The sequence below is a fragment of the Notechis scutatus genome, chromosome 2 (assembly GCF_049901735.1).
Source record: "Notechis scutatus isolate UNSWTSFEM ecotype Mainland chromosome 2, rNotScu1.2, whole genome shotgun sequence".
NCBI classification, from domain to species: domain Eukaryota; kingdom Metazoa; phylum Chordata; class Lepidosauria; order Squamata; family Elapidae; genus Notechis; species Notechis scutatus.
In genome coordinates this window covers 230171100-230243188 of record NC_142010.1, presented here as the reverse complement: position 1 = coordinate 230243188, position 72089 = coordinate 230171100, and positions in this window count along the sequence as shown.

Below are 72089 nucleotides of genomic sequence, written 5' to 3'. Positions count from 1 at the left end.
ATATAATTAAAACAGAATTGTTAGATAACAGGCAATATACTACTATATTTTCAGACCTGCTCCTATCGTAAATGACTCATTTAGAATATGACAACCCAGAGACAGAAAAGAAGTAAAAAAAACAAAATAAAGCATCTTTGTGTTGTTTTATTTATAGCGAGACATTACTGCAACTATAATAGATTACAATTTGTTAATGTCCTGCTAAAATCCAGTGCCCATAATTGAATGCAATATTCTAAGTGTGATATGATTTTGATCTTAACATTATACTTTTGTTACACAGACTAGGATTGTATTTGCTTTTTCTTTTTTTTACCTGCATTGCACATTTGTTTGAGCTTGCAATCCAGTACAACATGCAGAGTCTTTTCATGTGTTCTTCAGTGATACTTTTGGTTTTCCGTACATAAATGAAAGACTGAATATTTTCATTTTGCAGTTCAATGCGCTGGTTTCTGCTTCTTGAATCTTTATGCTGCTCTAGAAGATTTCTATCTCCCCAATTTTGTGTCATTTGCCAGATTGATAATTATATATTCTAATATCTTATCCTAGACAATGCCTATAAATACATTGACTAGTAGAAGCCTAGAACATAACCCGTTAGTAGACTACTTGCAAATGATCAGCTTACTGTGGAATCAGTGATGTGTACTGCTTCGTATGATTATTCAACTAGCTATACATTCATCTACAGATAACATTTCATTACACATCTTGTTATCTTTAATAAGATTTCATAGGAGACAAATGTTCTGCTCAAGTGAAGATGCACTATATCATTCATTAAAAAGTTCAGGTTCATTTGGCAAGACATTTCTTGAGCAATGTATTATTTTCCAAACACCCACAGATCAAATGCTTAATATTATGTTCCATAGTTATTGATGTACTTTGGACGCATTTAAAGCTTGGTTGTTTGATTGCAGATGTTTCATTACCTGACTAGATAACATCATCAGTGCTAGTGAGTGTAGGGTTTGCTCCCTGTTTATATTCAGTAGCTTATTTGGTAATTGCTTAATCGGGATGTTGTTTTCTGATTGATTGTTTGCCTGGTGCTTATCCCTACTTACCTGCTAGAGAAGATGTGTTCTGGTAATTTGGTTTCCTTCTTGGCTTTTTAATTGTCTCTTTAATGTAGTTTATCCAGGTTAAAATGTATTTTGTCTCTATGTGTCTATGGATCACTGTTTTATCTGAATGCCAAACATCCAGGAATTCTGTAGCATTTTTGGATTTTACTTGGTCTAGGAACTAGTTTTACAGTTGGAATTATGATTTCATCTGTTCATGGACTGTGAGATTACGGATATTTATCATGTCTAGTTGGTATTAATGAATGAACTCTACTACTCTTCTGTCTTACATAATGTTTGTTACAGTCAGTTGTAGATGATCCTGTTTTTAATTCTTCTAAGCCAGGGGTGTCAAACTTGTGACAACACATTATTGTCACATGATGTTTTGCTACTTTTCTCCCCTTCGCTAAACCGTTGGTGGGTGTGACCAGCATGTGACGTATCTAGCCCGCAAGCTGCAAGTTTTACACCCCTGTTCTAAGCCTACTAAGTATCTTATTTATTTAAGGTGCTTAATAAAATTTAAGCTTTATTTAACTTGTTTATGTGTTACTATGTTGCCACATGGTTGCTTTTGAAATGTTTTTGATTTTTGATAGCATTGTCTTTTTTATAACTGGTATTGGTTCTGCTGTAGCGAGTAATGAAATATATGCAAACAAACACTCAGGCTCATAAAGCACTAAGACTCCACACAGTTCAACCCTAAACTACATATATCCTCTTATATGGATGTGCTTTGTTGCTTACTTATCATGGCTTATGCACTGGTCAATTCTCAATGGCTATTCTATTTCATTTTACATGGTTAATGGATCTGGGACTAAAGATAAAAAAATAAGATTTCAAGATAAAATTCTTGAAATCTCCGAATGGCTAAAATCATCAATACATGACATTAAAAGCAGCAAAGCATAACCAACCAGTATATAACAAATTTTGTGTCATCAACTTGAACAAAAATTAATGCTTCCAACCTGAATTTTAAACTGTCCCAAACAAATGCCTTTTCTCATCTAAGAAATAAAACATGTATGGCTAAAAGAAGCTGAGGAAGGCTTATACACAGATAAAAATTACCAGCATATAGTTTCATCACATTTGGCCTTTCCTTCTGGCAAGTACTACAATTGCTTCCCCTCATTCTGTGATTTACTGCCTCATTCACATCTTTATGAGCAGGACTAAATGTCAAATACTGAAATTCAATGAAAGTTCTGGTGTTGGGTGTGGAATATATAACATCAATTTCTTTAAACATCACCAACACCTGTCAATTGCTTTTTGCATGTAGAGTGGGATATTTGAATTGATTCAATTTTATATTTGATTAAAGTGTTTCAGCTATTAGATATATGCATAAATTCTCTTGCTTTTTGATATTGAGCAGTGAAGCATTACTTCCATTAGATTTTATTGTTTTGATCTTTCTTGGTATTGACTATGAAATCTTAATTTTTCAGTAAGATATCAAAAAAATGCATATGTTTCTGAAATAGGAAAATTTGAATCTGATCATTGGGCTTTGAGTGAGAACTCTGGGTTGATTTGTTCAGTTTCCTGGATATTTATGGTATTCTTCAGTACCCTTATCCAAATTTCAAAGGCATCAATAATACTCTTTCTCTTTTACTGCTTCAAAGTTTATTTTTAATTCCATGAAGAAATATCATTGCTTGCACTGTTCAGATCTTTGTAAGTATACAGGTAATCCTCAATTTACAACCATTCATTTAGTGACTATTCAAAGTTACAATGGCACTAATTTACAACCATACTTCACACAGCATCCTAATGGTCATGGCAGCAAAATTCAGGCATTGGAAACATTTATACATTTATGATGGTTGCAACATCCTGGTGTCATATGATCACCATCTGCAATTTTGCCAGGTAGCTTCCAACAAACAAAGTCAATGAGGAAAGCTGGATTCATTTAACAACCGTGTGATTCACTTAACAATTACAGTGATTTGTTTGACAACTGTGGCACAAAACATAGTAAAATCAGGCATCAAGGACTACCTGTGGATATATTCGGGAATCAGAAAATCTTTTTCAAGTCCTTCATTGCTATTTTACTAATATAGACTATGGCATTTTTCTTGCCTACTCGTTCCTTATTGCTCACAGTGATCCAAAAAATGCTGATATTATTCACCACTTCAATATACACATTATCATTTTGAAGGCCAGTTGCTATAGCTCTTGTCACTAGTCTGGTCTTTATACCTAATCTTGGCATTTATTTTTTTTACTGTGCTTCTTGATTTTTATTCAGATTATTTACACTTTCAATCAGCAATTATATAAGCATAGCAAAAACTAGATGAGGCATGCTGTTTTTTTAAATGCCAATAGCAGTCAGTCTGGCCCCATATGCTATTTATACAAATCATAATTAATTTGGATGCACTCTCTTATTTTAATACAAAAAGGAGTTTCACCTTAATCACGGTATTTGTGATTCAGTGTAATAAATTTCTTCTTCATGTTTATATTAGTGACAATGAATATTTAATCCTTTTAATCAGAATTTCAAAATGGTTTGCTGCACTTACAATAAAGTTTGGATTGGTTAAGATATTTTTAAATTTTTAAATAAAATTAATCGAGGAAACAAAACACTTATCCTTATGCAATTATACTGATGGCATTTCAAGTGGAGACTATAAGTGACTCTACAGGGAATAGCTCCAGTGAGTTTCCATTGACCATTTCTTGTGACAATGATAGACATCAAATGTCCAAACAATGGCTATGTCCAAATAAAAAGCTAATCAGAAGGACAAGAATTATTCTTCTTCTCATTATTTTTTAAGGTAAATGTCACTGGAGAAAACTGATGGTTGGAAAAATTGAAAGCCCTTGAAAACAAAAAGCTTGACAGAAGACAAGGTGGCTAGGTACAATCACTGGTGATACAAGTTCAATATTACAGCAAAGCAGTTACTGACAGACCATTCAAGTGAAGTGATAGCTTTTGGATTACAATTCATGTGAAACAACTGAATGGTTATTGGACTTCAAATCATTCAAAGTGAAAGCCCCTTTTGTTTTCCAAAATTCTCTCTATTGTACAATAATTAATTATACATTTGATTATATGATTGCTTGATTATTTGAAGGTACAATGCAGAAGAAATTCATAATTTTTGTATCTTTTAGGGCCTCATGGGCAACTTGTGACTATATACTAGGAGTGATGAGCAGTCACCATAATCCATATTGCATATCCTTTACATTATTAGAAATAATATATTTATTTATTTTTGTTTATTTTATTAAAATGTTTATGTGGCCATTCAACAATACAATAACAACAACAACAATAAAGATATTTGTAATACATTTTTAAATGTTCAGTTGACTGAGCTTCATGTTTAATGAATAAAATAATAATACTGAAACTGAACATTCAAAAATGCATCACAAATAGCATTGAGTGGTGCTAATGGTTGATGTGGATTGCTGCCAGCATCCTAGGTATCAACCAAGTACCTTTTAAGATGTATGATGTTTCAAGGAGCACAGTTTTTTGCAGTTCCGCTGGTGTTATTGCAGGAAGCTGCAATTTCTTGATGTATTTTATAAAATTCTTCGACGTGGTACCTACTGCCCTGATGACAATGGGTATCACTTTTACATGTTTCATCTATATTCACATAGTTTTGATGGCCAGGTCGTGATATTTCGTGATTTTTTTCCAGTTTTTTCTTCAACTCTGGCGTCTCTAGTACCGCGATAGCAATAAAAAAGTAAATAGTAATAATAATCAAATAATAATAATAACAACAGGTACCAGTCCAACACCTATATAGACTACAACTATATACTCTCCCAGTACGTGGGGAAACATCCATCTCTTAATGACTTTCTGGAAGGGTGCCTGCTGGAACTAAAAGGAAAATATTTTCTAAAAGACAAGAACAGCTACTAAGTTGTGTTGTAAAGGTTTCTTTGTCTGTTTAATTATTTGCTTTAACACATGTTATGGAGATGTTTTGGCAGAAAAAATAAGAAGCCAGAAATATAAGAAACCAAAGAATGAATATCATATTGACTTGTATAAAAACAAGTTTTTCCACCTACAACATTTCCATCTGAATTGCTTATCAGAATAGAGGAAGCTAATCAAAAAAGGAGCAAGAAGTAAAAAAAAATCAGAGTGTGTAAAACTGGCTGATGCATAGCATAGGATGTCCTTATATAAATAAAACTGGAACAGAATTTCTGTTTTTCTATATTTCAGATATTTTTGTGTATGCCACTATCAGGAGCTCTTAAATCTATGTACAACTGATATTGTGATGTGTGTGTAACAGTTGAAATATTGAACTAGAATCAGGCAATTCTGTGTTCAAGCTTCAGGAATTCTTATTATCACAGGATAATAACAAAGTTAGAATGGTTTGTCTTTGCTGGCATCTAATCATCTGGATTCTTGCACCACAAATCTAATTATCTCTCTTTCCTACTCTCACATCTTTTATTCATTCATTTCTTCTCCTCATCTAAGACCCTTTTATTCCCTTCTCAGTGCAGTTTGTTGCCATTCTCTGATCACATGAGGATCTTTCTTTTCTTCTTCATCATCTTTTGCTTTATATGTAAGAAGGAAGGATGTGTATTTGTTCTTATGCTTTTCTATATACTGTATAAGAGAATGTTTAGGAAATACAGATGCAATCAGTTAACTTTGTAAAATGAGGGTTTTTGTGTTTTGTTTTATAGGCAAATAATTGTAATTAGTCAGCATTAATGCATGCTCTCTTGTCCTGGAATTGCTTTTTTATTTGATGGTAAATTGTAAGTTATCTAGAAATTATGCATATAAACACCCATAGCCATCCATATGCACTTACAAATTTGAGTGTCACTGTTAGGTGAATGAATCCTCACATTTGATTTAAATTGGAGTGAGTGATCTTTGGTTGACAATACAGATGGAAAGCAGCACTGCATATATAGACACACATCTTGTTTACAATTTTCATTTTAGGCGGTCATTTTAAATCTGTGGGGTATCTTTCTTTCTCTACCGGGAATGTAGTTCATGCATAGAATCATACAATAGTGGGCTTGAAATGGACTACAAGGAACATGTATTCTAATTTTCTGCATTAGCAGGAAAGTCAGTTAAGACAAAGAAATGGATTTCTAACCTCTACCTAGAAATGTCTGGAATGGGCAAAACCTCAATTTGTATGCAATGGTAGCTAGATTATTCCAATATAGTACAGATTTTACCATCCAAATTTTTTTTGTTATAAGACGTTATAACAAAACTAGGTAACTGCAAATTATATACATTATTTCTGGTTTGAGTTTCTGTGACAGTGAAAAATAGCATACACATATACACAAACTGGACTTCTGAAAGGAGACAGCTAGCTCACCTTCAGGAAGTTCAGCTGGAGTTCAGCTGATTAATACATCTGCAAACCAGTCAATGCATGTGCCTTTTTAGATCAGATTAACTTGGTGTCAAATCAGTGCATCATTTATCAGTCTTTCAGTAGCTTGGCCATGCATGTATTCATGCCACTGGAGGAAAGTTCTTGGGACAAAACACTGCCAGTTGGTTCTATCTGATAGGGTAATTATGAAAACTTGAGGAAGGAAGATCAAAGATTCATTGACTAAGAAATGTTCAGTAGCCATCAAGAAATAAACATAAGCAGGTCCAATGCCATTCAAATAAAAATCCGGAGTATGACAAAACCTAATTAGAGCAATCCCTCAGAAAATGGCACATTCTGCTTGAAAGTATAACTAATCCTCAAGATTATTTGTCTACCTTTATTTTTGTATAGAAAAAAAGTGAAATGTATGGCAAGTGATGTTGGCTACTGAAGTGAAACAGAAAGACTAGAGAAGATCCTTTAACTTCTAATATATTTGTCCAATTTCTGATCATCTCTTACTTTGAAAGAAAAACAATTACAAATAGAAAGTTGATCTAGGATGGTTTCTAACCCAAATCAGGATATATATATGAAAATATCCTTCAAAAGAATAAAAAAAAATTGAATTACCTCTGTGAAATGAATCATTGTTACATATAGTTTCCCTCTTTGTCTTGCTCTACAATGGAGTGATCAGGTATTAGACTATTTACTTTTGAAAATATGATCTCACATATACTACATTCTACTGATTATTATATAGTTGTATTATACCTGTATTATGTTATCTTATCAGAACCAAGTCTCAACCCATAATCTAACAATCTCCTGTGAATAAGTTTCCATAATGTATTTAAGGTTGAAATACACATAATAAATAAGCCACTCATGTAGAATGATAGATAATTAATGGATTACCTATTGAACTCCATAAATGCCACTGAAATTCAATTGCAAACCAAATAATGGTGGCACAATTGCCAGTAATTGTACTAGTAGACTATAGGAAATAGGTTTGTATCTTACTTCTAAAAGCTTAAAATACATCAAATATCATTAAAGAAGAAGGGCAGTATAGATTTTCCATTAAGATCTTATTTGATGTTCCTCTGTGTTATCAATATTTTTTCTTTTAATTTAATTTAATTTAATTAATTGCTTTTGTAACCTTGTTTTCTTTTTACTTTATACTAGTTTTAATTGCTTTTAGCTGCTGTATTTAATTTTTATCTATTGGAAAGACAAGATACATATACTTATAAAAATAAATAAATAACTCAACCTCTAGTACCATCATTAAATCATCAGTTTGGTCTCTCTATGTCTAGTCATATTTTTAAAAAGTTAGCAAAAACTTTCATATTCTGATGTATTGAATGAGTTGAGGTGTTCCATTTATGTTAATTCAGAATTCTGCAAAGGGAATGTGTGACTAAATTATAACTTTACATACCCAGGCTGACAAGAGGGAATAGTAAGATTTCCAACCCTTCAGAAACATACATTGTTGTTTAGATGTTAACATCCGGTGACTATCAGTCGTGTCCGTCGCAGGAAGGAAGCTCGGAGTCAGTGACAAAGTTCAGCTCTTTATTGTGCTCCAGTACATGCTTGGGGAAAGGAAGGAAAAACCCCGGCTTTTTATTTCCAAGCGCGCGGCCCGCGCCAATGACATCGTTTCAATCTCACGCTCTTGGCTCGACCAATAGCGGGAGATTCTTAACGACCAATCCGGCCGGCTTGCCCGACCAATCCGGTTGCCGCGCGCTTTAGCCAATCGCAGCGGGTTTGCAAGTATGTTAATTCTTTGTACAGAACACCCCTCCCCTCTTGGTTCGTTCCTACGCAACGTAGTTCCGTAAGTAGGCAGGGCTCCGTACTTGTCTACTGGACCTGCGCAGGTCAGTTGTTTCCTGGTTCCCGGCCTGTTCGGTCGGGGTTTTTGTTGCTCTCAGTCTATTTGATGGAATCGTCTGGAGTGTGGGCCCGCTGCTGCAGCTCCCTCCCGGTCTACCCGGGTTGGTCGAGCTGCGGCTTTTGCCGCTCCCGCTTGGTCTTTCCGGGCTGGTCGAGCTGGCTTGGCTGCTTTTCCCTGGTGCGGCTTCGAGTTGGCTGATATCTGGTGAGTATAGTTGGTTGTGTTCTATTCTCTCTTGGTCCCCTGTATTTTCCCTCCCCCCTTGGTTAGTGTTAATGGGGTTGTCTGTGTTTGCTTGCGTGTCGGTTGTGTTTTTTATTCGAGATCTTAACTGATCTATGTGGCGTTTCCATGCTTGTCCGTCCGTTGTTTGTAGTCTGTATGAATGGGGACCTGTTATTTGGGTTATAGTTGCCGGTACCCATAGTGGGTCTCCGGTAAGGTTTTTTGCGTAGACTGCATCGCCTGGCTTAAATGCCCGGTGTTTGCTTGATGAGTCCGGGGGCTTCTCCGGGTTGTATGTGGGATGCAGTCTGTCAAGTGGGGACCTTAGTTTCCTCCCCATCAGTAATTCCGCCGGGCTTTTGTTTGTTGTCGTGTTAGGGGTTATATGTTGTATTAGAAGCAGTTTATTTATTTTTTCCTGTATATTCCCATGCTCGATTTTCTGGATGGTTTTCTTTGTGAATTGGACCATCCGTTCTGCCCTACCATTGGCCGCCGGATGAGCCGTCGCTGTCAAGGCGTGTCGTATGCCCTTTTCTGCTAGGAATTTTTCGAATTCCAGCGAGGTGAATTGGGGCCCGTTGTCCGACACGATGACATCAGGAAGGCCGTGGGTCGCAAACAGTTTATTTAGTACCCTGGTGACGGCTTCAGTTGTGGTGGTTTTCATGTCGCTTACCTCCAGCCAATTGGAGTAAGCGTCCACCGTGATGAGGAATGTGTGTCCCCTTGTGGGACCGGCAAAATCTATATGTATTCTAGACCATGGTCCCCTGGGGGTCTCCCATTCTAATATTGGCGCGGCAGGGGGATTTGGTCTGGTTTCTTGGCAGCATGAACACCTGGCCACCCACCCTTCAATTTCTTTGTCTATGCCTGGCCACCACGCGTAACTTCTGGCCAAGGCTTTTGTTCGTACGATGCCTGGGTGCCCGTCATGCAGAAGTTTTAACACTTTCCTTTGCAACTTCTCTGGTACGACCACCCTGTCCCCCCATAACAAACAACCTTTCTGTAGAGATAGTTCGGTTTGCCTGTTTCTGAAGGGTTTGAATGATTCGTCGTTGTCTTTTTCCGGCCACCCTTTCTCTACCCAGTGCAATACCTGCGCCAGACGTTTGTCTTTATTTGTTTCTCGGGCAATGTCTGGACGCGGTTATGGGCAGATCGGGTAGCGCCTCTATGCTGAGGGTGGTCGTCGTGGGTGCTGGGTCGTCGTCGAGGTCGGGTAATGGTGAACGGCTTAGTGCGTCTGCATGGGTGATTGTCTTACCGGGGCGGTGTGTGAGCCGGTAGTCGGAAACGGCGAGGAATTCGGACCACCTTGTCATCCTGGGGGATATGATGTTCGGTGTGGCCCTGTTTCCCGCCAGGATTCCTAGCAACGGTTTGTGATCTGTGATAATTGTGAATCGACGGCCATAAAGATACTCGTGGAATTTCTTTACGGCTGCGACGATGGCAAGGGCTTCCTTGTCTAGTTGGCTGTAGTTTCTTTCTGGCTTGCTAAGTGTTCTTGAGAAAAATGCAATGGGTGCTTCTTTTCCGTCCATTAGGGTATGGCTGAGGACGGCACCGACGCCAAAGGTGAGGCGTCGCATGTGACGCTAAGGGGTAGAGTCTCGTTGTATTGTATGAGGACGGCGTCCGAGGTTAGCAGGTCTTTTGTTTTCCTGAATGCGGTTTCCTCACGCGTCCCCCAGGACCATTTTGTTGTTTTATCCAGTAGCCTATGCAAAGGCTCCGCCGCGGTTGCCTTTTGGGGTAAGAACACGTTATAAAAATTGAGTAATCCCAGAAATGCCTGTAACTCTGTCTTGTTTTTGGGGGTCGGGGCTTCCTTGATGGCTTTTACTTTATCCCTGGTCGGGTGGATGCCATGTCGGTCTAGGAGGTATCCCAGAAACTCGACTTCCTCTGTGTAAAGTTGGCATTTTTCCCTTTTCACTTTTAAACCGGCCCCTTTGAATTTATCTAGTACTTCCCTTAGGCGACCCTCTAGTTCTTCCCGGTTGGTTGCTGATACTAGTACATCATCGAAGTAAGGGACCACCCCTTTTATTCCTTGTAGGAGTCTCTCCATGAGGCTTTGAAAAATCCCCGGGGCCACGCTGACTCCAAACTGGAGTCGGTTACAATGAAACGCCCCCCGGTGGGTGACAATAGTCTGTGCTTCGGCGGTTTCATCATTGACCGGCAGCTGCTGATAGGCTTGTGCCAGGTCGAGCTTTGCGAAGACTTTGCACCCCCCCAGTGAGTGAAGTAGATGTTGCACGACTGGGACGGGGTATGCGCTTTGTTGCAGGGCGCAGTTGAGGGTGGCCTTATAGTCCCCACAAATCCTTATTGACCTGTCTGGCTTAACTGGGGTGACTATTGGGGTCTCCCACCGGGCGTGATCAATTGGCTGCAGAACCCCCTGTTTGACGAGCTTGTCAAGCTGCTCGTCTATTTTCCCCCGGAGCGCAAAAGGCATCCGCCTCGGCTTTAGGCGGATGGGGTTGACGTTTGGATCTAAACTGAAAGAGATAGGGGGTCCCCGGTACTTGCCTAAGGTGCCGTCGAATACTTCCTGGAAGTCCTTAGCCAGCTGCTGTTCCCAGTCGGTTTCCTCAGTGCGGTTTATCCCGGTGACCCCGATGCCCAATGGTGCGAACCATTGGAGTCCCAGGAGGCTTGGTCGGTTCCGGTCCACTATTGTGATGGGAAGTTTTGCGGTGCGGTCCTTGAAGGCTACGTTGAACTGTCCGGTCCCGATGACGGGGATGCGGTTCCCTTGGTAGTCTTTGACTATCAATCTTTGGTTCTCTAGCTCAGCCTTGTGGAGATTTGGTACTAGTCGCTTGATTTCTTCCCAGGCGATCATGGAAAGGTAGGACCCGGAGTCCACCTCCATGCGGCAAAGTTCGCCCTCGATGCTTACTTCCACGTAGACCTTACGGGTATCGTTGGTCTCGGCGTGGCCAATTGTGAGTGTCTGGTGGGTTTCCTCCCTCTGTTGGTCTCCCCCGTTTCGTCGGCCCCGGCTGCCCCTATTCCAACGACTGTCGGGTTGGTGCTCTCGGTTCCTGGGGGAGGTGTTGTCTCGCCGCCGGTTGCTCGGCTCTCGGCGTCGGGGGCTGTAATTTTTTCGAAGCCGGCAGACTCGGGCGATGTGGCCCCTCTTGTTGCAATTCCGACAGGTCGCGTCGAAAAAACGGCAGTCTGCTCGGTAGTGGTTGCCCCCGCACCCCGCACACTGGGTCCCCGACTTACGACCTCGTTGGTCTCGTCGTGTCTGGAGCCGATGGACGTCTTCTTCTTCTCCTTTGTCTGGGGTGTCCGAGGCGGAGTCCAGGTCGCCATGGTGTGTGGCGGTTTCTTGGCGGTTAGCCTCGGGGTTGTCGGTGCGGTCCCCGTTCTCCGCTTTCCGTAGTCGAGCTGCCGATTTCTTGGTGGCTTCGGCGGCGGACGCTTCTGCCAGGGCAACATCGAGACTGATGTCCCCCTTTGCCATTAGACGGCTTTTCAGCGCCTGGTCCCAGAGACCTAGGACCACGCGGTCTCGGAGGACGTCGTCTAATTCATGGAATTCGCACAAACCCCCGAGGTCCCTTAGAGCAGCTATGAAGTCGTTTATGCTCTCGTCTTGCCGCTGATTTCGCCGATAGAATTCGTCTCGTTGGATGAGGATGGGCACGGTGGGAGCGTAGTGGTTTTTTAGCAATGGCGCAAGGTCGGCCCAGTCCATCGTCTTTACGTCGGCGGGTTTGGCGAGGGCTTTTGCCATTTTGAACACTGCGGGCCCGCAGTGTGTCAGGAAAACAGCCCTTTTCTTGTTTCCGTTGGCATCCTTCAAGTTGTTACTCTCGAGGTACATCTGGAAACGATCAGCGTACGATTCCCAGTCCTCGGTAGTCGGGTTGAATTGTGCGGGCGGAGTGAGGCCGGCCATCGTGTTGGTCTTTGTCTTCCTCCGGACACGTGCTTGGTGGTTCCTTCTTGGATCCCACCCTCGTCGCCAGAGTCGTGTCCGTCGCAGGAAGGAAGCTCGGAGTCAGTGACAAAGTTCAGCTCTTTATTGTGCTCCAGTACATGCTTGGGGAAAGGAAGGAAAAACCCCGGCTTTTTATTTCCAAGCCGCGGCGGCCCGCGGCCAATGACATCGTTTCGAATCTCCCGCTCTTGGCTCGACCAATAGCGGGAGATTCTTAACGGACCAATCCGGGCGGCTTGCCCGACCAATCCGGTTGCCGCGCGCTTTAGCCAATCGCAGCGCGGGGTTTGCAAGTATGTTAATTCTTTGTACAGAACACTATCAATAAAAACTTTCTAAGCTATCCAACCTCTTCCTGCATTTGCAATTCTTGCAATGGCTCCCAATATTCCATCTATTAACTACCAGCCTCTTCTTCTTCCATTCAGCTTGCCCAATATTTTCATCATTTTGCAGGTTTATCAACCCTCATGACATATATGATTGTTTTGGTTTCATCACTCTTTTTCCCCAGGGGATTTTTGACTTGATTTTATAAAATGTAGGTCAAGTCCATTCCACCTATATTCCAAGAAAGCAAGGCAGATATGCTTTGCTTTTAAGTCAGTGCCTTTCCAATGAATTATTTATATCACACAGCAATTTTAATTCAATTTTATTTAATTAGCTGTTGGCAAAACAAATGTATCTCACTGACAAGTTTAAATATGTACTGTGAAAGAGGAAAGGAAATTTGTTAAAAGAGAAAGTAGGCTTTGTTGTTTCATTTGGTAAGAAGGTACAAAATATAATGACTTTCTGATGTTCAAACAGCACCCTTTAATTTCTGAATATTATATAACTTAAATTTGACTACCAAAATATTTTTAGACTCTTTTCCAAATTAAGTCTGGAACTGAAGGCAAAATTGAGGTATAGCCTTGGAAACAGGAAGGTATCTTACTCTTCAGGCTTTCCTTACTCATTACTGACAAGAAAGCAATTGGAACATAAGTTTCTTCAGGTGGACCTTCTCATTTCTGACAATCTTTCTCACATAGTCTTACTATGGAATAGAGTGGTATCATGAAACTTGAGTCAAAGGAGTTAGGAATTCAGCAACATGTATATAGTTCTACAAGTGATTGACGTTATTTGAGAGGAGGAGAATAAAATGGCAGAAAGTTGAATAAAATCTGCTGATAGTGTGTGTGTGTGTGTGTGTGTGTGTGTGTGTGAGAGAGAGAGAGAGAGAGAGAGAGAGGGTGTGAGAGAGAGAGAGAGAGAGAGAGGGAGGGAGGGAGAGGGAGAGGGAGAGGGAGAGGGAGAGAGAGAATGAATTTAGGACAAAATATTGTAATTTAAGTTGTAAAATGATTCAGGTCTGCTGCTTAATCTGTTCTCCAGATAAACCTCTGGTTTGCTTTCTTGTATTTAAAATCAACTTCTTTATTAAAACTGTAACATTTTGTAACATAAACATTATTTAAATTACTTTCCCTAAAAGTAAGTGTAACATTCATATCTATTGCTTGAATATTGAAATATCTGTTTTTTTCCATGAACTGTTTAATAAAGCATAAGAATCTAATATTGAGTCAAAATACTATGTTGTTTTGATATAATAGTTTTCTTTTCTTTTTTTTTTAGCCTATGAAGATTACAGGAATCCAAGCTGTAATTTTCATCTTCTTTCACACTACATATCTTTAATACTTGATAGAGCTGTAAAGCATTGGAAAAAAAAACATGCCAAAAATTCAGTCCAGAGATTCATATCAGTTCAAGTGAACATCTGAACATGCTGAAGGAAAAACAAACAAACAGAATGTTCTAAATGGACAATTCAAACATTACTACCTAGAAGTGGACATCTTTCCTTTTTTAAATAGTAAACTAAAAAAATTCCTTAACTTTTATACCCATTTATAAATGTCTAAAATACATACATCCCCTTTTATCTTCAGTTAAATGGAAAACCCTAGTGAGATCTCTTGAAACTTCAGCCAATCACAGTAGAAATACTGTCTAATGAACAAATGATCTGTCAAAAGGCAGGTGACTATTTAAAGAAAGAGTACATTTTTCATTGAGAGCCAATTTGATGCTCCTGGACCATTCCTTGTCCTGCACTAGTTTTCTAGGCAAGATTTTCAGAAGCAGTTTGCCCTTGGCTTCTTCCTATGGCTGAGAGAGAATAATTGGCAAAACTAGAAGTCATAATGTCTCAGTTTCTAGCATGGTGCCTTAACCACTACATCAGATTGGCTCTCAGTGAATGAAATATATATTTATATAAAAATGATACTCCATCTGAATAGATATTGCTGAACTCTATCTATTGGACTGGACGGAATATGTGCCTACTTCTTAAAAAAGCTATCCACTGCCATAGCAGAACCTCTAAGTGTTGTATTTGTTGGACGGACACACCAGGCAGACACAGGAGCTGAAGAATAACGTTTCTTTATTTGAAGCAGTAACAGATTAACGTGGCTGCCCAGCTGGGCTGGCAGCCGGCTGGCTGGAGCCGGAGCCCCAAAAGCCCGGTTGATGCCGTTTGACAGCTCCTTATATAGCCTGCTGTCAAACGGCACCAACCAATGGGAACAGTCGGTGGTCCCGCTCAAAATGCGGACCAGGTTGAAGACTTATCTAGTCAGGGACACAACACCCCTTTCCCCTAGCCAAGGGCATGCGCTGCCCAGCCTCTCGGGAATACCATGGTACAAATAAGGAAATTGAACTAGTAGCTGCTTTGCGCACCTATCCACTAGGCTTCCAAAACTTGGCACCCCTCCTGTCGCAAGGTAGGAGCCTGAGAAGGGGAACCAGATAAGATGGTGCATAAACATGTCTGGTGACTGCCTGCATGAGGTAGGGCAGAGGTCCCTGAAACCAAAGGCTGGAGGCTTGTTGTGCTCTCCTGGCCCCCTTGGGACAAGAACATCCAACCTCCCACCTACCTAGCTTTCGCCCCCCCTGGGGAGTGTAGTGCTACTGTCAAGGGATACAAGCCCAGGTGGGAAAGACCCTAGAGGTGGGTGCATGGAAGGACTCTAATGGTGGGTGCGCACCTCCTTGTTCAGCTCCTGACACCCACCACCCCCTAAATACAGGATCCATCCCCCAGAGTCACTGGGAAGGGGGGGGGGGCAGAGAGAATTTTATTTAACAAACGTGAGAGAACGAAGAAAAGTCTCAAACAGCTCAGTGAACCCGGAAACAACGCCAGCCATGCTCAAAACCACGAAGGGGCTGCAGGCCTGCAGACCCAATGGCTGCACCGAGTCCACAATGGTGAAGAGCTGCACCGGCAGTGGCCTGTCGCTCGGCAGCCGGAGGGAGTCGAGGAGGCCCTCGGGCTGTCGGCGGCGGTGGCGGCGGCGGCAGCGGCGGCGATGGCCGGACAGGAGGCGACTGCAGTGGAGGCCGCGGCGGCGGAAGAGGCCGCGCGGTGGTGGCGAAGAGGCCGCGCGGCAGCGGAAGAGCCGGAAACAGCGGAGGTCGCATGGCGGCGGAGGCCGAAGAGGCGCGGCGACGGCGGCGGAAGGCCTCAGCGGCAGAAGAGGCGGCGGCGTCCCAGACGGGGGCGGCTGCAGCGGAGGCCGCGGCGGCAGTGGAAGAGGCTGCGCGGAGGCGGCGAAGAGGCCGCGCGGCAGCGGCGGAGGAGGCCGCGGCAGCAGCGGAAGAGCCGGAAACAGCGGAGGCCGCGGCGGCTGAAGAGGCAGCTGCAGCGGAGGCCGCGGCGGCGGAGCGAGGCGGCAGTGGCGGAGGCCGCGCGGCGGCAGAAGAGGCGGAGGCCGCAGCGGCAGAAGAGGCGCTCGGCATCCTCGGCGGGAGCGGCTGCAGCGGAGGCCGCGGCGGCGGAGCGAGGCGGCAGCGGCGGAAACGACGGCGGTGGCCAGAACAGGAAACAGCTGCAGCGGAGGCCGCGGCGGGGCGGAAGAGGCCGCGGCGGTGGCAGAAGAGGCCATGCAGTGGCGGCAGAGGAGGCCAAAGAGGCCGCGGGGCTGCGGCGGAAGGCATCAGCAGCAGAAGAGGCAGCGGCGTCCCAGATGGGGGCGGCTGCAGCGGGGGCGCGGCGGCGATGGCGGAGGGCGCGGCGGCGGCAGAAGAGCTGTAGCAGCGGAGGCCACGGCGGCGGTGGCGGAGGCCACGCGGCGGCAGAAGAGGTGGATGCCGCAGCGGCAGAAGAGGCGCTCGGCGTCCTCGGCGGGAGCGGCTGCAGCGGAGGCCGTGGCGGCGGAGCGAGGCAGCAGTGGCGGAAACGGCGGCGGTGGCCGGAACAGGAAACAGCTGCAGCGGCGGAGGAGGCCAAAGAGGCCGTGGGGCTGCGGCGGAAGGCCTCAGCGGCAGAAGAGGCAATGGCGTCCCAGACGGGGCGGCTGCAGCGGAGGCCACGGCGGCGGGGCGGCGGAGGCCGCGCGGCGGCGGCGGATGAGCCTGAAACAGCGGAGGCCACTGCGGCAGAGGCCGCGGAGGGCGCGGCGGCGGCTGAAGAGACGGCAGGCGTCCCAGACGGGGGCGGCTGCAACGGATGGCCGCAGCGGCGGCAATGGCCGGAGCAAGGGCGGCAGCGACGGAGGCCGCAGCAGCGGAGGCCGCAGCGGCGGCAGAGGCGGAAAGGCCGCGGCGGCGGCAGAGGCAGCCGGAGCGAGAGCGGGAGCAACAGAGGCCACCGCGGCGGCAGAGGCCGCAGCTTGGGAAACCGCGGCGGCAGCAGGAATGGTAACGGCAGCCGAGTCGGTGTGGGGGGGAAGCGGAGTCTCGCCGGCCTTCACGGCCTTGAGGGCGACGTCTGGGCCTCGGCTAGAGGCTGTAGACTTCTGCGCTCTTGTAGCGCCAACGGGGGTGCCTTTGGCACGGGAGGCTAGAGAGCCTTTCTCCTCAGTCAGGGAGACTTTCAGCTTCGTGCCCTCAAAAGGGCGCACGCAACAGGGCCTGTCAGGTAGTGACTTTCTCCTCAGTCAGGGAGACTTTCTCCTCAGCTGAGGAGGCTCTTTAAATTTGGCGCGCGCAGAGATTGTCTGCAGCTCCAGACATTCAGTGGCTTCAGCTCTATCTTCAGTGACTTAGCTTCGAGATTGTCTGCGGCTCCAGATATTCAGTGGCTTCAGCTCTATCTTCAGTGACTTAGCTTCTTGCCTGGGTGTCTCTTCTGACATCCCACCCTCGTCGCCAGTGTTGTATTGGTCGGGGAGGACACACCAGGCAGACACAGTAGCTGAAGAATAACGTTTCTTTATTTGAAGCAGTAACAGATTAACGTGGCTGCCCAGCTGGGCTGGCAGCCGGCTGGCTGGAGCCGGAGCCCCAAAAGCCCGGTTGACGCCGTTTGACAGCTCCTTATATAGCCTGCTGTCAAACGGCACCAACCAATGGGAACAGTCGGTGGTCCCACTCAAAATGCGGACCAGGTTGAAGACTTATCTAGTCAGGGACACAACACCAAGCATAATTTTTGAAAAATCTTCCAGGACTAGCTCCTTGCCTAACCTATGGTCACAAGCCACGGTCATCCCCATCTTCAAAAAGGGAGACCCCAGCCTAGTTGAAAATTACAGACCAATCTTCTTATGCTGCATCACCTGTAAAGTCATGGAATCAATTATTAACCATTCCAACATTCTCCACTTCGAGACAAACAACCTACTCTCTAATAAACAATTTGGTTTCAGAAAAAAAAAACTATCCTATAATCTACAACTGTTACACTGCAAAAACATATGGACTACACAACTCGATTAGGGCAAAACAATAGACGCAATCTACATAGACTTCTGTAAAGCCTTTGATTCAGTGGTACACGACAAACTTCTCCTAAAACTAAAATCTTATGGTATCTCTGGACAACTGCATAACTAGATAGAAGCATTCCCATCAAACAGACAACAAATGGTCAAAATTGGGAACGTCCTATCAAATTCTGTACCTGTCAACAGTGGTGTCCCCCAAGGCAGTGTTCTAGGACCAACTCTTTTCATAGTCTACATAAATGACCTCTGTGATCATATTAAGAGCAACTGCGTTCTCTTCGCTGATGATGTAAAGCTGTTCAATACCACAGACAATACTGCTACCCTTCAAAAAGACCTTGACTATGTATCAGAATGGTCAAACAAATGGCAATTTCAGATCTCAACAAATAAATGCTCTGTCTTACATATTGGCAAAAAAAATCAGAAAATAAAATACAAGCTGAATAGTCAAGATCTTGTTGATGATCCAAGCTCTGTAAAGGACCTTGGAATACTCATCTCCAATGATCTAAGTGCTAGAGCCCACTGTAACTACATAGCCAAAAAGGCATTAAGAGTTGTTAACCTAATCCTATGTAGCTTTTGCTCTGGTAATATCACACTACTAACTAGAGCATACAAAACATTTGCTAGACCAATACTTGAATACAGCTCATCAGTCTAGAACCCACATTACGTATCTGATATTAGCACAGTTGAGAAAGTCCAGAAATATTTCACAACAAGAGTTCTCCACTCCTCTACTTGTTGCAGAATACCGTATGCCACCAGACTTGAAATTCTAGACCTAGAAAATCTAGAACTACGCCGTCTTCAGTTCGATCTAAGTATAGTATATAAAATCATACATTGCAATGTCCCACCGGTCAATGAATACTTCAATTTCAACCATAACAATACAAGAGCACACAATAGATACAAACTCAAGGTTAATTGCACCAAACTTGATTGCAGGAAATACGACTTCAGCAACAGAGTGGTCAATGTCTGTCTTACTGACTCTCTGGTTTCTTCCCCAAACCCCAAAAACTTTAACCTTGTCTGTCTACTATTGTCTACTATTGACCTCACCCCTTTCCTAAGAGGTCTGTAGGGGGCGTGCATAAGTGCACCAACGTGCCTACCATTCCTGTCCTATTGTTTCTTTTATTTTTCTTATATGTACCCATTTCATGTATTCATAACTATGTATATACTTATACCTATTATCTTGTAAGTGATTGAAAAATCAAAATAAATAAAATAAAATAAATAAATAAACTGGAAAACCAGTTCTACATTACAGAACAGAATCTTTGCTTCAAGAAAATCTGAAAATTATTTGAAAATCAGATGGGGCATTGTTTTTAATTCTTGGGGATAAACAGCATATAAATTTTGGCTACAGTGTTATAGATATTTTTTCTGGGAGTATTCAACATGATTTGTATAATTTCACATCTAATTATAATCAACTCATTCTCAAATTTAATTCAGCTGTATACTACACATTCTTGTCTAAATAAATCACTCAGAAATTCACTTGTTTTTCAATATATATTATTCTTTACATACATGGGATAGCTGTGTGGTAGCTTAATGAAATGATTCCAATAACAGAAGTTGTGCTTTTATTTCACTTCAATCACAAGAAAGAGTAAAAAAAATCTGACTGAGAAGTAGAAGCTGAGATTGCATAATTTGTCAGAAGAATGTAAAATGGGAAGAGGCTCTGCAATGTCTGACAATATCTTTCTGTTTAGAAAACAATACACCCTTGCAGTTTTTTCTTCTAATAATGTATCACTATCAAGTTATTTTATTCAAAGGAAAAAATGAGAATGTAATTATGAGAGTTTAAATATTATATCTGAGGAGGATCTAATTGTTCCGATCTAATAATAAATAAAAGAGATGATAGATGATAGATAGATAGATAGATAGATAGATAGATAGATAGACAGACAGACAGATAGACAGGAGAAAGAGAGAGAATGCAACAAAGGAATCAACATTTTTCTCATGTCCAGCTTTTAAATATGAGAATTATTAATTAAAATGTAAGAACTCTGCTGAATAAAACCAAAGGCTTAACTAGCCAATAATTCTAGTCCAACCAAATACTTCTGTGAAATGTTCAATAGGTCATAAATGTGACAGCTGTAGGTCTACATAGATTGTACTCAATCTACCTGAAGCTGATTTGCCTCATGGAGTCATATTGCTAAGTTTACATATATTGAAACTCCTTGAAGAAACAAGAAAGTCTGCCTTTGTCAAGTATCACAACTAGAAGGGGCTTCTGAACATAAGCAGAAGCCCTCATTTTTAAAAAAAATGAAGAAAACCACTGCAGCTATTTCAGCAATGAAAAATGGGACACTGAAGCACTTTGCAGATCAGCTTTGAAGAAGTATTTGGTTTAAGCCTTAGCTGAGATGAAACATTCCTTCAAAGATCTGTGCAGCACCTGAAGACCAGTTTTGTTTATTTCCCTCAGCTTTCATTTAGTAATTAATTTCTAGGCCTTTGAGAAAGTAAAATGTGCACCTATCCATTTGGGGAAAAATATCTCCCTGCTGTTCATGCTTTTAGTCAATCAATAAACTGTCTAGTATTAACTGACATTGCCTGGAGAAGAACATTTCTAGAAGAACTTTAAAAGGCTATTCTCTGCTGGAACAACAATCCTCTCATTTAGAGTAATTAGAATTGAACAATACTGTGTCTGCAAAAGGCATGAGAAGAATTGGCAAGACAGTGTAAATTGTACCCACCTTGCAAGGAAGCTCCACATTGCCATGCCCAATGGCAATGATGCATGAAAATCCTGAAGAATAGTTCACTACTGTTATTCAGTCTTCTTTGCTGGGTTTTCTTAAAGTTGACATTGATGGGTGAAAAATTATTCAAATGCAAGTCTTTCTGGCATACATACTATATTAAAAAAGACTACAAGTTTCCCCTTCTATTATTTTCTTGGTGTTGGATCTCCTTCCAGAATGTCTAGGTTCTGAGAACATTTGGCATGTGATTGGTCAGAAATTGATTCTTCCCCACATATAGCAAGTCTTCATTTAAGGACTCCCTTGCTTAGTTATCAATTATGATGGTGTAAAAATGTCTTGTGATCAGTCCTTGCATTTGTGATCAACCATTGCAGGGTCTGACTTCATATGATTGCCATTCACATGATCATAACTGGTTTCCAACAAAACTAATGGAAAACACGAAAATAAAATTGCAAGTGACTGTTTCATGATATCTCACTTAATGACCACAGTTATTTGTTTAACAACTGAATGGGAAATGACATCATAAGGCCATCATGGTTATGAGCTTTTCTACTTAGTGAACAGAGTTCTACTTAGAGACAGAGTTGCTGGTTCCTATTGTGCTGCAGGGAGGGAACCTTAGCCAGAAAGGAATTACTGCATTCTGTGAAGGGAGGGAGGAGACCTCCAATGAGCTACAGAAGAGGTCTCCAAACTTGGCAACTTTAAGACTTGTGGACTTCAACTCCCAGAATTCTCCAGCTAGCATAACTGGCTGAGGAATTCTGAGAGTTAAAGTCCACAAGTCTTAAAGTTGCCAAGTTTGGGCGCCCCTGAGCTACAGAAACAGAAGTCATATCACTTCCAACCTAAGAATGTTATGGAATAACCTAGACAAAATTCAGTTCTTTATTTTGTCATGCCGTGTGGACAGAATCTTGCCAGAACTATAATAGGTTTAATTATAGTGGCTAGGAGAGCAAATTGCAATTATATCCTACTTTTGCAGGTTTGTTTCCTATCAAATCTTCTGTAATTCATAAAAAATCTACCTTTAATAGTAATAATTATCTTTGGCGTTATCACTACCTTTTTTTAAAAAAATGTAATATTCAGTATATTTCAACAAATTAATTTTTATATATTTACAATGAAGTATGATAATTAAAAATTTTTTTCATGCAAATGAAAGCCAATTTGACTCTTACATGGTAAGAAACAAGTGTTGGCATTATTTGCTCCAATGCAAATAAAAAAGCAATTTTGTGGTTGTATTGTAGCTGACATACCTGGAAATATAGAACTTTGAATTAAGGCTGAAATGTGCTGTATTGCCTTATACTGATTCTCACTTATTTGAAAATAAGATTTTTTTTAAGGAAAAATACTTAACTACTGAATTGCTTTCCATTTGTGACACAATCACCCTGACATACAAGACTGTAGCATTAATCTTCTGATTTATTTATTGCATTTATTTTGTCTCTGTTCTTCAAGAGTTTAATATACCATGCCCTCCTCCTTTTATGTTCCCAATAATCGTATTTTGCCAGTTAGGCCAGGAGAGAGACCAGAGTCACTCAGTGAGTTTCATGACTGAATGAGAATTTAAATCTGTATTTTCTGCCCCTCCCACTCTAGGTGAAAACTTTAGACAATTACAGAAGCGACCTTGGAAAAGGAATGTAGGAGGCAGCAAAACATGAATTAAACCCAGGAAAAGAAGAAGATTCCACCTTGATTCTCTCTGGTATAAGAGATTCTCTCTGATATAAAAAGGAAAATGTTGTGAAGCTTTCAAATTTGATATCAGACTTCCAAGGTAATTATATATCTTGTGTTTTATTTTGCTGTATAGATTCCAATAAGGGTAGAAATTTTATATGCAAAAACCATATAAATAACTTTTGTTTAAAACACAATGTATCATAATCCTTTAGGATTACACTGACAGTATAGTTACATGAAAAACAATAAATCTGCATAACAGAAAAATCAAACATTTAAACTGCAATATATTTTCTTTTATTAAGGCCTCATTAATTGGTCATTAATGTTTTTTATGCAGATAATGATTGGATAACACCACAATGCAGTTTGTAACAGTATTTTCACACATATTTGGAATATTCTATTGGTGTTAAAATAGCAATAGCACCAGAGGTGGTATTCAGTAGGTACTGACCAGTTCTGGAGAACCAGTAGTGGAAATTTTGAGTAGTTCAGAGAACCAGCAAAACCACCTCTGACTGGAGATTTTACAGTATCCTTCAACTGCCAGGCCCACAGAACCGGTAATAAAAAAATTTGAATTCCACCACTTAGACTTATATACCACTTCACAGTGCTTTACAGCCCTCTCTAAGTGGTTTACAGAGTCAGCTTATTGCTCCAGCAATATGGGCCCTCATTTCACCAACCTCAGAAGGATGAAAGGCTGAGTCAACCTTAAGCCATTGAGAATCGAACTGCTGAACTGCTGGCAGCTGACACTCAGCAGAATTAGCCTGCAGTACTGGATTCTAACCACTGTGCCACCACAGTTCTGGTGAATGAAAGGCAACTATTTTAAATCAACTGTACCTTCCAAAGAATATTTTTCCTTTCTGTTTAATGTATCGATGCTCTACATGCATATCAATAAATGTTAAATGTCACTCATTAAAGTATCAGGGAGATTTGGAATTATTAACACCACAAAAATTAATCAGTATGTCACAGAAAACATAAAATGACTATTCTTAATACCTGAGCTATACTGTCATTCCTAACTTTCAAGAAATAGATAAGTTATACACTGAAACTTTGTATTGATCTTTAGATCCTTTGTAGAACTTGGCAATAAAAATGCTCACTTACATAACATTAGTGGGATTCACATTTTTTTACTACTGGTTCTGTGGGCGTGGCTTGGTAGGCATGGCAGGGGAAGGATACTGTAAATTTTTCAGTCATAGGTGGTATTTGACAGTTATCCGAACTTCCTCAAATTTCTGCTACCAGTTCTCCAGAACTGGTCAGAACCTGCTGCATACCACCTCTGCTACATAACATAAATTACATTCAGTGTAGAAAAAAATGAGTGCATCATTTCTAAGACTTGTGTTCTTGTGTAGTGTATGCACAGACACTTTTCTTCCAAGTTTTGTAAACAGGGTCTTTTGAAGGCTTTGGATAACGATTGACTACTCTCTCATATTGGGACATAACATCTTGGGACATGTTATTCAAATACGGCCTTCAGTATAATTTCTGAAATGTTTGTGAAGTGTATCTGTTTAGGGTTTCCTTCAATAATTTACAAATATACATACAGCAAAAGTTTTCAGGCAATTTTAACACAATGGGTTTTTAATACACATATTACAATTGTTAATGAGATTATATGTAAACTAGAACATAGAACACAGAACACAGAATAACAGGGTTGGAAAGGACCTTGGCGGTTTTCTAGTTGAACCCCATGTTCGAATAGGAAACCTTATATCATTCTGGGAAATGGTTTCCAATCTTTTCTTGAGAACCTCCACTGATGGAGCACTCACAATTTCTGAAACAACCTGTATGTACATGTTGTATTGGTCGGGGAGGACACACCAGGCAGACACAGTAGCTGAAGAATAACGTTTCTTTATTTGAAGCAGTAACAGATTAACGTGGCTGCCCAGCTGGGCTGGCAGCCGACTGGCTGGAGCCGGAGCCCCAACTGCACAGTTGACGCCGTTTGACAGCTCCTTATATAGTCTGCTGTCAAACGGCACCAACCAATGGGAACAGTCAGATGGTCCCGCTCAAAATGCGGACCAGGTTGAAGACTTAGCTAGTCAGGGACACAACACCCCTTTCCCCTAGCTAAGGGCATGCGCTGCCCAGCCTTTTGGAAACACAATGGTATAACAAGGAAATTGAACTAGTATCTGCTTGCACACCTAACCACTAGGCTTACACAAAAAATGGCACCCCACCTGTCACAAGGCAGGAGCCTGAGAAGGGGAACCAGATAAGATGGTGAATAAACCTGTCTGGTGACTGCCTGCATGGGGTAGGGCAGAGGTCCCTGAACCCTAAGGCTGGAGGCTCGTTGTGCTCTCCTGGCCCCCCTTGGGACAAGAACATCCAACCTGGCCCCCCTTGGGACAAGAACATCCAACCTCCCACCTACCTAGCTTCGCCCCCCCTGGGGAGTGTAGTGCTAATGTCAAGGGAGACAAGCCCAGGTGGGAGAGACCCTGGAGGTGGGTGCATGGAAGGACTCTAATGGTGGGTGCGCACCTCCTTGTTCAACGCCTGACACCCACCACCCCCTAAATACCGGATCCATCCCCCCAGCGTCATTGGGAAGGGGGGGGGGCAGAGAGAATTTTTATTTAACAACCTGAGAGAACGAAGAAAAGGTCTCAAACAGTTCAGTGAATCATGGAAACGCACACCAGCCATGCTCAACCCCGGAGGGGCTGCATCTCTGCAGAGCCAATGGCCGCACCCAGTCCACAATGGTGAAAAGCTGCACCGGCAGTGGCCCATCGCTCGGCAGCCGGTGGGAGTTGAGGAGGCGCTCGGGCTGTCGGCGGCCACGGCGGAGGCGGCAGCGGCGGCGACGGCCGGGACGGGAGGCGACTGCAGCGGAGGTCGCGCGGCGGCGGCGGAGAGAGGCGGCGGCTGCGGAGAGAGGCGACAGCTGCGGAGCGCGCGGCGGCGGCGGCAGAAGAAACGGAGGCGCGGCGCGGAGCGGGAAGGCGCAGCGGCGGCTGAAGAGCGGAGGTCGCAGCGGGCGGCAGCGGAGGCCGTGGCGGCGGCTGAAGAGCGGAGGCCACGGCGGCGGTTGAAGAGCGGAGGCCGCGGCAGCGGATAGCGCAGCGGCGGCTGAAGAGCGGAGCCGCGGCGGCGGAAGCGGATATTTTTCCTTTCTGTTTAATGTATCGATGCTCTACATGCATATCAATAAATGTTAAATGTCACTCATTAAAGTATCAGGGAGATTTGGAATTATTAACACCACAAAAATTAATCAGTATGTCACAGAAAACATAAAATGACTATTCTTAATACCTGAGCTATACTGTCATTCCTAACTTTCAAGAAATAGATAAGTTATACACTGAAACTTTGTATTGATCTTTAGATCCTTTGTAGAACTTGGCAATAAAAATGCTCACTTACATAACATATTAGTGGGATTCACATTTTTTTACTACTGGTTCTGTGGGCGTGGCTTGGTAGGCATGGCAGGGGAAGGATACTGTAAATTTTTCAGTCATAGGTGGTATTTGACAGTTATCCGAACTTCCTCAAATTTCTGCTACCAGTTCTCCAGAACTGGTCAGAACCTGCTGCATACCACCTCTGCTACATAACATAAATTACATTCAGTGTAGAAAAAAATGAGTGCATCATTTCTAAGACTTGTGTTCTTGTGTAGTGTATGCACAGACACTTTTCTTCCAAGTTTTGTAAACAGGGTCTTTTGAAGGCTTTGGATAACGATTGACTACTCTCTCATATTGGGACATAACATCTTGGGACATGTTATTCAAATACGGCCTTCAGTATAATTTCTGAAATGTTTGTGAAGTGTATCTGTTTAGGTTTCCTTCAATAATTTACAAATAATACATACAGCAAAAGTTTTCAGGCAATTTTAACACAATGGGTTTTTAATACACATATTACAATTGTTAATGAGATTATATGTAAACTAGAACATAGAACACAGAACACAGAATAACAGGGTTGGAAAGGACCTTGGCGGTTTTCTAGTTGAACCCCATGTTCGAATAGGAAACCTTATATCATTCTGGGAAATGGTTTCCAATCTTTTCTTGAGAACCTCCACTGATGGAGCACTCACAATTTCTGAAGACTTAGCTAGTCAGGGACACAACAGTACATAATTAACATTTTCTCCTCCCTTTTCTCTGCCTTTCTTCCTACCTCACCCCAATTTAAATCCTACATCAGTCTAGCCACTCTCTGTACAGAAGCTTATATCTTTTAATAAATGTGTTTCTTAGGGGAAAAAAAGCCTGTTACCAGACTTCCATAGCCTACTAAATCTTGCAGAACACTTTACTCAATAAAGTTTCACTCTTCTGCTTCATTCCCTCTGTCAAAAGTTATTAGCTTTCCACCAACAACATAGGTAAGGATTCATATTAAACAGAATTTACGAAAACCAATTTCCTAATAAATATGACAAGAAAAGCAAGATCTCATGTTATATTATTTTAATGAAAATGTAGGAATGTTAGCTTGACATCTATTTAGGCAGATGTCTTTGCTTATCCTTTGAAGTATGAATTTAAATTTCATTCAAACTTGTTCGTAGAACTCAATTACTATTCCTACCTTTTTTTGCCTTCAACTTTTTGCCTTGTGCCTTCAACAATAATGTGATAGGCATGAATCTTTTGAGTAGGAATATATAAAGCTATATAAATCTGGCCTATGTTAATAGCAATAACACTTAGACTTATATACTGCTTTATAGTACTTTACAGCCCTCTCTAAGCAATTTACAGAGTCAGCCTATTGCCCCCAACAATTTGGGTCCTCATTTTACCCACCTTGGAAGGATGGAAGGCTGAGTCAACCTTGAACCTGGTGGGATTTGAACTGGCTGCAGAAGTAGCTTGCAATACTGCATTCTTACCACTGTGCCACATAGGTTCCTTAATACTATATTAACAACAGAATTGTGTGTGCATTTTTTAAAAAAAATGACCACAAATTTTACAACTGGATTTGGAATATAGCTTTTTATAAAGTAGCTATTTTTCTATACTGCTTAAATTCTGAAACAAGCATCCTTTTTTCCAAATAAATACCGTATTTGCCGGCGTATAAGATGACTTTTTCCCCCTGAAAAACATGCCTCCAACTGGGGGGGTCGTCTTATACGCCGGCAAATACGTTGTTGTCACTCGGTGCAAGAGCGACGGGGGCAGAGCTCCGCAACTTGCGAAGCCCCTTCAAGCCCAGCCGGAGTCTCTCTTTTGGCAAGTCTCGGGGTAGGAAGAGATAGCTGGAATTACCCTCCACACCACCCACCCACCCACCCACACACACACAGAGAGAGAGAGGGAGAGTTGGCAGCTGTCCATCCCCCACCCTTGGAGTCCCGATGGCACGCACGCGGGGGCTGCTTAAGGGAGGAGGCCTTTCACTTTTCCCCGGGGGGGAGGGGGCAGGCGCGTCACTCACTTGCAGGCAGCAGCGTGGCCTCTCCCTTTCCCACCCACCCATTCCACTCATGCGAGCGGAACGGCAGGCTCCAGGCTTTGCCCCCATCCCTCACCTCCTTCCACCCCCCTCCACCCCCCCAGTGGCAGAAACTTCGCCGCACGTGGGGATGAGTGGAGGGGGTGGGAGAGCAGCGACGCCGCTCAAAGCTGAGAAAGTGCCATCCTTGCTTTTGTGCTCGGGAAGAGTTCGTGTTTTTGTTTTTGTTTTTCTTCCAGGAATGGGATGCTGCTCGTGCGATTTTCTTTGGGAAGTTTTCTCTTCCCGGTTTCAGCCTTTGCTCCGAATCCTCCCCCCCCGCCACCCCCAGATTCACTTCTGGAAAGGATGCTTGTGTAACTCTTTTCCTAAGTGTTGCTGGGGTGGAGGGGGGGCAGTGTGCAGCGTGAGCGAGAGGCTCCTTTCCTTTCTCCCTGAGCGCAAAACCGTCTGCCTTCTTCTCTCTTGGACAGACAGAGCAAGGCTAATAAGATAATAATAAGATAATAAGATAAGATCCTAAGCGCGTTGTGGAAACAGATCTGGATCTCGTTGGAGAAAGGTAGCAAATGAATGAACTGGACTTTTGGCAAGTCTCGGGGTAGGAACTCGAGGCTTTCTGGAAAGTTAGTGAGCAGGAAAATAGACATCCTTTCCGCTTTCTCCCAGCGTGGGTATCTCATTATCCCTCCCTGTAAGAAGTAACAACCACAAAGCCAAGGGGAAAAAGGACCAGTTTCTTGTGCCTGATCAGTGGCGGCCTTTTGCACTCAGAACTCTCTCCTTTGCGCTCGTCCACGGTCCAGCGACCGAGCCTCTCCGCATGGAAATAAGGAGGCCTTCTCTCTCCCCCCCAGCCCCCAACGGTGAGCTGCACATGCTCCAGACTGCTCCAGCCAGCTCGCCATCCGAGTGCAGCCAGAACGATGCGCAGGAAAAAGCCACAGTAGGAAGTAAAGATTTCTCCCCCCCACCCTCTCTCTCTGAAATAATTAATGTCGCAATCAGTGTGGTGCACCCTTGGAGACAAATTGGTTGGGGAGGTGGAAAGATATTAAGAAACAACTCGACTGGGCGTATAAGACGAGCCCCACGACTTTTTTGCCCTGAAAAACATGCCTCCAAGTGGAGCGAGTATACAGCGAGTATATAACAAACTCTATATTTTGAGTGGAAATGTTGGGGGCTCGTCTTATACGCCCAGTCGTCTTATACGCCGGCAAATACGGTATATACTCAGAATTGGTCCTATGCCTTATGCATTCATTAAATCCAGATATAATGGGATAATAATAATAATAATAATAATAATAATAATAATAATAATAATAATAATAATAATAATAATAATAATAAAGATGTCAAGTGTGCCATTGAGATGCAAGCCCTGTATCACTACAATCAACTTGATCCCTAAGCAAAGTTTTGTTTGAATGCAGAAAAAATAAGTGTAATCTAAAACATAGTTCATTCTCTCTTTTGCTCTTTGTCTAGCTTTCTAAAATATTATTACAATAGTCCTTACTTAATAACTAATTGCTTACTAAATATTAGTACTAGTACTAATGACTAAGTACTGTCACATAAAGAGTCGTATATCACCACCCCTGAAATAAACTATGCTATTACCGTAATTCTGTTGATGTCCTATCTCAGTGCCTGGAGGCTTTGGGAATTGGAGGGAACAAACGCTTCATTTCAGACTGAATTGCTTGAAATTTTGGAGGCCATCTGGATTTGGGAATTTATGGCCTTTAGTTGGTATGGAATGTTGTGAAGGATAGACTTCTCAAACAAAATTGCAGGCAACTGTGCTGCATCTTTCCCTTCCATTTGAGCCTTCCTCCCAGCATTGCATGGCAGAGTTCACAACAAAGTTGCAATGTTGACACAGGTGTGGGAAAAGATGTGTGTTTTGGAGCTCTGTACCCAATACACAATAAAATAATTACAACTTGTATTGTTCACTAAAAGTAACATTAAACAAAGTAAATTAAACATTCCATTCATAAATTTGTGCAAAACTATCCTAATCAATGTCTAGCAGCCACAGTGATTATGACTTCCAAAAGAAGACAGGGAAACATCTGCTGTCCATGGTACCTCATTCTATGTGATGGCTTTAAAGAACTACATCTTGTTTTACATCATCCAACAAATTTTCCCAAGAACTGGTTTGATCCCGTTTATCTTGTTTGTTTGTTGGAAATGATTCAATTATTATTAAAGAATTGCTTCTGTTTTACCTAGAATTAGCTATCACATTGTCCCCTTCTACTGCAGGTAGTACTCACCACCATCTTCATCTATTCTCATGATCTTTGTAAATACTTGTGTTCTGGAAAGAGACTTCAGAAAAAAGTTTCACTTTCTTTATTACCTTTCAACAGCAATGAAAAATGTATATAGGTTTTGTCAGCTGAGATTACATGACAGACCACATACAATAATTGCTTGTTATTCACAAGCCCTGCCTAATTACTTTATGCAAATTTATGTAGATTTTGTAATAACATCAAGACTAAACAATGTCCTTGTATACCTGTGGAGATGTTCCTCTGAATGCTAAATTAAACTAAAATGAAAATTAGTCTCAATAGATGTCTCTTTAAATAATGCTGCTGTGTCAAAATAGTGTCATAGGATTTCATGGAAAATGATATAGTGATGTCCAGTTGAAAGCATTCTAGAAAAGAACATGAACTTGGTGTTCTGTATTCTACAAGGGAAGATAACAGAATAAAGTTACCTTGAAAACAAACTCTTTGATAAATTTGTGCATAGAGTTTAATGTAGGTTTATCAAGTTTATCCTACAAATTGATGTACAATTTAAATAAATATCAATTAGAGATATAATTAGATGAAGATAAATTGCTAGTTAACTTCTTTGAATGAACTAAGGTACCCATTGTCATGAGTAATATTGCAATTCAGTCAGTCTTATATCACAATGTGATAAATAAATTCATTTAGGCCAAAGGTGGCTACCTGTATCCCAGAGCTTCATGCCTGCTCTCCCATAAGCCTATAATTCAGCCCCCAGAAACTTTCTAAAACTGTAGTTTTTAATAATGGGTGAATTATTATATGTTATGTGAGGAGTAATTTAAATTTAATTAAATTAAGTCACTGCTTTTAAGATGGACAGATCTGGACCCTGCATAAATCTTTAAGGCCAATTGTACCACTCAGTCCCTTCCCCAAATATTTTGTATACTCTTACAAAAGCTTCTGAACATGTCCCACATTGGTTCTGATTTCATCTGAAGGACACTATGGCCAGAAGATTCCCACTCCAGCCTTCCTTGACTTACTGTTCCTCTTCTTTCTTCTAAACATGCATGACATTTTTCCAACAGAGAAATTTGATTTCTGTCAGACTTCTCTACTTTATGTACTTCATTAAAAATTCTGAACTAATCCTACTACTGGAATCTAATCTTTCTTCATAAATCACCATGGATTAATATCTCTATAATGCATTAAAATAATAAATATGCCACTTATTTATCTAGTTTTAATGTTTACAGTAATTCTGTTGTCCAAATCAAGATTTCATTACTCCTGTGTTACAGAAAGGAATAACATTTGGTGATTTATCTTAAACTTCTGCTAGTGTTCATAGCAGAAGCAGAATCCAAACCAGAGATTTTCCAATTCCCATCTTTGTCTATTAGCCATATCAGTATGAGAATTCTTAATGAACTTTCTTCTTATCACATGGCCATTTATAAAATATTTTTTGTATAAGAACCCTAGTTCATTTGTAACTGTAATTCTCCAGATAGCTAAGCTTCTAGAGGTCCCTATTGAACCAGAACAATTAAAACATAATATCTTCCCCATCTTCTAAGGAAATGCAGGAGACACATTTGCCTAATTCCTGTATAAGTACAACTCCCATGCCCAATTGAGGTTAATTAACCAGGAATGAGCTTGCTTAGAAGCTTTTGTCTTTAAGCTTCTCTGGGGAAAAGCAATGTGGTTCCTGGAAAGAAAAAAATGGTGCTTGCAGTGGAGTATTTCAATTTTTAGGAAAGAAAAAAAGCACCTCCATACACACTCATACTTTTAGATGTAGAAATAACAGAGTATATTAGTTAGTTTTGGATATTCTGAAAGCTCTGTCTAATTTTTTTTCACAGCTATTCTATCCAAGGCTTAATTTCCATTTTATATGCCTCTACCTATTACCACTTTATTTTGACTCAGACTTTAAATTAAATCCTTTGTTTCCACTTCTACTTCAAATAAAATCCTTTTTCCCAACTTGAAGAATCAAACCATGCTCCACTTTGCTGTTGTGTGTCTCGATAAAGACACACGTAAGTAAAGGAAGTTTCCAAAGGTCTATTCATAAAATTGTAAACTTTGAAGAATAGATGCTCATCTCAGTTTAGTATTTGTAACACAAAATGCAACTTTCGGACAATTAGCAATCCAACTTATGTTTAAATACATGCATATAGCAATACATAGAATAATTGAGTTGGAAGGGACCTCAGAGTTCTTCTCGTCTAACCTTCTGCTTAAGCAAGACAACCTATACCATTTCAGACAAATGGTTGTCCAGTGTCTTTTTGAAAGCCTCCAGTGATGGAGCACCCACAACTTTTGAAGTTGTTTCATTGGTTGATCACACTCACTATTAGGAAATTTCTCCTTAGTTCTAGTTGCTTCTCTCCTTGGTTATGTCCAACCATTGTTTCTTGTCTTGCCTTTTGGTGCTTTGGAAAATAGTTTGCCTCCTTCTCCCACCTTCCCTTGTAATCTGGTCCAATTGTAATAACTCATGTCCTTAAACGTTTTCCTTAAATTCTGCTTCAGTAAGATTTTTTTCTACTTTTCCAGAAGTTTCACTAAATTCACTGTGACTGGCTTGTAGGCAAATGAGCAAAAGACTGTAGTCATATTAAAAAGAGAGAAGTAGTAGCAGAGAGAATAAATCTGACTAGAAACTATAGTCTGATTTATGTTGTAAAATATTGACCCAGCATTTAAGAAGAAGGAACTGTATAGACTTGGGTTTCTGCAAAAGTATTTCTTAGAAAAAGAGTCAATTCAGGGCTGAAATTGAGGTAGGACAACAGTCTTATATAATTTTGCCAACTCTGAGAAATTCAACAGAATAAACCTTTTATTCTACTCACACACTGCATCCTTCTCTTCTGAGGGTAAATATATTTTTCAAGGGTCATTCAGCTATTTAAAAAAATAAACTTCAATGAAATCAATACTTATTTTGTGACAGAGCAGCATGGGCATCACTGCTTTGCTTGACCTCCAGTCAAAAGAGCAATGATACCCATGCTGTTCTGTCACAAAAATTCAAAAACTTTTTACTTTATTCTCATAGCAGCTACACAATGTTATCAAAAGCATGACAAACCATATTTTCAAAATTTATGATTTAGTGTTCCCTTGTACAAGATTCAAAAAAGTTACACTTCAGGGATGAATAAAAGAATCAAATTGCAGTAAGGAAACAAATGATTTCCTTTATCAAGGCTAAGCAATCTATAGCTCTAAGCAACTCTCAGCTAAATTCAAAAATCTTTAAAATCATTAAGTTCAGACCTCTATTTGAGAACAGTCTGCCTTTTTTTTCTGGAAGTCTACTGTCCTGAAAAGAGAAATAGAGAGTAATATAAATAGGGCAAAAAAAGATGTTAGGGGAAGAAAAATGGGTCTAATCACCTTGTTTTGGCTTGGTTCTACCTACTGCTTGCTTCAGCATTATACCACAATTCCTGTGGTGCACCACATTACCTTTTTCATCCTGCCCAAGCCACCATCTGCTTTTGTAGGCTCAAAAGATTGCTCTGAAAGCAACATGGTCTTGTTTTACAGGAAGGGAATATAGTTCAATGTCCAAATAATTGATATCAACATTCAAGTATGATTGATTGATTAGGTGCTGTCAAGTTAAAATGGATTTTCTCCATTCTGCCTATGCCTAACCTGTTCTTTTAGGTCTTTCAGTGGTGCGCTCACAGTCACTGTAACTGAGTCCATCTATTTTTCTGCTGTTATCCTCTTCATCTTTTCCCTTCCACCTTTCCCAGCATTAGAGACAGTTAGATCATCCCACAGTCTAAAAGTTGGATAATTTAAACCTGGTCATTTGTGCCTCTCAGTTGATTTGTTCAATGATCCATTTTTATTTGTTTGTTGAATGTTCATGATAGTCATAGAACTCTTCTCCAACAGCAAATTTCAAAAGCATAAATACTCTTCCTTTCTTACTTTTTCAAAATCCTACTTTTAACATTCATAGCAAGTCACAGGGAATACCATGGCTTGAATATTTCTGATCTTTGTAGGTACAGACAACCTTGGCATTTGAATATCTTTTCCAAAGCCTTCATGGCTGCTCTATCAAATTACTAGTCTGCAATTTATTTCTTGACCACTGGTTTCTTTACTGTTGATAATTGAGCCTAAAAACAGAAGCTATCCACCAGATCTTCATTGACAGGTCTAAGTCTACCTGTTGTTCTACCAGTTGTCAATAGTTGGGACTGCTTTATAATTATTTTAATAACACATTACTGTGCTTTTTGACTTTTATTACTAGAGTTTACAGATATTTTGCATTTTCAGTAATCAGGGTACTGTCATAAGCATAGCACATGTTATTAAGTTTTCTATTTCCACTTTTACGATCACAATAACCATCTAATACAGATTCCCTTAATATAGATTCAATGCATACATTGAATAAATAAGGGAGGGTAGACAGCCTTATTGCACCCCTTGACAAAAGTGGAACCAGTCTGTTTCACCATGTTCTATACATTCTTCCTAACCTGCATATAGCAATAGCATTTATATGCTGCTTCACGGTGCTTCACAGCCCTCTCTAAGTGGTTTACAGAATTAGCATATTGCTCCCAATAATCTGGATCCTGGGAGGAATGGAAGACTGAGACAACCTTGATCCAGTCAGGATTGAAGTTCTGGCAGTAGGCAGAATTAGCCTGCAATACTACATTCTAACTATTGCACCATCCTAGGTCTTATAAGTGATATACGTTTCTCATTAAGAGAATGAAATTTTCTAGAACTCTCACTTTTTCTGAACACTTTCCACAATTTGATATGATTGGTACAATCAAATCCTTTTTCTAAATGATGAAGCGAATGGTGACTTATTTTAGATATTCTTGGCATTCTCAATTATTGAGCTTGCATTACTAGTAAAACTAGTCTGAACATCTGGCATCTCATTTTTAATGGAAGGCTTTAAATTATTTTGGATGTTCCTAAGCATTACTTTGCTAACAATATTGCACAATAGTTTGCACAGTTTATTGAGTTTCTCTCTCTATGTTTTTAGTATTGGATTGTAGATTGACCTCTTCCAATGTGTTGGCCATTGTGTCATTTCCAGATTTGCTGGCAAAATTTGGTTAGAACTTTAACTCATTTTTCTTTTATCACTTGCAAAGCACTTGATAGAGCAGTGATGAAGGCTTTGGGAAAGTTATTTATACGCCAAGATGTGTCTATATGTACAAAGATCAGAATCGTTCAAGCCATTGCATTCCCTGTGATACTCTATGAAAAGAAAAGTTAGATTTTGAAGAAACAGGAAGGGAAGATTATTGATGCATTTGAATTTTGCTATTGGAGAAGACTCCAACAAACATATACTCTGAGAACTATTAAACAATCTTAACCTCTTTCTCTGACACAAAATATCTGGACTGAATTGCTTCTCCCTAGGTCCAGTCTATCACATTCCATCACACAAAAAATGAAAATCGATCAAGTTAGGTTGGAAAATTTAGTGCATGGCATCCATACTTATGCCCTATATGCCCATCCTATATGATTCACATAAGAAACTAAATATCTGCATGCATTCATATATTTTAAAGATTATTCCATTTTAGAGGTTCTATGTGATTGTAATTGCAGATAGCCACATTTCTGAAAGTTTAAGAAAGAAAATAAGAATCAGGAAGCTTTTAATTGAAAGAGGATAGTGAAAATGATACTGTGTGTCTAAATCAATGCAATATCCATTATAAATAACAAAAATTTTGGTGGCAGTTGAGGGGCGATTGATAATGTCAATCTCATTTTTTTAAAAAAAGGTCTCACCAGGTAAAATATGAGGAAAGGTATCCACATTCTTTTCAATGATATATAAGTGATATTAATCGTATCTGTTACTGCAGCTACTAAAAATTCTATTCTCAACCTGTGATCCAAGTTGGATTATTTCTTCTTCATCTTTAATAGCCTAGCAGAAAAAAAAAACAGAAAATACTGAAGGGCATATCACTTACTTGATGCTACTATTTGAGGTGATATGTATCTTGTCAGAGTCCAAGGTCATGATCATGGCTGATGTAATGAAATCATCCATCCAAATACTGAAGGCTATATTCACTAAATCATCCAGAAAGGAATTTTTTGGGAGGGGAAGGAAGAGCGGGGCAGGATGTGTTCTTAAATTGGAAGGATCTCAAAATCATGGCATTAGGATTAATAGTGTCTTTTGATGTTTAAACATTTTCTACTTTCTTTTTTCCAATGTGAATTTTTAACCACGAATAGTAATCAATTTAATTCAATTTAATCACATTTGAAGTTAACATCTACATGGTGTCAAGTTCAAAGGATGCTTATGCTGCTGCAACTATTATTGCTTCTCAACCTGGCTAAGAACAAGGGGCAAGGGAAGGAGGAAATTGAATGTAGGCTCCAGACTTCAAGGAAACAAGCACTGAAAGTAAAGGATACTTTGGCCGATGTTTACCAATACCTTTTCTCATAACAATACAATGACACTCGAGTGGTTTCCGGTTTGTCGGCTTCGCGAGTGGTAGGGATTCGCGGCTGCGCGATCCCTGCCGCGCTCCGTTTGGGGCTCCGATCCGGACGGGTGCGGAGCAAGGCTGCCCTGCAGGGGTAGCTGAAGGTAAGGGGATCCGGAGGAAGGGTCTGGGGTGTTGCAGACCCCCTCCCTGGCGGCAGAACCCCCTTTTACCAGGACGTGCAGCGGCGGTCCGTAATGGCCACCACAAAGAAGTCGGCAGCCGGGCAAGTATGCAGGAGGAAGAAGAGAAAGTTATTGAAAGTGAAAGTTCTTCTTGGTCGACCCAGGGCTTTGAGATTTATCTAATTTAATTCCTGGAAAAGATGGTTTTTAATGATTTTTTCCACAAGAGAAAAAAAGCAGCTATTTTGAGGTGCTGAAAGGAAAGTTTACTCTCCCTCCCGACGGAATTAAGCCGGAAGGGAGAGGATAAAGAAAATATATAAATTTGGATCTTGTTGGAGGAGATGCCTTGAAGATTTGAGGACAGAAACATAATTTTAATAAGGCTTTAAAATATAGATTTGGACTCTCTTTTATTTGTTTGATACCACCCTGGAAGAGGAAGGGGGAATTTTGGCTTGCTTGGATTTATTGAGGATTGTGGATTTCGGGATTGTTTTACCTTTCCCTCGGAATATTTGGTTGGTGTAAGAAGAAAGAGGAATAAAGAAAAGAAAAGATTTATTTATAATGGCTTTCCCTTTTGAAGACCTGAGGGATGAATATGAGCAAACAAAAGCAGCCTGCAAAGATGGTATGGAAAAAGCTTTTCTATTTCTAGAAATGGCGCTGGTCAATTACCAACAGACAATGGAACAGATGGAAACAGAAGAACAACAACAAGGAAAAGACGAAGACGCCATCTTTATTGAATCCCAAAACTTATCTAAGGAAGAAGGAAGGAAGAGAGCAAGGAAAATGAAGGACTTAAGATCTAAAAAAACATTTGAGAAAGAGAAAAATATGATGCAAAGTAAATATAATGATAGCAAACAAGAGAAAAGGGAACACAACAGAGAAGGGATCCCAGCAAGGCAGAGGTTAGAAGAAGAAGGGGGTAGGAAGATTTGGTGGGGGAAGAAAGAAAGGGGAAAGGCGGAGAAAAGCCTCAAAGTTTTAAAATTGGATGGGAGAAGAGGAATTTTTTAGGGACAAAGGATGAAATATAAACTTCTGTAAGAAAGATTCTGCTAGGTACAGAAGATGGTATTGTAACATTTATATTTGAAATAGTAAATTAGAATGGTTTAAGATTTAATAAGAAATTAAAATGTTGAAGTTTTTAATAATGATTGATTTTTAAAATGTAATAAAATATTGAAGGAAAGGAGGATACAATGTATTTAAACATTTTTGGTGGATAGAATGTACCAAGCAGAACCAAATTGGGTATTTGTTATGTTGAATGTTAATTTTACTAACTTAGGGGAGGATAGAAAGGCATCATACTCTGATTAGTGATTTCAGGAGAATTTTTTTTATTATTATTATAAAGAGAGAGAGGGATAATGAATGGGCAAAAGATATAAATTTAATGATTTAATTAAGATGGATTAAATGAGATAGAATTGTGTAGAGTGATATGCGCTGCCCATGCAAAGAGAGGTAACTGGGGCCAAGGTACTTTACTAAAAGATTTTTTTATGTTTGTTTGTGTTTGTTTGTGTTTTATGAGAATATTGGGGAGGAAAAGATTTAAATATGTAATAATTTGTTTGTTGTTGAAATTTTTAATAAAACTTGTTTTAAAAAAAAAAACAATACAATGACACTCAATTGGGCAATGTGATCTACACTAATATGGCAAGGGACAAATCTATATTTTCACTATGTGGGTTTGCACAGGAATTAGGCAGATCTAGTTTTGCCTTTATCATTATCTTCATCATTTCCAAAATAGTCAATAAAGTTTTGCATTAATGGATTGGAAGGTCTTGATCGTACTTGTTTTGGTTGGGTTCATAAGTCGGAACATTGATTCATGGCTAACAAGAATATGAATGTTTACATGTCAAAAAGCGATTCAGTTTCTTAAATATAAGGAAACTATGTAGTCTTTTAAAAAGAGATGTTTCTGAATATACTAATAAATAAATACTCTTTCCTTAAAAATATTGTGAGTTCCACAGTTTATAGGTGCCAGCACTTTAAAAACCTTTACCTGCCTTGAAGTCAAAGACATCTGAACATTTTTATACATAGTTAACATCACTGTATACATGACTACTGCAATATACGTTTTTCTTGTAACCATCAAGCATATATACATATACATATTTCTTATCTAAGAAAATGAATCAATCCACTGTACCATGAAGGCCTCTTCCTTGAAGCTTAACATCATGATTTATTATGTTGGCCAGTCTAGGGCTGAGAGAAAATAACTAGTCCAAAGTCATCCAGCTGACTTATGTGCTTAAGGGGGGAGACTTGGTTGTCCCAGTCAAACACATTAACTACTATATCACTATATCACATGAGCTCTTATTTTTCTCTTTTGTCTTCACTCATTACTGTTTGTGTATATGTGTATACTGTATGTGTATAGGAATTCAGGTATCATTAATCGTGGTTATGTAATACTAAAAGGAGAAGTGTATGCAAATTTGCAGCAATGGATTGCTGATATATCAATATTTAATTGGGAAAAAGACTTTAAATAATACAATCAAAGATTTTGGAGCTTTCCCTATTTATAATTTAATTCCTAGGCTTTTTTCCCCTTTCCTTTTTAAATTTTCTTTACTGCTATGTATATCAATATAGAGACTGTAGTGCTTTATTAATGGTGTTGTATATGTACTTTTCTTTTGTTGATTAGTTTAGCATTTAAATAAAAACATTTTTCATAGTGTGATTTTTCTGCTACTTTCCAAATTGTATTAGCTTTTAGAAACTTTGCCAGTCAAAAATAATGGGTAGCACTAAATTTTATTTATTGCTGTCCAATATGATTAATTGAAATCCACTATACACATTCATACCATTTAGTCATTCAAAAACAAAAAGGCTGATAGATTTTTTTTCTGTGATACCTGCAATTATCATGTTGGTAAAGGGAAAGCTGGTACAAATCTAAAGATCAAAATGTGCTACAAGAAAAGAATCTACCTTGGGCACCAAATGCTGTGCAAGCTTATTAAAAATTATTTCCTTTCAACTTCCCAACCTTTCAGCTTAACAAGAGTCTTTAAACTGACGTGCAAAATATGTCCTAATGGTCCTTATGTGCTCTGAAAATTCCACATGGATCCTAGGTTTTTACCTTTGCAGAAGAATAAAGCTTGAGAAGTTAACTTATATTAAAATATGTGTCATTATTAAAAATTACTCTGATTATACAAAAATAAATAAAATCAAATTTGCTGCACTGAAAGATAATCTTATGATTTTTTTCCTATTAAACAAAGCAAAGTATTTCCTCTAGTTGATCAACTGCTTGGAGTAATGGTGACCAAAATGGATAACTAAATTATCAATATTTACAAGCAGATAATTAATATTATTTATCTGGAATGGCTACTTTTTATGTCTATCATTTAGCATACTCAATTTTCTGCCCTTAGAATAACAAATATAAGCACAAAGTGAAAGTTTTACTCCATCTACTCCTAGCTACTGGGAATAAAATTGTTATTCTATACTAATTAAAAATTTAACTAATTTTGCAAAGAATCTGTTGCGTTGATACTTGGATTTTAAATTCATGAGAGGAAACTAGCTTTCAAGTGTAACTCCCAGAACATCATCAAGTGTTGTTTTGAGATAATGCTACTGTGCAATTTAATAATAATATGATAAGAACTAATTCAATAGAATCAATGGGTCTTTGCAAACCCAATACATTTGCAAAAACTGTACACTGTACATGGATGGTCAAAGATTCTATTTTTGGACTAAAAGAAGGTGGGAAAGAATGCAGATTGAGAAACGAGTGGAGAAGCTCTTCAGAATTTTTGAAGGCAATGTTCTGGACTGAGTGTATATGATTTCTCCACAAAGTGATGATCTCTACTACTCAGGACTGCTTCTTTATCACATAATGGGGCCAATGTTTTCTGAATAATTGAAGACACATAATGAAAATAGTCTTATTAGAAAATATTCTAATTCAAAGACATTGGGAGAGAGGGGGAGGGAGGGAGAGAGAGAGAGAGAGAGAGAGAGAGAGAAAGAGAGAGAGAATTGTTGCAAACCGATAAGCATTGGCAACAAACTGTGGAATATGCTGAAAGAGCAAGGATCTCCAGAGCAATGAGACAGTTGTTTATTGTTTTTCTAACAAACACTAATATCAACAATCCATGATAATTGTGGAACCAGTTTAATAATGCAATGTCTGAAGATTTCCACAAAAAAATATCAAAATTATGAAATAGAATTAGCTGAAGATGTGGTTCTACCAGCAAGAATTATGAAAGAATGTATAGATTTTATCTGCACAATAGTGGGCATCCTTTATAAGCCTGAAAAACTGTCCTCAAAGAACTCTACTTTGGTTCCCTCAATGAAATGATAAGTACAATCAATTCCACATGCATTAGATGCTCCTCTGGAATGATAAAAGGATATTGTTACATCAATTCTGTTAGCTAGTACTATTAATTTTCCAATATAATTCCTTTTCCAACAGAACTGGATTGCCCTCACATAAACTGGAATTGAAAATAGGATCTCCATCATTTTAATAAGGAAATTGTATCTTCCAAGACCTTGCAATGGAATTAATGAAATTTTTATTGGCCAAGTGCAGTGGTGGGATTCAAATTTTTTTACTACTGGTATTGTGGGCATGGCTTTGTGGGCATGGCAGAGAAAGAATACTGTAAAATCTCCAGTCAGAAGTGGTATTTGCTCGTTCTCCAAACTACTCAAAATTTCCACTACTGATTCTCCAGAACTGGTCAGAACCTGCTGAATACCACCTCTGGCCAAGTGTGATTAGACACAAGGAATTTGTCTTGGTGCTTATGCTGAGAGCGTACATAAAAAGAAGATACATTCATCAAGAATCATAATGTACAACATTTAATATAGTCACAGGGTACAAATAGGCAATCAAATCATACTAGGAAATAGTCAATATAAATTGTAAGGATACAAGCAACAAAGTTACAGTCATATAGTCACAAGTGGGAAGGGATGGGTGATACAAATGATTAGAAGATTAATAGTGATAGTAATGCAGATTTAGTAAATAGTTGGACAGTGTTGTGGGAATTATTTGTCTAGCAGAATGATGGCATTTGGAAAAGAACTGTTCTTGTGTCTAGTTGTTCTGGTGTGCAGTGCTCTGTAGCATCATTTTGAGGGTAGGAGTTGAAACAGTATATGTCCAGGGTGTAAGGGGTCTGTAAATATTTTCACAGCCCTCATTTTGAGTCATGCAGTATACAGGTCCTCAATGGAAGGCAGATCGGTAGTAATTGTTTTTTCTGCAGTCCCAATTATCCTGTGAAGTTTGTCTGTCTTGTTGGGTTGCAGAACCAAACCAGACAGTTATAGAGGTGCAGATGACAAATTCAATAATTCCTCTGAAGAACTGTATCAGTTGGGTAGTTTGAACTTTCTGAGTTGGCACAAAAAGAACATTCTTTGTTGTACTTTTTTGATGATATTTTTGATGTAGGTGTCTATTTTAGATCTTGAGATATGATAGAACCTAGAATTTTGAAGGACTCTACTGTTGATACTGTGTTGTCTGGTATTGTAAGAGATGGTAGTATGGGATGGTTTCTCCTAAAGTCTACCATCATTTCTACGGTTTTGAGTGCGTTCAGTTCCAGATTGTTCCGGTCACACCATGAGGCTAGTTGTTCAACCTCCCATCTGAAAGCGGATTCATCATTGTTGCAAATGAGACCAATCACTGTTGTATCATCTGTAAACTTCAGAAGTGTAATAGATGGATTGTTTGAGATGCAGTCACTGGTGTATAGAAATAAAAGAAGTGAAGAGAGCACACAGTCTTGGGAGGGGCTGTGCTAATTCTACAGGTATCAGATGTGATTCTGCCTAGCTTCACTTGCTACTTCCTGTCTGTTAAGAAGCTTATGATCCACTTACAAGTGTTTTCAGGTACCACTAGCTGATTTAGTTTAGTTACAAGAATGTCTGGAATGATGATATTGAATGCTGAACTAAAGTCTACAAAGAGAACCCTTTTGTAGATCCAAGATGTTGTAGGATGTAGTGCAGGAACATGGATGATTATGAAATAACTCTACTAAAATCTCATTGTAGCAAAGATAATTGGTGCATTCCAAAATGACATTGCCATGATTCCAAGAATTATGCTCAATTTATCAGAAGGTGAAGGTGCTCCTCTTCGGTGGACTTGGTTCCCAATATAGTCATGCTTTGTTTTAACTATAAATAAAGCTCAAGGACAAACCATGCAGAATGTGCACAAATGTTACCAAAGAAAGCATCCTTTGTAAAAAAAAAAAGTATCTATATCTCTTCTTAGTATGTGTGTATCTTCAATTTCATTGTACACATGTTGTGCGTTGACAATAAATGTTTGATCTTTAGATGGAGAGTGGATCTTGGAAAGGATAAACTAGTTGTTCTGTGTAGTAAAATGAGCTTATCACCAGGGGTAAGCAAGCATTTTTTCCTCCTGGGACCAGAGTGTTGATGCCACCTGGGAAGGAGAGTTAACACAGCCAAAACCTTTCCTTCATTGGAGTGTTTGTTTTATAAAAAGAGAACTGAAAGCAAACATATATGTGAGAGTGTCAAGAAAAGAATTATGACTGGAAGACAGCAGACAGCAGACAGCAGAAAAGAGGCAAGGATCTCAGCAGAACTCTTCTGACAGCAGGAAAAAAAATTCAGTTCTTGGAGCTGCAAAACAGTTGAGTGTTAGAGCTGTAAACCAGGGGAAGAAGATCTGACCAGAACTAAAACCAAGAAAGTCTGAAAATCAAACCAAGAACACTGATTGTAGCAACCCAGAGGCAGAGCTCTACAAACCTGCTTCAGGAACAGAAGACTGTAGGGAAGAGTAAAAAAAAAAATCATTAGGAAGTCTATAAAGAAGTGAACATTCAAATATCCAGTGGGAGTGTTAATATGAAAGATGCCCCCAACATCCCCTTGGCAATGGTAATGTCACCTGCTATTTCTTTCAACCCAGAGACTCCTCAGTGCTTCTGACACAAGTGCAAAAAACTGCAAAAGCTAAAGTCCTGGGAAAAGGCAAAAATTTAGAAAATGAACAGCTAAGAAATAATTAAGATAAAACCCCATAAGATTATACGCATAGGAATAGGAACATAAGAATAGAACCAAGAGATAGAAATTTAAGACTAAAAATAGTTGTACACTTATAATAATAGTAAAATATTAAAATAAGCTAGTGGTTTAATTTTGTACAATAAAACAGTCTTGAATGAGAAAAACAAATAGTATTTTGCCTGTACAATATTAAAAAAAAACCTCTAACCCTCCAACATGAAAATTAAGTAAAATTCTTCATAAAAAGATTTATCTATAGCAACTTTAAAACAATGTATGAATTATCAGGGATCAGCACGAGATGTATCTCATTTTTGATCAGATAACTTCTTTAGAAAATTGTCAGTATGTGATATATAGTATCATGATTCAACAAACATTTGAGAAAGTTCCTAATGACATTCTGATTAGTAAGCAAATGAAATGTGGTCTGGGTAGCCTATCTTTTAAGTGACTACATAACTGATTCAAAGTTTTTACTCAACAATTTGGCTGTTCTGAGAGCAATTAGTAATTTCAACTTCAATTGATTGCTCACCATCAGTAATTCAACAAGTCATCAGAGAGATATCAAGTGGGATGCTATAATGTTAAGCCCTTTGCCATCTGTTCTTCAAAATTTTTTAAAAATATCTAATCTGGTAATAGTAATTGTGAAACAAATTTTGAGTACTCAGTAAGTATGTATTTGAACCAGCAATGTGATTGTCAGAAGTTTTGATATCCAGATTAAAGGATCTAAATTAAAGTTTTCTTTAACTAGCAGATGGCTAGATAGGCTCTACTTGAATACCAATGGTAATACCTCAGCAATGCATTTCACTCTTGAATTCTGTTTCTGTTAAGATTCATTTAGATCTTTCTTCCTGTAACACATACCATCTAAAGCTCATTTGGAGTTGGGCAGTACCTAAACTGAAATAAATAAATACAGAATTATTTTTATCCATAATTGTGTACTAAGAGATACTGGCTTATCCAGTCCCATCCTATTGCAACATTTTCCCATGATCTATTTATTTTTTTATTTGCTTCAAAATAGCAAATATACCTGCTATTTTCCCCACAACAACATTCCTGTGAGGTAGGTTGGACTGAGAGAAAGCAATTGTCCCAAAGCCACTGAACCAACTTTCCTGCATTAGGTAGAATTAGAACCCATAGTTTCCTGATGTCTAGCCAGTTAACCTCTCCTGTTCATACATCTCAAAATAGATTTGCTGTTTTGGTAGCTTCATCATATTATTGGCTCAAATTTAACTGGTATATTAGCCAGTTGGTAGTCACATTTATTATGCTATTGTTTGAGTATTGATCTTAAATCTGTTTAAATACATTTTATAGGAAGGAGCAAATAATGCTTAAATAAATAAATAAAATGTAATGGTCATTCTACTGCTTTCAAAGCAGTCCAGAACTGAATTAAAATAATGGCTCTTTGAAGAAGTTAATACAATATACTCACACTTTTCCATTTCTGGTAAAAATAAATTACAGATTAATACAGGATCCAAAAGCAGTTACAAAGAGGCTGCTTCTGGAGCAATAAATACATAAAAGTCTAAAATAACTAATTACGTTGCATACATTGCTGGAAAATGATATATTTCAAATTAAGATATATAAGATTTCCTGCCTGAACATAGGTTTGCACTAGAAGTGCTTCAAGATCCCTTCCAACTCTGTTATTATGCTTAAGTTTTAAATAAATCAAACTAAAGCAGTTGATTCGATATGAATATTATAGGAAGCTCAAATGCCTGCTAAAAAGATGTATGATTTGTTTTTAAGATAAGATTCCACCTGCCACCCCAGTTAGCAACAACAATAAAACAAAGCCTATGACCACATCTTTTTCCATGTATATCTTTCAGTAGATAATGAAACAGCACTTTAAGCAAATAAGGAACACAGAATCTGCCAAGATTTCAAGAGTAATAACTCTCCAATGAGCCCAAAGGGGAAGGATCTCTGGAACTCTATTCCAGCCTGTAACAGAAACTAAGATATATGTTCTGAGATAAGCTTAGAAATGTAGAAGATTAAACTTTCCTTGCTCTATATGTAATTGAAGTTTATGCCACAAAAACCTAGGTGGGTATCCTTGTCAAAGTTAGCTTGCATGAAATAACATAAAAGAATAGAAAGAGGATGAGATGACCTCTTAAAATATAAATCAGCCTTGGAGAGAAATTATCTTGGCCTCATTTACTTTACCTCAGATATTTGTGGGAATTCTTTATCTCCCAATTTTAACAGAAAAGAGTTAATGCTTCAAATAATGGTATGACTCATCTCAAATTCTGTTAACCCCCTGAAATGCCACACAGAATGATGGCACATCACATCCTAGTCAGCATAGCACAACACTAGCATTCTTATTGCTTAATTCAAAAATCATAGAAGCTGCCTGTCTGCACAGCCCTGGGAATGAGATTTGAAGAATACTTGGTCTGACATTTATTTATTTATATTTATTTTGTCAATTGCTTACTATTTATTTATTTATTTATTTATTTATTTATTTATTTATTTATTTATTTATTTATTTATTTATTTATATTTTGTCAATTGCTTACAAGATAATAGGTATAAGTAAAAACATAGTTATGAAACAGGGTACATGGATACATATAAGAAAAAAAAAGAAACAATAGGACAGGGACGGTAGGCACATTGGTGCACTTACGCACGCCCCCTACAGACCACTTAGGAAAGGGGTGAGGTCAATAGTAGACAGTCTAAGGTTAAAGTTTTTGGGATTTGGGGAAAAAACCACAGAGTTAGTTAGAGTATTCCAGACATTGACCACTCTATTGCTGAAGTTGTATTTCCTGCAATCAAGTTTGGTGCGATTAACCTTGAGTTTGTATCTATTGTGTGCTCTTGTGTTGTTATGGTTGAAGCTGAAGTATTCATTTGCAGGTAGGACATCGCAATGTATGATTTTATATACTTTACTATACTTAGATCGGACCGAAGGCGGCGTAGTTCTAGGTTTTCTAGGTCTAGAATTTTGAGTTTGGTGGCATAAGGTATTCTACAACGAGTAGAGGAGTGGAGAACTCTTATGAAATATTTCTGGACATTCTCAACTGTGTTAATATCAGATACGTAATGTGGGTTCCAGACTGATGAGCTATATTAGAGTATTGGTCTAGCAAATGTTTTCTATGCTCTAGTTAGTAGTGTGATATTACCAGAGAAAAAGCTATGTAAGATTAGGTTAACAACTCTTAATGCCTTTTAGGCTATGTAGTTACAGTGGGCTCTAGCACTTAGGTCATTAGAGATGAGTACTCCAAGATCCATGACAGAGTTTGGATCATCAACAAGCTCTTTACTATTCAGCCTGTATTTTATTTTCTGATTTATTTTTTTTTGCCAATATGTAAGACAGAGCATTTATTTGTTGAGATTTGAAGTTGCCATTTGTTTGACCATTCTGATACATAGTCAAGGTCTTTTTGAAGGGTAGCAGTATTTTCTGTGGTGTTGAATAACTTTACATCATCAGTGAAGAGAACACTGACGGGAATGCTTCTATCCAGTTATGCAGGTGTCCAGAGATACCGTAAGAATTTAGTTTTAGGAGAAGTTTGTCGTGTACCACTGAATCAAAGGCTTTACAGAAGTCTATGTAGATTGTGTCTATTGCTTTGCCCTGATCGAGTTGTGTAGTCCATATGTTTTTGCAGTGTAAGAGTTGCAGATTACAGGATAGTTTTTTCCTGAAACCAAATTGTTTATTACATTATTACATTAAGTGGGATGTACTCAATACTTGATTCAATGTCTCGAGGACAACCTTTTGAAAACATGAATATTGAATTTATGGCATACAGTCTAAAATTAAAAGCTTTAGGAATAGAGAGTACATTTCAAGTAAGAAGGATATGTAGATAAAATGCTGTTTGGTGTTCTACTGATCTGGAGCAGAAAAACAAGGTTTTATTAACAGTTCCTAGATATTAACTGCAGGAAATCTTACCTGCTTAGATGCAAATAAAAGGAGACAGTCTCTCTCTCTCTCTCTCTCTCTCTCTCTCTCTCTCTCCACACACACACACACACACAGAGAGAGAGAGAGAGAGAGAGAGAGAGGAGCAGGAGGAGAATTTTTGCAGATAGATTCAATATTACAGCAAATTGTGCTTTTTTTGGTTTGGATGTTACCTTACTGCTTGAACCTAGTTTTAAAAAAATCTCAAAGAGCTATTACAAAAAAGTATAAATTCACAATAGTCCTGGCTTCAAAACTCTAAAGCCATTCTAGCAAAACAAACTAAAATATATTTAAATGGCTTCAGAGTATGGAGCATGGTTAATGAGTGGGATCAAGGAAGCTACAAAAAAATCCAAAATGAAGAAAACAAAGGAAAATCAAATGTTGGTGAAATGTGTTGACAATAAATAAGGAAACACATTTAAGAAACCATATGTAAGCAAATAAATTAGTGTCTGTTCCACTGAACCAGAAATTATAGGTTGCTTTTTAATAGAGGTGCTAAAGGACAAATAATGAACAAAAGCTATTGGCTTTACATGTAGCTTGTTTATTAAGAATTATTTGTTCTGCCCACTTAGAAATTGGATGTGGAACTAGAATGACCCTTCAACAGTTTTTATCTTATCTTCACCCAGAATCCTGCAGAAAGAACAAGTTGTACACAAGGCTGCCTCTGTAATATTCTATTGTATAGAGAAATAAGAAGCACAGCCCTCATTGTTAGCCTTTAATCTACAAAAAACATCTTTGTTATTTCTTCACAGTACCAAAATTCGTTCAGGCCTGATGCACAAGGAGATGTTCTTTATAAAGAAACAATTTTTGAACAACTGTGAAACTAATAGCAAAGGAAAATCTCATCAAAGAAGCTGCACACTTCGAATATTCTTTCTTAGCTGTTGTTGGTCCTGTGTTGCTCAATTATTTGTCTTCTTTATATTATGACTTCATAATAGGCTTTTAAATCATATACAGGTTTTTATGGTGACAGGCTTTGTCTTGTGTTTTTACAGCACTGTTTTCTTTGAGAAGAAGATTCTGGGATGAGGTAAGTCATTAAAGAAATAAATAGTTCCCTTATGTACAGATTTTTCATTTTAGGATGATATAAATTTTGAGGATTTAGTTTTGAAATTTTTGGTGCCTGCATTTTATTGAGATAGTGACTTTATGTTCTATTGTTTTGTTTTTAAGGCTATTATTGTATCTTACCAGTTTCTCTTTTCTTATTAGTTTTGTATAACCTGGCCAATACAGCCAATCACAAATACCTTTTGTTTGACAGAATTATGTACTGTATCTTAGCAGAAGTTTCTTTTGTTACCTCAGGTAACAAATAACAATAATGTTGAAGTCATATGCTTTGCTATGGAAGAAAAGTCCTAATGAAGAAGTAAAAAAAAACTTAGTAGCTTTGCAGTCATTGATCAAGGTACAGCCAACTCTCCCCTAAATAATCAAGCATTAAAAAACATTCTGTTGGGTAGCCATATGCAAGTCTTAATGTCTTCAAAACAAATTTCCTCAGTTTGGGGAGATCCACATTTTAAAAATGTCAAATTCCTCTTAGAGTTTGTATTACACTTATAATCAGAGGTTGTATTCAGCAGGTTCTGACCAGTTCTGGAGAATCGGTAGTGGAAATTTTGACTAGTTTGGAGAACTGGCAAATACCACCTCCGACTGGCCCTGCCCCATCTATTCTCTGCCTCCCGAGTCCCAGCTGATTAGCCGGATCTTCTTTTGTTGCCCTGCACAGGAGAATGGAGCTGGAAAGCAGGTTAGTGGGATGGGAAGGGAATGGGAATTTGCAGTAACCTTCCCCCAGGAGTGGGCAGGGAATGGGGATTTTCAGTATCCATTCCCTGAAGTGGTGTGGGAATGGAGATTTTACAGTATCCTTCCCCTGCCATGCCCACCAAGCCACACCCATCAAGCCATACAATGCCCACCAAACCACATCTACAGAACCTGTAGTAAAAAAAATTGAATCCTACCACTTTTTATAATATCTCTTGTAAGCAATGCCTGTAAAAATGTCAATTTTCAACATTATAGTGACTCCAGGGTTGCAAAATAGCATTCAATTTCTCCATCCTCTAATTTCCAGGATAATGATTCTGAGGCAGTAGGAAATGCATCTCTTGAAGTAAATATGAGAAGTTGTGGAAGTCTTCCTATCTTTATGAAAAGAAAAGAAAAAAACAGCCTCAGGCAAAATATACTTAGTCTCTTTAATCTCTGTTCTTTTGAAACCTTCATAATACCTTTCTCATTTTTCCTCAGTTGAGTTATCCACCCAAGTGATGAGATAAATTACCTTTCTCCTACTTCGTCAGATTCTTGATTAGGTGTGAATATGAAATGAAATTCTTCTCAACACTTGGCTGGATCACTGATAACCAAATTTCCTCTATGGCTAAATGGACAGATTGCAAAGTAATGCTCCACATCGGTAGAAGATTTTCTGTACTTTGTGCACAATCATTATTGGACAACTAGTGCAATTTTTGTTCCTAGTAAAAGAGACTGATGTTTGGCTCCTTTTACTTCATCAAATGATCAAAAGAATTAGTATCCAGCAGTTGTGACCCATAATAATATCAAATAGAAGAAAGAAATAGATGTTGATTCTAATATTTCAGTCTTGTACTAGAAGGGAAATTAGGGTGAAAAACACAATAGCTAATATTTGTGTCATAACAAGATAGTATGGCTGGCCATGACCATTATTTTATTTTGTAACTCAGGCCTGTCAACTGATTGAATTTGACACCCCTGTTGTAAGTCATATACTTTGAGGATTTTTTTATCTGAATCATAAGACAAACAATTGTCTCAAAGGTGCTTTTTCAGGAAGCAACTGGATTTTCTTGTTTTTTCTTTGAAGACATTTCACTTCTCATCTAAGAAGCTTCTTCAACTCTGACAGGATAGTGGAGAATGGAAGGATTTATATAGTTTGCCCACTGTCAGAGCTGAAGAAGCTTCTTGAACAAGAAGTGAAATATCTTCAAAGAAAAAAGAAGAAAGTCCAGTTGCCTCCTGAAAAAGCACCTGTGGGACAACCATGATATGGATGACTGAGAATATCTGCAGACTTTAAGACAAAACAGTTTTCTCAAGGCAGATACAACTGATGACATGTCAGCATTATATATGTAACAAAAATACTAATTAGTTTTCTACATCATAACCTTTAGCTACTTCTTTTAGCTACTACAACTCCAATTATGCCCATTCAAAATAGCCAATTAATTGGAAGTAATTGTGGTTACGTAGTCTAACAATGTTATTTTCTATATGCTTTCTTGATGTTAAGATTTGTAATACAGTAATAGCTGCCAGGTGCTCAGTTGTCCGTCCAGCCTATAAGCCATGCTTTAATTCCCATACTGCAAACTGCCCAAAGCAGTACTCTTTTCCCTTCATACTTTCCACAATATCCCCAATCAAGTGGATTTTTTTTTATCATTGCATTGTATACTGCTAAACTCCAAATAGAAAACATTTATAACAATTGAAATAGAATGAATAACCTGCTTCCATGTATAAGGAATGTTCAGTAATGTTGTAAGAGTGTAAGCAATATTTGCAACTGACAGAATTTCATTTTTTTGCATTTATTTAACATAAATTGCTCACCAGCAAAAACATATTTTACAATTTTCTTTTGAGAAAAAACAATTTGCTATATATAATTCTAAGAAAGAGAGAGAAAATCAAAGAGGGAAAAAGAGAGCTTCCTCAGATATTTCAACACACTTATGTAATCTGGAGGCAACTCAATTCACAGTATCAAGATAAAGGATTTTTTTCCTTTTACATAACTATTTTTGCAAAGAAAAGAAGTTTAACACTATCTTATTGTGTTATCTTATATATATATATATGTTTTCTTAAGTTTTCAGGGTACTTACATGTATGGTGTTCGGCTTGGTTGGGTATTTTCCCACGTCATTGTAGTTCTTTTAAAGTTGTAGCAACGTTTCAGCAGAATCTCATCTGCCATCATCAGGCTTCTGTATTGTGTCCGTCTGTAGGTCAGACTTTTACAGTGGTTTCAGATTTAAATTTGGGGCAGCCTATTGCTGTGCCAGAATGGTTTTTCTTCATCCTGATTGGTTGGGAGTCTTGGTCTGTGTTTATTGGTCTCGGAGTTTGCTGTGTTCTGCTTGATGGGTGTTTCTGATATCTTCTGTCTGTTTTTTGGCTCTTTTTGTATCTTGATTGGCTGGCAGCATTGTGTTACTTTAATGGAGGTCTTTAGTGCAGCTTGGCTTCGGGTAAATGGACGGCTATCATTAGTTAGGAAGCTGGGTTTCATCTGGGTGCCTGGTTGGGGTGTGTTTGAGCTGGAGGTATCAGGGGGATCTGTTTGTGCCCAGGTGTTTGCCTGGCTTGTGGTGTGGAGATTTTTTTGTTTGTGAGTGCAGGCTTCCAAATGATTGACAGCCTGGTGGAATCATCTCTTCTGTTCATGCTTTCTGGTCTTTTTCAATCTCTATGGCTTCTCTGATGACTCTGTGGCTAGGGTTTTCCATAGTGGCCAGGGTTTTGGTGCCATTGAAGTTGATGCTATGACCTGTAGCTTCCATGTGTTGGACTAAGGAAGTGTGTTCCAGCTTTTTGACTGCATTTTTGTGTTCATCCAGGCGGGTACTTATTCTTCTATTGGTCTGTCCAATGTATGTGGCCGGGCATGATGCACAGGGGACTTCGTATATGCCTTGGTTTTCCAGGTCAATTTTATCTTTGGGGTTGCTAAGGATGTATATATATTAAAAAAACCCTTTCATTATATAAATGAGTCATTATAAAATGCTCTGAATCATATCACAGAAGTTGCATGTTTATTTATTTAGATTCCATCCAACTTCAATTAACTTTGAGTAGTACAACAAAACATGATAAAACAACCAGAAAGGTATGAAATAATTAAAATTAATTATTACATGGCAATCCCAAAAAACCGAAGCAAACATAAAACATCACAGATGAGGGAGTTACTTAGTCTGGGTAAATAACCAAGTTTACCAAAGCCTTCCAGAACATTTTATTTTATTTATTTATTTTATTTATTTATTTTGTCAAAAGCTTACAATACAATAGAAATAAGAATAAACATGTTTAAATATAAGAAATAGGAACTAATAGTTGGGGACAATAGAACAGGGATGGTAGGCATGATTGTGTGCTTATACACACCCCTTACAGACCTCTTAGGAATGGGGTGAGGTCAATAGAGGTTAGTTTGAGGGTAAAGGAGTGGGGCTTTGAGCAGGTGAGAACAGAATCAGGTAGTGAGTTCCAGACATTGACTACTCTGTTGCTGAAATCGTACTTCCTACAATCAAGTTTGGAGTAGTTTACAGTAAGTTTATATCTGTTGTGTGCTCTTGTGTTGTTGTGGTTAAAGCTGAAATATTCATTAACTAGTAAGATGTTGTAACATGTGATTTTATGTAACATTATGAGGATGGGAGTGATATGTATCTCTGGGGCAACCTAACAGATAACTGATAATCAGAGTTGGAAGGGCCCTTGTAGGTCATCTAGTCCAATTCCCCCCATCCTACACCATTTCTGACAAATGGCAGTCCAATCTCTTCTTGAAAGTCTCAAGTGATGGCGCTCCCACAACTTCCAAGGGCAAGCTGTTCCATTGGTTAATTATTCTCACTGTCAGAAAGTTTCTCCTTATTTACAGGTTAAATTGCTCCTTGTTCAGTTTCCATCCATTACTCCTTGTCTGGCCTACAGCTGCTTTAGAAAATAGTTTGACCCCCTCCTCTCTGTGGCAGCCCCTCAAATATTGGAACACTGTTATCATGTCTCTCCTGGTCCTTCTCTTCATTAGACTAGCCATGCCCAGTTCCTGTAACTGTTCTTCATATGTTTTAGTCTCCAGTCCCCTATTCATCCTGGTTGCTCTTCTCTGTTTTTTTTCCTAGAGTCTCAACATCTTTTTTTATAGTGTGGTGATCAAAACTGGATGCAGTACTTTAGGTGTGGTATTACTAAGACTTTATAGAGTGGTTGAGTACCTCACTTGATCTTGATTGTATCCCTCTATTAATGCAATTTAGGATTGCATTGTCTTTTTGGTGGTGGCTGCACACTGCTGGATCATATTTAGCTGGTTGTCCACTAAGATCCTCTCACAGTTACAGTATTGAGTCTGGTTTCACCCAGTCTATATGTATACTTTTGGTTTTTCTTGCCTAAGTGTTCCATTAGTCTTTTGACCAAAACGTACAAGATCTTTGGCTACTCCAGGTATTTGATAACAGTTTTTACAACTGCTAACTTGCAATCCTGACTCCTATAACTCATTTGTCACCTGATAACCAGGAACTCCAACACCTAGCACAGTCATTCTTGACCAGGCAATGACAGATCTGGTATAGGTTTTTGTAAATTATGTCTTACCATATTGTTTATGGGAGAGAGATTTGCTATCTGGGTCTCTAATGAGATCTGTCCTGTATTGTTCAAACTCTAGCATAGATCTCGTCTTCCTCAGAGTACACAACTCCCACAACCATATCAAACTGGTGCCCAGTGGGGTTGTTGTTTTTAGTAGTAGTAGTACTGGTAATAGTAATAGTAGTAGTAGTAGTAGTCTTTTATGGTATCCCAGATCCATACCAAAATGTAGGAAAAAATCATTCTGATGTTCATGTTCAGAGTGCCACATTACAATAACATTATTTTACAGAGAATTATTTTAGCAGTTTGAACCATTATTCTCTCCTTGTTAATAAATTTCCACTAGGGGTCCTTAGAGAAGACAGAATATAGTTACACTTAAAAAATGACAAAATCTTGTTCTAATTCAGTATTAAAATTAATTTCTCTTTTTTAAACTGAGCTGTCAAGAAAATAAATTTGTATAGCTTAGCAATATAAGATGGGCATGAATTATAATTTTTTAGTTTTAACATATGCATAATAAATCAGAAAATGTTGCTTTTATACCAACCATATTTGCATGATACAACTTATAATGTCCTAAACTTGTAATTTTGTTTATATTTTAATGCAAATTGTCATCGTCCAGTTATGCAGATTTTTCACTATTCTCTCAGCATAATAACAAGAGTTATACACATTGAGACCTACTACTCCCATTCTCTGCCTGAAACAAACTATTTGATAAAGTGTCATTAATGATAGTCTAATTTTAAACAATAACGTTTTATTTTCACATTTTTTCCTCATCCGTTTTCCTGCAAGCAATACTCCCAATTATGCAGTTTATTGTAATAGTCTCAAGAGATTCTTTTCAAGTCCATTTAGTCTAAGGGTCTTCAAACTTGGCAAGTTTAAGACTTGTGGACTTCAACTCCCAGAATTCCTGAGCTAACATGACTGGAGGAGGAATTATGGGAGTTGAAGTCCACAAGTCTTAAACTTGCCAAGTTTGAAGACCCATGATTAATGCATTTATAATGTTCCCAATTCAATGTTCCAGATCAGGGCTGTCAAACTCCCGGCCCGTGGGCTGGATGTGTCACATTCTGGCCATGCCCAGTTTAGTGAAGGGGGGGAAAGTCTCAATATGTTACATGGTGCCACTGTGATGATGTAAGTTTGACACCCCTGTTCTAGATAACACTTTCTGCTAAGTTAGAAGCAATTTAGAAGATATGAAAGGACTTGTATCTTGCAGTTCCAGAATTACTCAACTGGAATGGCTGGGATTCTGATCTTCCCCCTCTTCCCCTAACTATTGTAGATTTGTACCATGGCTGCAGAATTTTCTTTCGAAACAATCATAAATATTTCAAGACTGGATTCTCTAGGTCTCTTCCTATTCAGAAAGCCTTTTGACTTTGTCTTGTGGTGCCTAGGACAATATCCCAGGGGGTAAAGGGTTTCCAGCTTCATCTCACAAATGGACACACTTTGTGCTACACCCAGTATCAACTTCTTCCAGAATTCTGTAGATAGTAAATAGATTGTTTTATGATATTTTATTTAACAACTGCAGAAACCATTGTGACTTTTTTTTTATATGTTGTAAAGAAAACCTTCGTGTTTTCTTAAGCTGTAATTACTTCACCAAGGTTAATTCCTTTATGTGGTTTGGCATATTTTGCAATAATTATGGAAAGAAACATAAATCTCAATGGATAATTATCTCATTAAATTGGTTTTCCACTAGAAAAAATACATTTAATGTATAAAATAATCTATTATATTATTTTATGCAGTGATCCTTGGCTTTCCAAAGAATTGTGAAATAAAATCTGGTCTTAGTATAAACATGAAAAGTAGGGGCCTATTTTTAACTAGCAATGATTGTTAGTTTCCATTTTAAGATAACAATATTTTCTGTTTCTGAAATAAAAGAAAATGATTATGACAACAATCTTTTTTTAAAAAAAAAAAAGCAAAAAAGGACAAAATTATCATAAGGCTAACTTACAAATCAGAACTAATATGAGTGATTCATATTTTCTCAAATGAACTTTGTGTTCTTTTATTTATTACTAGTCTGTATGTTGAGGGGGAAAATATGCCAATTTCAATTTTTCAGACTTAATTTCCCTTCAGTTGCAAAGGACAACTTGAGCTGGGAGCATGATGAGAAGGAAGAGTCCTTGTGACTGCTTTCATGATTTTCTTTCATTTTCTTAGATATTTTCACAACAGAAAATATTCCTGCTATGGGAATTATTAAAATTACATTACCTTAATACTTTCAAAATCTCCCTACTTTCTATGGCCCAGAAAGCACTCAAGGTTTTGTTTTGTTGCTCTTCTTTTTTGTTATTGCACATGTTGATTACATTTGTCTAATTAAAGTCACATCAAACCTCATGTGCCAGAGTAGATGATCACCTGTGGAAATTCATAATAAAGAAATCAGACTTTATTATATTTTATTCTTGCCCTTACCTTACTGCAATTTATTACAACTACTCCTTTCCCTCAGGCAAATAGATATGAAGGGGATTGTAAAATGAAATGATTAATGATTATTTGACTTAGACAAAGTCATGCAGAATTCTGTTCTTAGTGTCATAATGTTTGCTTACTAAGTTTCAGTAGTGAGTGGCACATGAATAAAGATACTCTGGCTGTATTTTTATGCATTTGTAGCCTGTCTTGAGAATCTTTCTGGGAAGTTCAGAATGATTTACTGTGATGATATTACCTAGTTTGGTGATGAAACATCTGCAAGAAAACCACCAAGCTTGGAGAGCACCAAGGACCCTACAGTTCAACCCGGAGCTAGAAATATTTTCTTTTATCTGTGCCCAATTTATAAAGGACATACATAGCTGTATTACCTATGAGGAGGTAAAGGAGCAATCCTACCATTAAAACAGCAGCAGGCTTCAAATTGTCTTGCAAACTGAAGTCTATATCGATTTTTGCTGCACTGTTTTGTTATTTGAAATCACTGGTTGACACCAGTGTGAGAATTCCAGAAGAAAGAGTCCTCTCTAATGTGATATTGATAGAAAAGTATTTTTTGAACACAGGGTTACAAAATACAAAAACTGCTAGTGGGCAGCTTCTGTTATTAGAAAGAGAAAGTGGTTGGCATTTTCTGAATGTGACTCCATGCTGTGATGTAACCTGAAATCCTGTGGACAGCTAAGTCTGATTTACTCACTTATTTCGTATAGAAACTGAACATGAAGAGGGAGATCAAGAATCAAGCTTGTGCAGTTTTCACTTACTAAGATACTTTTCCTTGTAGAGGCAATTGTTATATATTAATGTAGCAAAGAAGCTCAAATGGTTCATCTGGATTTTATACCAATGGAAGTAGTTTCTGTGCAAGTGCTTTTGGTGGGGGGGAGTGGGAAAGTGAAGAACTCTATCTCCTTTCCTGGCTGAAACAGAGCATCAAATGTTTCAAAAAGATGTCAAGGAACAATTGTCCATTAGTTAGAGGTGGCCTTCTAAATATCTGCCAAGCCATATCAAAGTTTTCACTCCATCTAGACCGCAATGGTCCATAGAGAAGATTATTCTCCATCTACAGAATCTTCCCATGTGATTGTCTATGGAGATTTTCAGGCATCCAGGACATGGTTGTCCCATGCACAGGAGATCACCTGAATGGAGCCTCAGTAAAATCCAATTTGTTTAGTTTTAGAATTCTTCTTTATAAATTAACCTAAAATTTCAACAAAAAGCAAACTTTTTGTTCACCTTCTCTTTTTTAATTATTAGCTTGTCCAATCAAGAGATTTCAGGATCTCAGAACCTTGCCAATATATTTGTATAAATTGATTATAATTCTTATATTGATTATTTATAGCTTCAAGAAAATGAAAACTTAGAGTTAAATCTGGAAATAAGAATAACACTAGCTAGCAACTAAAAGACAAGCAAGACTGAGCAGGGAGGTGGAAGGCCAGAAGGGAGAGGAGCTGAAGCAGTAAATTGTTCATGCTAAGAAACCAGTATAGGTTTAGTGAACTCTAAAAGAGCTGGTGCACCTTTTTCTTAACAAAGTAAGTTTAAATGCTTTTTTATATTAAAAAGTTAAAGCATTCAGCTTGACAATATTTTATGAAATAGTCTTTCTCAACACTACACTTGTCAAAAACATTTTATACCTGTAGCTATGTTGAAATCCAGAAATATTTCAACATCTTCTGAATCAGTTAAGGACTGTACATTGAACTGACCCAGTTTAAATTAAATGTCCAAGTCAAAAGACATGTCCAAATTAAAAAAAATCATATTGGATTAATTACCAAAATCAAATGAATGGTTTGAAATGAAATTCATTGGATTTGTAAAGCAATATTTGTACATAGCTTTTAGTTTTTCTTTTCTTTTTATTATTTTAGCAAGAAGGAAAAAAACTGAACAAGTAAATAAAAAGCTAATACAAAGATAAAATATCAAAAAGTGGATAAATAACTTAGCAGAGTTGTATATTTAATGATCAATTTTAAAGGTTTTTCTAATCAATGAGCTTACTGCAAAAGTCTCCTTCTTCTTCTCCTTCTCCTCTTTCTTCTTCTCCTTTTTATTCCTGTTCCACCTCCTCCTCTTTCTGTCATATTAATTTCCCCAATTATCTCAATATTATTAAACAGATGTTCAGAAGAAAAGTATTTCAAGACAAATTGTGGACTCCAGGAAATAGTGGTGGGATTCAAACATTTTTATGGTTCTGTGGGTGTGGCTTGGTGGGCGTGGCTTGATTGAGCACCAGGGCATGGATTGGTGAGCATGGCAGGGGAAGGATACTGTAAAATCTCCATTCCCTCCCCACCCCACTAACCTGCTTTCGAGTTCCGTTCTCTTGTGCAGGGCAACAAAAGAAGACCCAGCCAATCAGCTGGGACTCAGGAGGCAGAGAATAGATGGGGGCATAGATAGATAGATGGTCCATTCACAGGTGGAATTTGCCAGTTCTCCAAACTACTCAAAATTTCTGCTACTGGTTCTTCAGCACTGGTCTGAATACCACCTCTGCCAGGAATGATATGTCCACTGCAGTGTAAATTCTCAATGGATTCTATATAGTCTCTTGGATTATATGAATTGTTGGTCAGAATCAGCTGGTGACATAATATGTTAACATAAAGCCCAATGTTCCATGTAATAATTCAAATCAAGGCATTTCCAGAGGTGGCTATCTAGCTTTCACTTGAAACCATCCAGTAAGAAAGAATCCACTACTATGGGTAGTCCTTGAGTTACAACAGTTCATTTAGTGACCATTCAAAATTACAACATTGAAAAAAGTGACTTATGACTGTTTTTCAAATGTACAACCTTTGCAGTATCCCTATGGTTACATGATCAAAATTTAGATGCTTGGCAATTGAATCATATTTATGATTGATGCAGTATCCTGGAATCATATGATCTCCTTCCATGAGTTTCTGACAATGGGGAAGCCAGATTCACTAACAAGTGTGTTACTAACTAACTAAACAAGTTTAATCCACTTAACAACTGTGGGAAGAAAAATCATAAAATTGGGTAAAACTCATTTAACAAATCTGTCAGTAACAGAAATGTTGGGTCAATTGTGGTTAGTTTATATTAAAACAATGACAGCTTAACAGTCATCTATAAAAATGCTAATATTTGGATATTGTGGAAGGAAAGCCGATGGAAGCCAAAATCAGGAGTCTCATGTATTTTTTCCAGACTGAAAAAAAATATTAAAATGTACAAAACTTCCATGACTTCATTTTAAATGTCAACTCTAATTTTGTGCATGAAATTGTCTCACATGTCACTTGTATCTGTATTCCTTTCCTATCTTTCCTTTCCTTTCTTTCCTATCTATACAAAAAATTAAATCTAACATAGTTTAGCCTCTCCACATATCTGATGAAGTGAATTGTAGTGCACAAAAGTTAATGCCTTTTAATAAAATTAATTAACCTTCTGATTTTTGGCAGATACTTAGGGAAATGAAACAAAATTGCCAGCATCAGTTATGCACAGCTACAAAAGCAGAGAAGCTGTGTTCTCAGATTTACAAAGCATAAAAGGAAAGAGGAAAATAAGTAGTAGTAATAAAGCATTGTATTCCAAAAGTGTATTAATGCTACATATTCACTGGTGGCTTTTAGAAAGAAACTGGAGAGCTACTTGTTTGGAATGGTACAGAGTGTCCTGCTTGAGTAAGGGGTTGTACTAGAAGACCTCCAAGGGCCCTTCCAACTCTGTTATTCTTAAGGGATTTTTAACTGATTTCTATTAGATTGAATTTGGCATCAATGGGTGGTATGGGTCTTCCTAAGACTTGGTCCTCTAGCCAAGATCCTCTAAAAATTCTCAGATTTGAATGAAAATTTTGCTGATTCACATCCCTACCAATGGCTTCCAGTAACAATCTTACTTTTATGCAAATATAAATTGCTTGTAGTTCATTCACACTCTTTCTGACTTCAATACAAAATTTAGTGTTTATCTTCAACTCCCCTAGGTTTTTTTTTATGGAACCAGTATCTTTTGAATAAAAATCATTTGGCAGTACAATCTAAATTTGGGGCCTTATCTACATTTCTTCACTGTCATCATTTTAATTCTAGAAGTTTTTACATATTTTTATACTGATACCTTCTGGGGTAAGTTTTAATGACAGATTATAGCTTTTATTGCTGTCATGAAAATTCTATATTTTTGGTCATTTTTGTATTGTGAAAAATAGCCTTATCAAGTGTTGTTATTCTCTGTTTTTACTTTATTGAGACTTGTCCAAATTGGTGACCTCCTGAAGCTCTTGACTATCACTACCATAACACAGTGGTGGGATTCAAATTTTTTTACTACTGGTTCTGTGGGTGGGTTTTTGTGGGTATGGCAGGGAAAGGACACTGTAAAATCTCCAGTCAGAGGTGATATTTGCCGGTTATCTGAACTTACTCAAAATTTCCGCTATCAGTTTTCCAGAACTGGTCAGAACCTGCTGAATACTGCCTCTGCCATACTTAAAACAAGCTCTCCAGAGATTATGGGAGTAGTAATACAACATACTTGGAGTGTACTGGTTCAGAAAAAAATTTTGATTCATCAAGATAACAATTTTTATTTAGGATTTTCTTCATCTCAGAAAATGGACCCATGTGTTTACCTAGTAGCCAACAAAATATTAGACATTATGGTATTCATTTCCCTTGTACTGTAGTGCCATTGGCCTTGGTGTATTTTTTTGTGAGCTGAAGCTAGAAAATTCTCAGTGCTTGGCAGGTCAAGATTTTATTATGTGCCCCTAAGCAGAACTGAGGCAGAGAAAAAATAAAACACAGAAAAACAATGCACCTATTTTTTTAATACACTTTTGCAGAACTGTCGATTGCAATGTGCACTAGACCTGAAATGTTAGCTTATGATCCAAATAATTGTTCAAACCATGGAACCATTCCCCCCTCAACTCAACTGCTGAATTGAAGATATTCTAAATAAGGTTGAAGCTATTGTTATTTTTATTTCTTTTGAAAGGTAAAATAAATACAACAACAAAATAATAATTCTTGCTTGTATTAAAATGTATATTTTAGTTCTATTAGATTGGGCTTTTTTACATTGCCTGGTTCACTGCCATCAATATGGACCAATAAGTATTTTTGGATAGCAGGAACTGACATCCCAACTCTCAACTATCATGAATCTAATTTAAAGCCTCAGCTTATAAAGTATTGTTTTCTTGCTTGTGTCACTTCACGCTTTGCTGTCCATGTTACATGTGATATATTACTATCTTCTGGGCTAAACTCCTGCACTTTGACTATTTTGCAGGCAGGAACACACCTCAGTTGACTTCAACAATAATAGTTTCTATTGTCTTCCAGAGTTAGATTGACCATTAGCCCTAGAATGGATTAGTATGGGGAAGAAAAGATTGCAGTTTCTATAACTATTTCAAAACTCAACAAACAAATGCTCTGTCTTACATATTGGCCAAAAAAAAAATCAGAAAATAAAATACAAGCTGAATGGACATGACCTTGTAGATGACTCCCACTCTGTCAAAGACCTTAGAGTACTCACCTCTGATGATCTAAATACTAGAGCCTACTATAGCAACATTGCCAAAAAGACAATAAGAGTTGTTAACCTAATCCTGCATAGCTTTTTCTCCGGTAATATTGTACTACTAACTAGAGCATACAAAACATTTGCTAGACCAATTCTCGAATACAGCTCATCTGTCTGGAATCTGCATTGCATATTGCACATTAATACAATTGAGAGAATCCAGAGATATTTCACAAGAAAAGTCCTCCACTCCTCTACTCGCAACAGAATACCTTATGCCACAGACTTGAAATTTTAGGCTTAGACAACTTAGAACAACGACGCCTTCGGTCTGACCTAAGCATAATACATAACATTATCTATTACAATGTCCTACCTGTCAATGACTGCTTCAGCTTCAACCACAACAATACACAAGCACACAATAGATACAAAGTAAATTGCAGGAAATACAACTCAAATTTGATTGAAGGAAATACAACTTCAGCAACAGAGTGGTCAGTATCTGGAATACACTACCTGACCCTGTAGTTTTTCCCCAAACCCCAAACACTTTAACCTTAGACTGTTTACTGTTGACTTCACCCATTCTATAAAGGGGCGTGCATAAGTGCACCAATACCATCCCTGTCCTAATGTTCCATTTTATTCGTATCCATTTCATGTATTAGATGAATCATGTATTCATAATCATGTTTATATTTATATCTGTTATCTAATACATGCTTAACAAATAAATAAATAATAAAATACTTGTAAGGCTATCATATAGAAGTTGGAGCAGACTTGTTCAAAGTTGTTCCAGAAGATAGGACAAGGAAAAATGATCTTCAAATATAACTATGCAAATTTTAGTTGGACATCAGGAAAACAAACACTAGCTGTAATGCCTATTCAATAGAACAATATGATGGAAACCACAGCTTCTGATTGAAAGTGGCTACATGCTGAAGGCCACCTAAATATAAAAGCTGCCTAGCCAAAAGGGCAGATGTGATGATTAGAGAAGGTTGAGGAAGATGACAGAACCAGAGAATGACAACAAAGAAAAGTTTACACAGGAAAACACCATTATCAAGGCTTGTATAAACAAATTCTCTCCCTGTCTATGCTGCCTGGTTGGGAACTGGTGCATTTGTTAGGCACTGGTTTCCTCTTGTGTGAGAATAGGAAGAGGACAGTTTTCACAAAAAGGGATTTGACTGTGTATTGAGGATGGGATGCCCATTGAGTCTACCAGTGGGAAGGAGCATAACAAACCTCAAACTGCTGCTGTCTGTCCCATTTTTATCACTTGGTTTGATATTTTTTATTTTGAGAATTTACTTTTGAGTACTTAGACTGCTGACACTCTGAAAAGACTCTGCCCACTCAATCTCTGATCCTGAATGCTTAAGAAAATGGGAAGAATAAACCCCAGCAAGTTTTTCTACATTTTTGGAATGCTGTATTATTTTTTATAACTCATAAGTCAACTTACTGCCACTCTGAGTGCAAGCAACTTAGAAATAGATTTATACGGCAGGGACAGTTTTTTTCTTCTTCAATGGAGATAGATGGCTATCTGTTAAGGGTACTGTAATAGGAAAAATACTGAACAAAGGGTTGGACCAGTTTGTGAGCCACTTGAAGGAGACAAGACAACAAACTCCAAAAGAAATATTGAAATTCTACTATTTTTTTTCAGTCTTAAATCATTTTTTTTTTACTAATTGACTCATTCCTTTTCCAAGGCCATTTCTATTCATAAATGATCTCCAAGATCCTCCCTACTCTTTTCATTCTATAATAATTCTATGCTAAAAAGAATGACAGCTCACACTTATAATACTGGCTTTGGGTTGAGTCATCTCACATGAACATTTTAAACTAGATGGACATATATTTACTATCAATTTATCTATCCACCTAAATTCTTCTCAGACTCTTTGTACCTTTTTTGGTCATCTGATTTCCTCCATTATTAAAAAAGATGAAGCTGTCCTTTAAAATAATTATAATTGTTTCAGCAAACAATCCAAATCCAAACTTAGTTTTAATTAATATCCACGATGAATACTAATTCTGATTAGATAATATGAAAGTAATTTATTTAAAATTTACGAAAGCTATTGTGTCTGTTTCGCTGATAATGTCAGTTCTTTTAAGCAAAGACATTATTGATCTGCAGAACTGAGAGATGGCAAGTTATGAGCAATTGGGGAAAAAATCACATTCTCTGGAATTAAATGTATTTTCAAGTGGCATCTAAGTGTACATAGTAAGTAATTAGCTTCTATTTAAGAAATTGTCCATTTAAATCTTTTATCTCATAGCTAAATACTGTTGCCAGTTATAAAAAAAAAGCTATATAAGTAAAGGCAGGCTGAAGAAAAAGTAGAATAAATCCAAATATGGTTTGCCTTTTATTAAAATATATATTTAACAAGTCATCTAAAGAATGCTTAGGGCTATCACATTTGGCCTTCAGATCTGGATGGAATGAATAAGTAGCCTTATGCTACTTATTGACCTTATGCTAATCATCTAGTACTTTATAGGTTAGACCTTGAAGTACAAGATTCAGCCACACATTCTTCATGTATCTGTCTTCCAAGTCTTTGCATCAACAAGTGCCAGGTTTCCAGACAATAATTGTGGCATGGCATGGCTTGAATATTTGAAATTTGTCAAACAGTGGACTAGCATGGCTAGATGAGAATTTTCATTGCGTCCTAAAACCACCCAGCAACATGAAATGGAATCCGTTCTTGTACTCACTGTAATTTAATTTTGTTGGTTTGTTTTTCTCCCAACATTTTGTACAGTTTAATGGACTCTTACCCTGTTTTTTCCCCAGCCTTGAATCTTGATACCAGGGGATGGATAACACGATTGACATGTATGCTCTGAGAAACTCTGGCTCTCAATTCTTTCAGCAAGATACTTTTACTTCATTCCTAAAGCTATGCAGAATTGTCACAGGACAGTGTTTGAAGATATTCTTTATTTCTATGTCTGCTGCCTGAGAAAGTATCAGTAATAGTGTTTGGAGAGGACAGGAGCATAGATCACTGAGAGATGAAGCTGGCAAGGCAGGAGGCTGTATCCCAGACAAGATTATTATCTGACATAGGCTTTCTCTATTTGGAAAAGAGTACTTTAAAAGGCATCAGATGAATGAGAGAAGGCAATGGATGAGAGAAGGCAACTTAATATTTGTATTTTATGGCTAACATTCACTCTCTGTGTGTGTGTGAGTCGAGGTGTGAAAATCAAATTTGTTAAAACTTTTCTTAACACAGAATAATTGCTCTATTGCATACTGAGGTACACTTAGGAGTCTTTCTTTCCTTTTACGGAAATAGGAGTGTCATTAAATGATCCTATAGCCACAACATAGTTTTTCAGTTCCAAAGTCCTACTGTATAAACATGCATAGAGGAAAAAATCTAAGGTATTCTTAACAAAGAAACACCCATAACATAATACCAAAGTGCCAATGGCAGAATCATGATCTCTTCTCATCAGACACCCACATCACCTGTTCAGAATTACCAATGCAATGTCCTTACTTCTATTTCAGGTGAGGCATCAGAGGCGTCAGAAAACTAGAAGCCACACATATAAAATTTAAAAGAAACTGTCTTTTGTATAACTGATTCCTTCCACATTTTTAAAGTGAACTTAATTTGTACATGTTCATGAAAAACTACAATATAATGGGATATTGGACAAACTTATGTTTAAATTTTTTTAATATTTGAACATTCATATGCTATTTCTTATAGTTGCTTGAAATCAGAACAAACTTCAGAAAGCATTGTGAAAAGAAACCCTTGAGATTACAGGTAGTCTTCAATTTACAACAGTTCATTTAGTGATCATTCAAAGTTACAATGGCACTGAAAAAAGTAACTTATGACCATTTTCACACTTATGACCTTTGTAACATCCCCATGATCATCTGATTAAAATTCAGATGCTTAGCAACTAGTTCTTACTTATGACTGTTGCTGTGTCCCAAGGTCATGTGATTTTATGATCTTCTGACAAGCAAAGTCAATGGGGAAGCCAGATTCACTTAACAACCTTGTTACTAACTTATCAACTGCAGCAATTCACTTAATAACTGTAGCAAGAAAGGTCATAAAATGGGGCAAAACTCACTTAACAACTGTCTTGCTTAACAACAGAAATTTTGGGCTCAATTGTGGTCATAGGTTGAGGACTAATTGCATTAGTCCTCAACCTATGACCACATTAGCTCAGCAGGACTCAATGAAACTGTGTTGGCATATAAATATTGTTAGACTTATGGTAACATATCATATTTTGAAGCACTTTTACTTATATTTCTTATATCTATTAATGTATCTGTTTAAAAATGCAATGGGAAATCATAGAGGAAATGAGCATTGTTAAAATACCCATAAAGCAGGTTGCCATCTGTCAAGAATTCTTGTTCAATAACTGTTTCTTTAATACTACTTCAGGCTGACTGGCTTATGATCCAATATTCTATGTGTATAAGTGTACAGGTTAAAGTGTCTGTGAAATCAACTTTTGAAGAACTTAGCCAACTTACCAGCATCAGGTGAAAGTTCACTCTAACAAGTATCAAGTATCTGTTGTTCAGATTCACCTTGGCTTAGATTCCAAGGTTAAGGTAGAAAATAGGATATCATTTTGGCCACTATTTATTCAAATCATATAGATTCTTTTTGGATTCTATTTCTTTATCACTTGGTGGCTTTTAATACAAACCAAGGAATCCAATTGTGACACCTGGTGAGAAAGTGCTTTGCAGTGAGTTTTGATTTTTCCTGTCAGGCTGTGTCTATAAGATAGTGCTCCTGGGAGACTAGTAAAGAACTAGGTTATTGTTCATGGTTTATCACATATTTTCTACCTTGTTTGCTACTGTCTTTAATACTTCCATGAGACTGCTAAGGAAGTCATTCAGAGCTTTGGAATGAGGTGCCAAAATTTTGTTCTAATGCCTAGTTTCCACCATTTAAAATAAATCAACAACCTTGATTATTGCTTAACTTCAATAGTGGGCTGGATGATGGGAAGGAAAATGAAATCTAATTCTACTAAGATAGACATAGTGCTGGAAAAGATAAAACTCATCTCAAGGATTTAAGTGAAGCCTGTTTGGGATGATAATGTGCTATCTCTGAAAGAACAAGTGCATTGCCTAGAATTGTTCTGTAATTATCAACTATTGCTGGATTCACAGTGCAGCAGCTGCTATCATTCCTGATATGCTTTGTTTAACATTATTTGTTTGCTGCCCACTTCAATGTGTTTTATATGGGACATGTGATACACAAGACTATCCTTGAAAAGTTTCCAGACATTGTAACTAGTAGAAAATGCAGTGGTAATCAGTGGAAAGAACAAGGATCATATGGTGCCTATCACTGAAAGATCTGCATGAGTTGCCAATTGCTTAGCAGGCACTAATTTGACAATTTAAAATGTGTCCAAAAGGTTTGTCTTTACTGCTGGAATGAGGACAATCTGAAATTTAAGTACTTTTGAAGAAAAATAGTTTTCAGTACTAAGTTCTTAAAAAAATTGATCCTATAATACTGTATTGGAGATATCATATCTTTATGTATAAATAATAGGGCAGATGCATCAATGATTCATTAGTGTGGGTAGGTAACCATTTTGTTGATTTTCATAGATTGTTCAGATTGTGATGACTAACAATGCTAAAAACCTTTTATTAGCAATCAGGCTCTGTTGAATACAATAGGATTTAAATCCAAGGAAACATTTATAGAATTGTTCTGTATTTTCTCTAGGTGAGGACTTAAAGGTGCTTTGATTTCCTTCTACTTGAAAAAGATCTCAGTGATCTCTCTGTTATGTTAAAATTACATCTTCTTTCACAGCATACATTTTGTGATTTAAATAGAGCTATCATGATTTTCCCGCATTTCTGTTTGAATAAATATATATGAGAAATAAAATTGGAAAAAGTCAGCAGAAGATTAAAATAAGTGGCTAAATGTTAGGTTGTAGGAAATGTTATGGCTTGCCCTTGCTTTTAGATATCCTAGGCTCTAGGGCAAACTCATGTCATGTCACATGACATATGATGACTATTTTCCCCTTTCATAAAATGGGGGTGGGGGTGGCCAGTTTGTGATGCATTTGGCCCACAAACCGCAAGTTTGACACCTCTGGTTAATGTTTAAAAGTTCAGGTAATGGGAGTGGAGACTGGAGGGTGAGAAAGATACTTTGGGGAGTGGAGAGAAAGAAGTTTTGAATCAGCAGATGAGTGTTTACTATACTCTATACTTGTTGTCGGGAAGCAAGAGCCAACAGGGAAAAAGCCCTTGGCTTTTCTCTCTGTAACAATTTACCCAGCTGGGATTCTACTCCCCACAACTAATTTGGAGAGAGGGTTAGCTTGGAGAGGTAGAAAGGATTCAGAAGAACATCTTGGCAACTCAACCACTTTGGAAGGAGATGCTGTCAACTTGATCAGCTAGGAAATGGCTGGATTTATCTATTTATGTATTCATTTATTAAACTAATATGCCACCCGTCTCACCAAAGGCAACTCTAGGCTGTTTACAACATCTCATGTCCATTCCTTTCCACAAAACATAATGACTTTCCAATCCATCATATTTGGGAGAGAACCTAATCTCCCAGAGAAACAACTCAAAAAGTATTAGTGAAAAGGAAGTGACTTTTCAAGAAATTGGAATTCATGAAAATAGTAAATATGATTTAGGTGTTATGGGACTTAAATACATAAATTTATAATAGACAATTTTTAATAGACAAAGATACTTCATATGAAGTGTATTTATCTTTTAAACTCTTTTACTATAATACATACAAAATGTGCCATGAAGATGTTTTAGTAAGCCACCATTGCTTTGTTTCTTGATAGCTGTTGAAATGGACACAAACATTTTAATATACAGGTGAAAATATTTTTATAATTTTTTAATAATCAAACAGTGCAGTCCATATATAATTTGCAGGATAAAATGCATGAAGGAAAAATATTACTCTAAATCAATATATATTGTTCTGCACATCTTATTTAGTAATATTTCCCAATAGAGTTCAGATTTAACTTTTAATGTCTACCTCACATACTATGCATTTAATCACAAATGGTCCATATATTGACATAAACCTTGACAGAATCTCCCTGCAATATTTCCAGTATAAAATGTCTTTAAAAATAAAGACTAATAGACAACTAGATTTTATAATTTAGCTCTACAATATGTTAACCCATTTATCTGTTGTCTAACTTATGAAAAGCCTGTTCTAGAGAAATAAGGCTTTTGGCCTTATACTGTAAACTAGCTGGGAAAAAAAATGTAATCATCCATTGTTTTGGGTTGTCATCTGCTCTGGAATTTTCAATTTCTCCAATTTGATGCTAATAGAGGCATCAGCAACTATTTTGGTAAAATAAACATTTCTCCTACAAATGTTCTCAACTAGCATTCTAATGTTCTGTAGACATTCTCAGTCGTCCAAATCATGGTTGTCCCAAAGGTGCTTCAAAAGCACTATTTTTCTTTTCTTCAAAAGAAAAAACAAGTAAGTCCAGTTGCCTCCTGAAAAAGCACCTTTGGATTAGCATTCTAATGGATTGTCCCCAATCAGATGTTCTTGAAATTGCAATTAAAATTTCATGAGACAGGTCATTTTGGAACAGTCTATCTCATTATGACAGATCCAATGTTATTCCTGGCATGAGTGCTGAGATAACCATTGGATGGATACTGGGAGTACTGCCAGACTTATGTTTTATGGAATTGCACTGAGAGTGAGCAAGCAAGCTGCTAAGAAGTTCTGATAGTGATAAACATCTGCTTTTATAAGAGAATAACTATAAACAGACAATGACAAAGGAAGTAGCAGGTTGCAATGTGTCTCACTACTCATGGAGAAATAGTAAATTCCTGGGTGTCCCATGCTGTTTTCTATCCCATCCCTTCCAAGCCACGCTTCCCCAACCTGGCCATTATAGATTTGAGTGTAAGTGCAGGTTCAAGCTCCTAAATTTCCCAACCAACATAAGAATTAGTGAGAATTCTGGAAACTGATTTCCAGGCATCTGGCTTGTTCAGATTGAAGAAGGCTAAAATAACATCAACAACCCAATTTTGCTTTAAGTTGCACCTTGCTCTTTCCCCAGTGTCTGAACTATGTGATTCTTGTTGATCTCTGAGGTCAGTGGTTTTCTTGCAGATATTTCATTACCCAAGTCTTGCATTGATGATCTTATCTAATTGGGTAATGAAACATCTGTAAGAAAACCACAAAGCTCAGAGACCAACAAGGACTCACAGTTCAAATCTGCTCTACAAATACTTTCTTCTATCAGCAATTTTGAATCTTTAAGACCCGCCATTTTGGATTGCAGACATCAGATTTTATAATCAATAATTATCATAGATATAAATCATAAACAGCAGCTTTTTTGGATTTGGTTACTATGATTTGTACAATGGCATGTAACATGTGGTAGGGATGGGATCAAATGTTGGACTCTTTATCTTAACATGCCATGCAAACCCAGCCATCAGCATGAAAACTACACAATTTTATCTGAGCTTGTTTTAAAGTAAGGACAATTCTGCTCACAGCCTTAGGTACAGTTGGTTAAACAGACTGCACTGAAACTAAGTTAGCAGACAATCACTTTCCTCCAGTCTGACAGTGACAAATCTAAGCCATGCTCAATATACCTGGAAGAAAACATCCAGCATAGTAATAGATCTGGAAAGAAATTGTCTGAAGCAAGACTACTTACAATAAAGTCCAGTCATAAGGAGAATGATTCTTATATGCTATTAATTTTCAGCTCAGTTTCATAAATAAAGGCAGCAATATTTTTATTTTACCTCTGACTCATATTCAATGCGGTAAATTTTTTTAAAAAATATTGAAATAAATCAAATATATTGAAGTAAATCTGTACCCATGGTGGTGCAGTGGTTTGACAGCAGCATTTCAGGCTAACTGTATCTATAGACAGGAGGTTGCTCCTGACTAGCTCAAGGTTGACTCAGCCCTTCATCCTTCCAAGGATCCAGATTGGTGGCAGCAATATGCTGAGATTGTAAACTGTTCAGAGAGTTCTGTAAAGCACTATGGAGTGATATATAAGTTTATTAATATTGCTAAGTTGTATATTTTGAATGTGGTAACTAAAATTTAA